Genomic DNA, 72,089 nt, shown 5'->3' with positions numbered 1-72,089 from the left:
CTGATTTTCATAATTTGTTTATCATAACAATCAGCTTCAGTTGAATCATAATATCTGAGTTGAGATTTCATTGCTCCTAAGAAAATGAGCAGGCACTCTGCTTGATGTTTGTTTTCCTATATGAAGACCCACATGAGTGTTACTGGATTTTGTCAAATTCTAAATTCTCTGGCTCTTAAAGAATAATTGCACTTTAAAGACTTCCCGCAGTGAAGCCATGAATGACTTAATAATAAAATGGCAAGAGACAGTCTAGCTTCTGTGGCTGATGAAGTAGGGAGAATGCATGTAGGTCAGTAATGCTCAAGGTGGGTATAGGATGCCTCTGCTAAGCATGCTCCCTGCTCTCCTGTCAGTCTTCATGAGCTACTATGTGTAATTAGATTGAAGACACACATGATAGCGTCACCTCTAACCATATCATAGGTTACAAATTACAGGTTTCTGCCTTGAAACATCAGATGATAACATTTAAAGTTCAAAAACCATAAGAAACTAATTCCTGAGTAGTCGATATAAGTATCTTTTACACATATTTTCCAAATTGCTGACTGTTAATTAGAAGAGCTTCTGAATGTAAAGGAAGGACTCCATGTTTAGGGAAGAAATTACCTAAATGCGTTTACTCTCCACTGCTGAACCATTCCATTAGACATTTACATTAAAAGATAGTTTTCAGGCAATTTCCAGGAGTCTATTGAACAAGCCTTAATTGTATTCTTAGGAAAATCATAGCCTTAAATGCATACCTTATTAAAATAGATAACAAATTACATGATAAATGAAAGTGATAATACAAAATAAAAATAGTAATAGAAGATCCACAGAATAAACTTAAGGGAAAAGGAAAGAGGGAGTGAATAAAAGATATGAATCATTAGGAAAAGGAAACGTAATCCAAAAGCAATAAACTGAAATATTGTTCTTTTTAAAAATAACTATGAATACAGTATCTAATAGTTTACACAATCCTGAAGAAAATGGTAAAAGCTCAACACGGAATATGAATAAGACCCTAACAGAACGCAATAAATGGTAAAATTGAAAGTGAATATATTCTTGAACTCTAGTATTTTCAAAATACGGACGAAATGGTCGATAAACTAGGAATACATACATTAGTAAATATATCTCAGGAATACCTGAATATCTAAACATCACAAACACTGTGGAGGAACTTCTGAAAATTTCCAGTTAACACTCAGAAACACTTACTTCTAGAAACAAATATTTGCCCTTTAAAGATGTCTTATTCTGCTTTTCCATTTCCCTCTCCCTCCATTTCTTTTTTTTTTTTTTTTTTTTGCCCCATTGTTCATGATATAGGCCTCTATCTAAAATGATAGTGATAGATTAAAACGAGTATGATCATGTAATTTATTTTACAAAAGGGAATACTTTCAGGTGTAAAAAGAGGCACTCTTCATTTTGACATCATAATGATAGGTGAAAACCTTGGACAAATAGTTACCGTACCTTAAAATCCACAGAAGGGTAAACTAGCTCAAAGCTACATTTTTGCACTTTTGTACCACAGAGACAAAACAAATACAGTATGGGCTTTTCCATTCGGTGTACTTACGCAGTTCCTGATGTGACATTAACTGTTTTCCAGGAGCTTGTCAAACATCCAACCTATTATTTCAAGCCAAAACACTAAATTATGCAATTTTGTAAATTCCTTTTTTCTTAGATGTTTTGTGTATCAGTGATATTTTTAGTAAATGTATACACAATGTTTGCTTTCTACTTTGAACCACTTTTTATTAGGTTCACTTGATTTAATGTGTTCTGACCTTGGACTGTCTTTTGGTTTTCTTACAGAGCACAGAAAGCAGGGTGGGTTCAAAAAAAGTTGATACTGTATATGCATAGAATTCTATCTTCAAAGTTCCTACAGGGGTCTTATTGAGTGTTAGCCATAGGGTGACACTTAGGCTTACAGTTTTAGTCTTTTGCATAAAACCAAAACTTTGCATACCTTTAATGTCATCTAAATACAGTTCTGCTAGTAATATTCCCTCCTGCTATGTTTCTGTTATACGTGACGGGCAACCACAGTTTTAAACGAAGAGAAGCTGAAAGAACGCAAACTGTTTTTATATTGGATATTTGACTTAAAAATATCTCAATAAAGTTTTACAGTTTTATTCAAAGAAGACTTGCACATCTTTTGTTAATTTTATTTCACATATTTTATACCACTGAAAATTGTGGCCAGGTACAGTGGCTTACACCTGTAATCTGAGGACTTTGGGATGCTGAGGCAGGAGGATTGCTTGAGCTCAGGAGACTGACAGCAGCTTGAGCAAAATAGTGAGACCTCCTTCTCTACAAAAGTAAATGATTGACCGAATGTACGTATTTATGTAGCTGTAGTTCAAGCTACTCCAGATGCTGAGGTGAGAGGATCGCTTGAGCCCAGGAGGTAGAGGATGCGAGTAGTCATGTTCATGCCACTGCAACTCCAGCCCGAATGACAGAGGGAGATTTTTTCAAGAGTAAAAAGGTATCATTTCTTTAAATTTTGTATTTCAAAATTTTGAAATTTTGAAAATTGAGTTGGTTTACAAGTGTTGGTATGGTTTGGCTGGGTGTCACCACCCGAATCTCATGTTTAATTGTTCCCAGTGTTTGTGATTGGATCATGGGAGTGGATTTCCTCCTTGTTGTTCTCCTGACAGTGAGTACTGAAGGGTTGGGGCTGAAAGTTCCAACTCTCTAATGGTTTACAAGTGTGTGGCACTTCCTGCTTCATGCTGTCTTTCTCCTGCCTCCATTTGAAGAGGTGCTTGCTTTCCCTTACTCCATGATTGTAAGTTTCCTGAGGCCTCCCAATCATGTTTGCTGTTAAGCCTGTGAAACTGTGAGTCAATTAAACCACTTTTCTTCATCAATTCCCAGACTCAGGTAGTTCTTTATAGCAGTGTGAAAATGGTCTAATATAGGTGTGATATTGTGAAATGTGTATTTGGTCCTTGACACTGCTTACTGGCATACAGTTTTTAAAATGTTTAGAATCTCTAAAATATGATATTTTATCATATGCTAATTAGTTGGCTGATGGCTGGTAGCCCCTAAGTAGCTCTAGGATGGGGGATTAGAGAGTTGGGACTTTCAGCTCCACCGTAACCTTCAGGGAAATGAGAGGGACTCAAGGTTAACTTGGTCAAAAGTGGCTGGCCAATGGTTTCATCAATCATAGCTACATAATGAAAACCTCCAAAAAAACCCAAAAAAACAAAACAAAAAAAACAACAAAATGACAGGGTTCAGAGAGCTTCCGGCTAGCTGAACACAAAGACGGAAGCATGTCTGTAGAGGGCATGGAAGTTCCTTACTCCTTTCCCCATTTCTTACTCCTTTCCCCATTCCTTACTCTATGCACCTCTTTATCTGCATCCTTTCTAATATCCTATTTTAATAAACCCATAAACATATATGTTTCCCTGAGTCTTTTGAGATGCTGTAGGAAATTAACTCAACCTGAGTAGGACTCATGGAAAACTCAGTTTATAGCTGGTGGGTCAGAAACACAGGTAAAACAACCTAGGGCTTGTAGTGAGGGAAATCTTGTGGGACTGAGCCCTTAACCTGTGCAATCTTACTCTATGTCAAGGTAGCTTGTGTCAGAATTGAATGAGAGGACACCCAGCTGCTGTGTGCTGCAAAACTCATTGCTTGCTTGGTGTGTATAGAAAAGCCCCCACACATTTGGTCACAAAACTCTTCCATGTTAATTGTTGTGAGGTAAGAACAGAGAAAAAACTTTTTTTATCCATTCCATAGTTATGTTTGTGTATTGATTTTCTATCCAGTAACCTTGCTAAATATACTTACTTCAAATTTATCTCCAGATCCTTTCTGAATTTCAACTTACACAATCATATCATCTTTGAATAACAACAGCTTATTTCTGACATCTCAAACAGTATGCTTTTTCCTTTTTCCTATTTTACAACATTGGACAGACCCACCCAATAGAATGCTGAATAGAACCAGTAATTGTGGCCATCCTTCTCTTATGCCTAATAGGCACTAGAAAGTTTTTTTAACTTTTTACCATGTTTGCTGTGTTTTTTAAATATAGATATACTTTATCACAATAGGAAGTCCCATTGTATTCCTCATTTCCTAAGAGTATTTATCTTCAATAGATGTTGAATTTCATCAAGCACTTGTAGTGCATCCGCACAGATGATCATATGACTTTTTCTTTTATTAATCTGTTAACATGGTGAATTTCATTGGTAAGTTGCTATGTTTAAACAAATCTTGCCTTTCTAGGGGAAAAAATTGGGTCACAACATATTATCCTTTTTTAATAATCTATGTCTTACTAATTTGTTTAGGATTTTTATGTATGTTCTCATAAGTGGCATTAGCCTACATTTTTATGTCATGTACAGATGCTCCTTAACTTACCATGGGATTATGTCCCAATAAATCCATCATAAATTGAAAATTGTGTAAGTTGAAGATGCATTCAGTACACTAACTTAGCAAACCTTATAGCTTAGCTTAGCCTACCTTAAACGTGCCTATTACCCTACAGTTACAGTTACATTTACATTACCCTACAGTTGTGCATTACCCTACAGTTACTTTACCCTACAATTACAGTTACACTTACATTACCCTACAGTTGTGCAAAATCATGTAACACAAAGCTTATTTTATCATAACATTGAATATCTCATGTAATTTATTGAATATTTTCCTGGAAATGAAAAACACAGTGGTTATATGGCTACTCAAAAAACTGTTTCCACTGAATGTATTTCATTTTCACACTATCATAAAGTCAAGAAATTTTAGATGGCAGCATCAGGAGTCAGGGGCCATCTGTATTCTCTTTGTTGGACTTTGGCATCAAGGTTACACTGGCTTCATGAAATGAATTGGGATATAAAACCTCTTTCTGTTCTCTGGAACTGAAATCTCTGCAAGAGTGAATCACTTAGAGATAGGATTTCCCATGTGTGTTTGTTTGAGGATTGCATATCTTTTTTAACTTTGGACACTACTTAAAAGAAAGACAGAAGGGGCAGCTCCAGATTTCCATGCCTTTAAACTTTGTAGGGCACCTCTCTTCCCTACAAAGATGCTTCTACTGATGATGTCACTCTGAAAACAATCTACTCCTGTTTCTGTACTGACATTATCCTCTGTACACAGAAAGTTAAAAATTGCCACTCTATTAACTTGCTTATATAAGTTTTTTCAGAGATGTGTTCTTGCTAAGTTGCCTAGACTGATCTTGAACTCTTGAGCTCAAGCTATTCTCACTCCTCGTCCTCAAAAAGTGCTGGAATTACAGGTGACAGCCACTGTGCCTGGTCTGTCTACCTGATGTTGATCTGTGGTATGTGGTTGTGAATGGATTGGCTAAACCAAAACTGCAAATAGTTAGGACAATAGCTCCATTTATTTAGTTATTTAAGAAGAATAGGAATAATAACTCACATTTATAGAGTGTTTATCTGTTAGCCAGTTTTCTGAGCTATGTTTCATTGTTTCTGACCTCATTTAATCCTTTAAAAAGGTGAGTCAGAGTTTTCATAAAATTTACAATAAATGACTCTAGTAAGAAGCAGATATGTGGATTCAAGTTTTAAGTTCAGAGTCCGTGTTTTCTTAAAGTAAATACTTCTGAAAGTGTTGAATGCAGAACTAGTGTTGTATATGTTGATTTTATTGGTAATTGCATGTTTTCGTACACATCTATGGTAATATATAACACATATATGTTTTTCATTTTTCAACATAAAAGATTTTGATCTTATCTTGAAGGAGGGGTTTCCCAAAGTATGGCACATAGAGCTAACAGATATTACCAGATGAAACCATTGGTACAAAAACATTTTTAAAAATGTATAATAACATACCTATTTTACTCTGCTACAGAAAAATAGAACACTAAAGCCATTTGGAACAGTTTGTGGGAACATAGAGAGAAATGATTTCTCAGTCCCCATGGAAAAATGGCACAATAACTTCTGCAAATGCTTCTGACCTTTCTTTAAAAGTTATTAAGAGGCAGGGAAGGAGAAGCACCAAGCCTCTTTTTCCATCTACATAAAACTCCATCACCCTGACAGTCACCACATCTCATTCAGAAACCTCTGCAGCTTCCTGGATCCAGCCTGATATCCTTCTTACTGTAAATAATATACCAATTACAACTCTGAGCTCCATGTGTATCCTCACACCCAAAATGATATTTTTCCAACAAAGGTCCCTACTCAGAATCCACAGTGTTTAGGGAGTGACAGGGGATTATAATTAGCAATTATTTCTCCTTCTTACAGAGATTTTAATGTATATTCTGATCCAAAATGACTGAAAAGATAGAGTTGAAAAAAAAGTGAGACTAAGTGTAGGGGATTCCATTTGACATAAAATACGTGAGAAGTCCCTAGGCTGTAGGGTTGGGTGAAATAATTAGGGCGTAGGTAGAAGAAGGGGGGGACCAACCAGGGGAGCTTGCTGAAGCAAAATGACTTGGGTCCTAGCTACCCTGTCTCCTTATAGACTATAGCATGAAATTGGCATGGGTTTCCATCGTGGCTCTGACACTCGGGCCTCAAGATGGTAAGCAAGGTATTTATACCCTGTGGGACTATTTCCACATTTCTAAAGTAGAAATCAGAATATTTAAACTAAATGTTTGCCATGGAGAATAAATGAAATAATATACTAAGTAGGCGTTACATTGCAGATAATTTTGTTTACTAGTTATATATTTTTCTTTTACAATTTATTTTTCCATTCGATCTGTCTTTACAGCTACATCTATAGGAAGTGATAACTGCTTTGGAATTGTAAGTAAAATACCAAATTGCATTTTAAAATGCATTTGACTTCCAAAGATTATTTGATTTAAATAAATATGTTCATTAATGCTGTCAGACATGCCATGAATTATAAAATCTGTTTGTAAGTGAACAAAGTATGACTGGGCCAATCCTGAGTCAGTAGTATGTGCTGCAAACTGTTCTCCTGGATCATCGTGATTTCATAAAGAATAAGTCAATATTCTGGTCAGGCAACACCACACACATCTCAATACAATAGTGTGTAAAGTGCTCAAGAAATCCCTAAGCAGTCCTGCGGTGGCTAAAAGGGCCACAAGTATCACCACTGCAGTTCTTAGTTTGGCTTGTCGTATATCCATAGATTTGACCAATAAGAACAAAATGAGCCCAAGTGAATCCAAGTGATTGATTGCTTGAAGACACAGCCAAAGCAAGACCAGTATTGTGTCAGCACTCTGTCCCTAGTCTCACAGCATGACATTGAATTGGAGGTACAAAATGACAGCGCAAGTGGTGGGTCTCCCGGCCTGCGAGGAGCCCACAATCATACCCTAGGGCCAATGCTGGAACCACACTGAATACTGAGATCACGATCACACCTGGCAGCTGTGACTATGGGACAGCAGGGATGACCCAGCTCCTGAACATTCCATGTAGAACGCTTAGGGATGTCATCCACGCTTGTGAAGAGGAGGAACAGGTGTCAAAGACCACCCTGAACTGACTGCCTTCTGAGAGTCCCACTAAAACCAAAGACGCAACTGAATTATTTGGACTGGACGAGGAACCCTAGAGGGAAAGGTCACACAGTGGGAGGCCACACTGGGGGCCTTGGCCAGCTCCTGCCTGAAAACTGTATGTCCTGCTGGGGGTGCCTTATCAAGAGTAAACTATTGGAGTCCAGGGGTATCACCTATGCCCTCTGGGATTTTTTTTACATGTGTGCCCTAACTATCCTGTCACTGCCTCATCCCTGGAAAGCATTCACATCAGCTTCAGCTTCGTGGCCAGAGTTGTGCTGAGCCTGCAATGGTGGCTTGGCCTGGCCAAAAAGAAAAGTTTAACACAGAATCTTAGGTAGGAAGTCATCTGCCTTTGTAAGGTAGACATTCATCATTAATCGAATTTGTGTGAGATGGCTGTGATGGGAAATTTGATATGTCAACGTTGCTAGGCCATGATACACACAAAAACGTTCACTTTGACCAGAGTAGATGTCTCCGTGAAAGGTATTTTTACATGAAAACTAACATTTAAATCAGCAGACTTTGGGTAAGCCTAATTGCCCTCCACAATGTGGAGTTGCCCTCATCCAATCACTTGAAGGCCTTCAGAGAAAAAGACTGTGGTCCTCCTCAAGATCAAGAATTTCTGCCTCCACGCTGCCCTTGGATTTGAGGTATCACATCACCTCTGCCTAGGGTCTCCAGCCTGACATCTTGCTCTGCAAGGTTTGGGTGTGCCAGCACACACAGTTCCATGAGCCAGTTCCTCAAAATCAATCAATCAATCTCTCTCTTTCTCTTCACACACACACCCACAGAGGAGCCCTAACCAATAGGCTGCTTACATCTGGAACCGTTAAAGGGCATCACTGAGATCAGTACTGCAGGTTGGTCTCACTTTGCTGCAGGGCTCCTAAGGCAGATGCTTGTGGCGTTCCCCTCCCACCCTCTGCAGACTGACATCCATATGGCTCATCACTGTGGCACTGGGTTTGGTCATTCAACCATGTAGAGATCATTACAATTCCACAAGTGCTCCCTACCCTCCTTCTGCCTGTCACATTCTATGTTCCATCCTGAGGACACTGGGATCTACTGTGTATGTTTCCAACCTTCCAGGAAAGACCTGAGAGCCTAGTGAGGGAGATACACCTGCAAATAGAACTTCAGTGCAGTAATAGCAACAGGCATAGCCGATGTTGTTCACCAACTCATGAGACATCACACTGTGAACACCTCCCACTTAAGTTTCCCCATCATCTAACAACTTATCCTGGAAAATACTCCATTGGTTGGTAAATTGAATTTCCCTCACTGTTTGCCCCAGGGATGCACAGCTACAAAGCAAACTGATACTGGTATATTGTGACAGAGTGGAATCCAAGAATAAAATGCCCTGCAGTGATGTGATTTCCACAGCAGTACATAAGTCTTTATAAGTTCCCAGATGAAGCAATATGCAAGCCTCCCTCAGATTACAAGGAAGTGACATGTATGGAAAATCTAGTTTATTTAAAATTCTGGAACGAGATGTTTGCCTCACTGTAACACTCAGTCCCCAAATGCCAGTAGCTCCTGCCAATTATTCCAACAACTGCAGCTGCCCACAGAAATTTCCAAAATGCCTCAAAGTGGGCGATGATATTCTGGCTATAAACCACAAGTTTAGGATTGAAAGGAAGTGTCCTCAAACTTCTTATTTACATCAAAAGAATAGGAACGTTGTGGTTGGCACAGAGGAAATAACATGGCACCAGGAAGGAGAACACAATGCTCCCCAGGAAGGGCTGCAGGCACCTTCCTCCTCTGTCTTATTTTCTGTGATAAGAATGTGATTCCAGAATAGGTGTGGTGGCTCACATCAGCCTGGGAACATAGGGAGACCCCGTCTCTACAAAAAAAATTATAAAACATAGCCAGGGTTGGTGGAGCATGCCTATAGTCCTAGATACTAGGGAGGCTGAGATGGAAGCATTGCTTGAGCCTGAAAGTGAGCCATGATTTCTCCACTCCACTCCAAGGTGAGTGACAGAAAGAGATCCTGTCTCAATTAAAACAACATAAAAAAGAGAGATTGCAGCACTGACTCGGATGGACAGAGCAGTGTGTGGAGGCTCACATCATGAATTGTTGCTCCAGAACAACTGCAGGAATAAATCAGGAAATCTGAGAGGACCCACAGACCCTCTGAAGGAAGCGGATTGCTCCTGTAGGACCCGGGAGACATCCCAAATATGGTGAGTGCCCAAACTGTGGAAGTGAGAAAGGGAGATCATCCTACCCTGAGCACACACCCCCACTGGGGAAACTGAAGGTCTAGATTAATGGAGAAGATTCAGGCCTTACCTGGAGATGAGTCAGTTTAGAGAGCTAAGCAAAATACAAGAGTAGAGGAAGCAGCAGAAAAAGCCCTGTGAGCATGCTGTGTTCCCTAGCAAGTCGTCTCTGCCCAGCCACACAAGAGTCTTTCAGGAGGGCAGCCAGAGGCACTGGGAAAAGGCCACAGAAAGAAGGAAATCTACAGCTGGACTTAGTAACAATTTGAACTGATCCAAAAGTGTCCTGGCCAGAACCTGGGGGAGGGTGTGAATCCGGTGTGCAGATTCCACAGGCAGGGGAAGAAGGAAAGCCAACTTATTTTCACAGCTGGGAGCAGGTAGCCTGGGACAAGTTCTCAGCCCTGCTCACCCACTGCCTGGAAACAGACTTGGTGCTGTCGGGTGGGGGATGGTGGGAATGAGACCAGCCCTTCAGATTGTGTAGGAACTGGGTGAGGCCTGTGACTGCCAGCTTTCCCTGACTCCTCTGACAACTTGCATGACACAGTAGAGACAGCTATAATCCTCCTAGGAACATCACATCACAGGATGGTTTACATCACAGGACTCTGTGCAGACAACCCCCAGTACCAGCCTAGAGCCTGGTAGACTTGCTGGGTGTCTTGATCCAGAAGAGAGATAACAATCACTACAGCTTGGCTCTCAGGAAGCCACATCCATAGGAAGGTGGGAGAGTGCTACATCAAGAGAATACCCCATGGTACAAAGGAATCTGAACAATAGCCTTCAGTCCTAGACCCTCCCTCTGACAGAGCCAACCTAAATGAGAAGGAAGCAGAAAACCAGCTCTGGAAATATGACAAAACAAGGCTCTTTAACACACCCCAAAAATCACACTAGCTCACCAGCAATGGATCCAAACCAAGAAGAAACCCCTGATTTACCTGAAAAAGAATTCAAGAGGTTAGTTATTAAGTTAATTCAAAAGGTTAGTTATCAGGGAGGCACTAGAAAAAGGCAAAGCCCAATGTAAGGAAATCCAAAAAGTGATACAAGAAGTGAAGGGAGAAATATTCAATAAAATAGATAGCATAAATAAAAAACAATCAAAATTTAGGGAACAATGGACACACTTACAGAAATGCAAAATGCTTTGGAAAGTCTCAGCAATAGAATTGAACAAGTAGAAGAAAGAAATTCAGAGCTCAAAGACAAGGTCTTTGAATTAACCCAATCCAACAAAGACAAACAAAAAAGAATAAGAAAATATGAACAAAGCCTGCAAGAAGTCTGGGATTATGATAAATGACCAAACCTAAGAATAGTTGGTGTTCCTGAGGAAGAAGAGAAATCTAAAAGTTTGGAAAACATATTTGGGGAAATAATCGAGGAAAAGTTCCCCAGGCTTGCTAGAGAACTAGAGACCCAAATACAAGAAGCACAAAGAACACCTGGTAAATCCATCACAAAAAGATCATCACCAAGGCATAGTGTCATCAGAGTATCTAAAGTTAAGACAAAGGGAAGAATCTTAAGAGCTGTGAGAAAAAAGTGCCAGGTAACCTATCAGGTTAACAGCAGATTTCTCAGCAGAAAGCCTACAAGCTAGAAGAGATCAGGGCCCTATCTTCAGCCTCCTCAAACAAATCAATTATTAGCCAAGAATTTTGTATCCAGAGAAACTAAGCTTCATATATGAAGGAAAAATACAGTCTTTTTCAGACAAACAAATGCTAAGATAATTCAGCACGACCAAGCCACCACTATAAGAACTACTAAAAGGAACTCTAAATCTTGAAATAAATCCTGGAAACACATCAGAAGAGAACCTCTTTAAGGCATAAATCTCACAGGACCTATAAAACAAAAATACAATTTAAAAAACAAAAACACAAAACAAAAAAACAAGGTATACAGGCAACAAATAGCACAATGAATGGAATGGCACCTCACATCTCAATACTAACATTGAATGTGAATGGCTTAAATACTCCATGTAAAAGATACAGAATTGCACAATGGATAAGAACTCACCAACAAACTATCTGCTGCCTTCAAGAGACTCGCCTAATACAGAAGGACTTGCACAAACTTAAGGTAAAGGGGTGGAAAAAGACATTTCACACAAATGGACGCCAAAAGTGAGCAGAGGTAGCTATTCTTATATCAGACAAAACAAACTTTAAAGCAACAGAAGTTTAAAAAGACAAAGAGGGATATTATATAATGATAAAAGACCTTGTCCAACAGGAAAATATCACAATCATAAACATATATGACCTAACACTGGAGCTCCCAAATTTATAAAACAATTAGGAATAGACTTAAGAAATGAGATAGACAGCAACACAATAATGGTGGGGGACTTCAATACTCCACCAACAGCACTAGCCAGGTCATCAAGACAGAAAGTCAATGAAGAAATAATGGATTTAAGTTATACCCTGGAATGACTGCAGAATAGACATTCTATTCAACAGCACATGGAACTTTCTCCAAGATAGACCATATGATAGGCCACAAAACGAGCCTCAATAAATTTAACGAAATTGAAATTATATCAAGCACTCTCTCAGGCCACAGTGGAATAAAACTGAAAATCAACTCCAAAAGGAACTTTCAAAACCATGCAAATACATGGAAATTAAATAACCTGCTCCTGAATGATCATTGGGTCAAAAATGAAATCAAGATGGAAATTTAAAAATTCTTCAAATTGAACGACAATAATGACACAATCTATGAAAATCCCTGGGATACAGCAAAGGCCGTGCTAAGAGGAAAGTTCATAGCCTAAACACCTCCATCCAAGAGTCTGAAAGAGCACAGACAATCTAAGGTCACACCTCAAGGAACTAGAGAAACAAGAACAAATCAAACTCACACCCAGGAGAAGAAAGGAAATAACCAAGATCAGAGCAGAACTAAGTGAAACTGAAACAAACAAAAAAAAAAAAATAGAAAAAATAAATGAAAAAAAAAAACCTGGTTCTTTGAAAAGATAAATAAAATCGATAGACCATTAGCAAGCTTAACCAAGAAAAGAAGAGAGAAAATCCTAATAAGCTTAATAAGAAACAAAACTGGATATATTACAACTGACACCACAGAAATATGAAAGATCATTTAAGGCTATTATGAACACCTTTACATGCATAAACTGGAAAACCTTGAAGAGATGGATAAGTTCCTGGAAAGATACAACCCTCCTCGCTTAAATCAGGAGAAATTAGATACCCTGACCAGACCAATAAGAAGCATCAAGATTGAAATGGTAATTAAAATATTACCAACAACAAAAGAAAAATCCAGGACCAGAAGGATTCACAGCAGAGTTCTACCAGACATTCAAAGAATTGGTACCAATCCTGCTGACACTATTCCACAAGATAAAGAGGGAATCCTCCCTAAATCATTCTATGAAGCCAATATCACCCTAATACCAAAACCAGAAAAGGACATAAGCAAAACAGAAAACTACAGACCAATATCCCTCATGAACATAGATGCTAGGAGAAATACCTAATGTAAATGATGAGTTAATGGGTGCAGCAAACCAACATGGCACATGTATACCTATATAACAAACCCGTACGTTGTGCACATGTACCCTAGAACTTTAAGGTTAATAATAATAAAAAAAATTAGCTAACCAAATCCAACAACATACTGAAAAGATAATCCACCATAATCCAGTGGGTTTAATAGCAGGGATGCAGGGACGCTTTAACATATGCTAGTCTATAAATGTGATACACCACATAAACAGAATAAAAAACAAATATCACATGATCATCTCAATAGATGCAGAAAAAGCATTGACAAAATCGAGCATCCCTTTATGATTATAACTCTCAGAAAAATCGGCAGACAAGGGACATACTTTAATGTAATGAAAGCCATTCATGAAAAACCCACAGCCAACATAATACTGAATGGGAGAAAGTTGAAAGCATTTCCTCTGAGAACTGGAACAAGACAAGGATGCCCACTCTCACCACTCCTCTTCAACATAATACTGGAAGTCCTAGCCAGAGCAATCAGAGAAGAGAAAGAAATTAAGGGCATCAAAATTGGTAAAGAGGAAGTCAAACTGTCACTATATGCTGTTGATATGACTGTTTATGTAGAATACCTAAAGATTTCTCCAGAAAGCTCCTAGAACCAATAAAAGAATTCAGCCAAATTTCTGGATACAAAATTAATCTACACAGATCATAGCTCTTTTATACACCAACAGTGACCAAGCTGAGAATCAAATTAAGAACTCAACCCCTTTTACAATAGCTGCAAAAAAATAAAATACTGAGGAGTATACCTAACCAAGAAGGTAAAAGACCTCTACAAGGGAAACTACAAAACACTGCTGAAAGAAATCGTAGATGACAAACAAATGGAAACACATCCCATGATCATAGATGGGTAGAATCCATATTGTGAAAATGACCATACTGCCAAAAACAATCTACAAATTCAGTGCAATTTCCATCAAAATACCACCATCATGCTTCACAGAATTAGAAAAAAAAAATCTAAAATTCATATGGAACCAAAAATGGAGCCCACGTAGCCAAAGCAAGAATAAACAAAAAGAACAAATCTGGAGGCATCACATTACTTGAGTTCAAACTATACTATAAGACCATAGTCACCGAAACAGCATAATACTGGTGCAAAAATAGGCACATAGACCAATGGAACAGAATAGAGAACCCAGAAATAAACCCAAATACAGCCAATTGCTCTTCAGCAAAGCAAACGAAACATAAAGTGGGGAAAGACACCCTTTTCAACAAATGGTGCTGGGATAATTGGCTAGCCACATGTAAGAGAATGAAAATTAACTGAAGATGGATTAAGGACTTAAGTCTAAGACCTGAAACTGTAAACATTTTAGAAGATAACATTAAAAAACCCTCCTAGACATTGGCTAAGGCAAGGATTTCATGACCAAGAACCCAAAAGCAAATGCAATAAAAACAAAGATAAATAGCTGGGACTTAATTAAACTAAAGAGCTTTTGCACGGCAAAAGGAACAGTCGGCAGATTAAATAGACAACCCATAGAGTGGGAGAAAATCTTCACAATCTATGCATCTGACAAAGGACTGATATCCAGAATCTGCAACAAACTCAAACAAATCAGCCAGAAAAAAATTGAACAGTCCCATCAAAAAGTGGGCTAAGGACATGAATAGACAATTCTCAAAAGAAGATATACAAATGGACAACAAACATGTGAAAAAATGATCAACATCACCAATGATCAGGGAAATGCAAATCAAAACCACAATATGATACCACCTTACTCCTGGGAACACGTCTACACTGCTGGTAGGAATGTAAAGTAATACAACCACTCTAGAAAACAGTGTGGAGATTCCTTAAAGAACTAAAAGTAGAACTACCATTTGATTCAGTAATCCCACTACTGGGTATCTACCCAGAGGAAAAGAAGTCATTATATGAAAAAGATACTTGCACATGCCTGTTTGTAGCAGCATAATTCGCAACTGCAAAAAAAATGTGGAACCAACCCAAATGCTCATCAATCAATGGATAGCTAAAGAAACTGTGGTATATGTATATATGTGTGTGTGTACATATATATACATATACCACAGTTTATACGTACATACATATATATATATATATATATATGATGGAATACTACTCAGTCATAAAAATGAATGAATTCATGGCATTCACAGTGACCTGGATGAGGTTGGAGACTATTATTTTAAGTGAAGTAACTCAGGAATGGAAAAATAAACATCATATGTTCTCACTTATGAGTGGGAGCTAAGCTACAAGGATGCAAATGCATAAGAATGACAGAATGGACTTTGTGGACTCGGGGAAAGGATGGGAAGGAGGTGAGGGGTAAAAGACTACAAATTGGGTGCAGTGTATGATGCTTGCGTCATGGGTACACCAAAATCTCACAAATAACCACTAAAGAACTTACTCATGTAAACAAACACCACCTGTTTCCCAATATTTTTTCATTAAAAATAAATAAATAGATAAATAAATAACAAAGTCTTTCAATCTAAAAACAAAAAGTGTTTCAGTGGCAGCTGGGGTGTGTGGTGAAGCTTCGTTTCAAAGGTCAACCACTGCCATAGGACATTGACGCTCAGGATGGTTCTGTGGTAGTCATGGCTCTGGGATCCTAGGACTGGTGTTTTTCTCCTCAGCAGAGACAGCCCTCTCCAGGCTGGGACACAGGAAGTAGGGGCCAGGCTAGGACATCAGGCTGCCAGGGACAGCTGTTTGCTGTGGGATCACAGATGAGATCAGGAGAAGGACAGCTGAAAGGAGAATGGAGACGATCTCTTCAGGTGAGGTGCAGGTGTCTGTTAATGAAGGGAAGACATTGGCCCTAAGTCCTGGCCCTAAGTCCTAGACTCCTGTGGAAGGACATGACAGTGCAAGAAAGAAATTAAGGCTGGTGGGAGGGAGATGGTAGATTACATCACCTCCCATCCTATGTGTTCAATGGTTGCTGATAGGAGCCCATACCCTTTGAGTATCTAAAAGGTCATTTCCTGACACCCTTCCATTCACTGTCCATGACAAGAAGAGATTTGAGATAAACTGAGGCCTTTGGGAAGAAAGGCCAGTAAGAGTTATAAGGTCTTCTCAAAAGATGCACTACCTTACTCTTCTGGTGACTCTTACACTGTGTGCATCGTGTCTTGTGTTCCTGTGTGCTCTCAGGTCGGTCTTCTCAACCTTATGTTGGTCTTGGGAAGAGCGGGTATACTGGAGACAGTCACGTGACCAAAGCGATTTAATAAGGTTTCTGAATGTTTCCTAGGCTAGGCAGTAAATTCCCAGATCCTAGGGCACCACTGTGGCCACAGTACATGAGATTCACCGGGTGTGAATAGTGGAATCTGCATTTTTAAAAGATCCTGGGTTAAAATTTTCATGGACATTTATCTGATAACTACCGGAGCAGGGGAATAGTCTCCTTTCCCAGCTACACAGCTTCTTTCTCCTTTGTGAATGTATAGAAGGGACAGGTTTGGTGTGTTCTCTGATGGACGAACCCAAGACCTTCAGGTGAGGAGACTGACACTGACATGCTGCCTGTTATTCTAATGATGCTCTCAAGGCACCATCTCCAAATTATACCTAGACCGATCCTTTCAAGTCTCCATCTCTTAAATATTTCTGAAGAAATCAAATGTCTCTAGCCTGTGCAGTCTCATGCTGTAAAATTCTAAATATTTTGCAATAGCCTTTGGATCTTACTCTTGATTACATAAATACGCAGCACAGTAGAGTTTTTCATGACGCCTCTGACCTGTGGCTCCACCACTCACTGCTGGGTGACACTGACAAACATCCTTAACATCTCTGTGACCTCTTTCTCCATTAGTGCCATGGAAATACTACTAGTAAAGTCATCTGCTTCTTGGGGCAGTTTAGAGCACTGACTGTTAAGACAGTACAGTTGTCAGGACAGCGCCTGCTGTATGATAAATTTCCAATCAATTCTAGCTGTTATTGTTTTGCTGTTTATATTGTTGCTGTTCCCACATTTCCCTGGAGCATGTTCTGGAGAGACAATGCTAAGACTATCTCTGACCCTTTGAATGATCTTTCGATTATCACTTTAGCCCTCCAGGGACTCAATAACTGAAGCTATGTGGCTTGGGGGACAGTTTATTCAGCATTTGCTTTTGGGTTCTTGGTCATGAAATCCTTGCCTTAGCCAATGTCTAGGAGGGTTTTTTAAATGTTATCTTCTAAAATGTTTACAGTTATACTATTATACTATTATATTATTATTATTATTTCCCTCTGTGACGCTGCTCTAGTGTCATCTTGCAAATGTTGATATATTGTTGATACAAGAGTGGGGCAGGGAAGTGCTGTGAGGAGAAGAGGAGGGTCCCTGGCGGAGGTTCCACCCTCAGGGCTGTGCCCACGGACCTACATGAGGACAGGCATGTCTGTTTTCGTGTCAAAATGCTGCATTTTCCAAGACCACCTTGGCCTACCATGCTCCCATCCTGTGCCTATAAAAACCCCGAGACCCTTCCAGGCAGAGACACACAGGTGGCTGGACATCGAGAGGAACACACCGGCAGAAGAACGTACCGGCAGAAGAACATACTGGCAGAAGAACACACCAGCAGACAGCAGCAGACGCTGGTAGGCCATTGACTGGCTGAGCGATGTGGTTGCCAACAGGAATTTGGCCACAGTGGTCGAAGGAGAGTCTGGCCACTGAGCGACCTGACTCCAGGGGAAGACCACCTTGCCGCTCCCTCCACCTTCTAGCTCCCCATCAATCTGAGAGCTACTTCCACCATTCAATAAAACCTTGCACTGATTTTCCAAGTCCACGTGTGATGCGATTTTTCTGGTTCACTAAGGCAAGTACCCCGGGATACAGAAAGCCCCCTGTCCTATATATATATATAGTATAATAATATATATTAAAATATACAATAAATAATAAATAATATATAATTAATATATATTATATATAATTAATAGATTATACAACATATAATTAATATATAATATATCATATATAATATAATATAATTATTATATATAATATATAATATATAATATATAGTATAGTATAATTATATATTGTATATGATAATATATATTATATATATCCTGATTTTTCTCTACATTCTCTGTACCAATTGCTGGGATGAATTGAATGTTGAAGTCTTCTACCATAAATGCAAATGTGTCTATTTATTTCTTCTTTCTGATGTATCGGTTTTCCCTCATGTGTTTTGATGGTGCATATATACTCATGGTGTTTCTGTCTTCTGAATCAATGCACCTCTCTATGATTATTATGTGATGTTCCACTTTGTCCATTGTAATAATCTCCACTATAAAGTGTGTTTTGTGAGGTATTAATTGGGCACCTCCAATTTCTACGTGATTCATATTTGCACGGTATATCTTTTAACCTTTTACTTTGAACTTACTTTTAACATCCTTTACTTTTAACTTCTTTATTTTTAAACTGTGGTTCTTTTTAACAGCATATAATTTGTTCTTGCTCTTTTTATCCAGTCTTACAATCTCTAAAGTTTTACATTTGAGACAGGGTCTCTCTCTGTCATACAAGCTGGAGTACAGTCATGTGATCATAGCTCACTGCAGCCTTGACCTCCTGGGCTCAAGCTATCTTCCCACCTCAGCTCTCTGAGGAGCTGGAACTACAGGTGTGCACCACCATGCCTGCCTCATTTTTAATATTTGTAGAGACAAGGTCTGACTATGTTGCCCTGGCTGGTCTGGCCTTGTCCTCTCGAAGTGCTGGGATTAGAAGCATGAGCCCCTGGGCCCGGCCAAACTCTGATTTTTAATAGACAAGCATAAGCAAATTAAATTTAATGCGGAAACAGTTTACCTTTAAATCTACCAACTTGCTTTTTATTTTTATCTGTCACATCTGCTTTTTATTCAGGTTTTTCTGTTTCCTCCCTTCTCTTAGACCAGCTGAACATTTTATACTACACCATTTTAAACTCCACTATTGGCTTATTAGTTACATATCTTTGTTTTCTAGGGATTGTTCTACGGATTACTACATGCATCTTTAAGTAACAGTAAGCCTTCAAATACTATTACACCACTACATGTACAGGATGTAGGGATGTAATATTTGTTTACTTTTATTTTTCTTCCCTGTGCTTTTGGGATCATATCCAAAAAATCACTCCCCAGACCAATGTCATGGAGTTGTCTTCTTGTGTTTTCTTCTAGCAGTTTCATAGATTTGGGTCTTATATTATAAGATTTTCATTCATCTTAAGTTTACTTTTATGTATGGTGAGAGATGATGGTAGAATTTCATTCTTCTGCATGTGGATATACAATTTTCCTGATACCATTTATTGAAGGCTGCCCTTCTCTCACTGTGTGTTCTTGGTAACTTTGTCAAAAATCAATTGACTGTAAGTGCATGGATTAATTTCTGGACTTGATGATTCTTCATTACTATTTTATTTATTGATGCTGAACATGTATAATTTAATGATGAATAAATTCACTATAAGAAATCTAACAAATCAGATTTGTTAGTTTTGATAAACTCCCATCAAAAACACCTACATGAGTTTTGTATGTTTGACTAGTACTTCCATTCCTGGTGAGGTTCAACAAGAGATGAACTTTCTGAGCTTCAGTAACTACTTCCTACCTTGCACGATAATTGCAAGAATGAAATAAATGATAGTGACAATAATAGTAAAGATACTATTAAAATAAGGCTGGGCTCAGTGGCTCATGCTTGTAATCCCAGCACTGTGGGAACCAGAGACAGGAGGATAGCTTGAACCCAGGAGTTCCAGATGGGAACATGGTGTGACCCTCCTGTCTCTGCAAAATAAATAAATAAATAAATAAATAAATAAATAAATAAATAAACAAACAAACATATTAGCCCAGTGTGGTGTTACACGCCTGTACTGTCAGTTACTAGGAAGTATGACATGGCACAATCGCTCATGCCCAGGAGTTCCAGGCTACAGTGAGCCATGTTAACGTCACTGCACTCCAGCCTGGGTGGCACAGTGAGATCTTGTCTCAAAAATAAACAGTATTAATATAAAACTAACAGTAATATGCTTATGGGCTGAGTTGTGTCCATTCAAAATTCATATGGTAAAGGCTTAACCCCTACTGTCTCAGACTCTAACTGTATTTGAAATAGGTGGGGTCTTTAAAGAGGTAATTAAGTGAAATGGGGTCATTAGAGTGGGCCCTAAGGCAATTTGCCTAGTGCCCTTATAGGAAGAGGAAATGAGGACACACACATATACAGAGGGAGGACTAAAGCTGACACAGGGAGAAAATAGCTGACTACAAGTCAAAGCGGGAGGCCTTAGAAGAAACCAAATCTGCTAACACCTTGATCTCAGACATGTAGCCTCCAGAATTGTGAGAAAATACATGTCTGTTGTTTAAGCCACCCAGTCGTTGGTAGTTTTTGATGGCAGCCTTAACAAATGAATAGAAATACTTCTAGTGCTCCTGAGGAGGCGAGGATTATCATATCCATTTTATGTGCTAGTACTCCTGCTCCTCTTACTAATGTAATGACCGCACAATGATGCCTGTATCTGAGAAATTGAGTGGTACTGAGAAAACTTCAAAACCTGAAGTATGGTAGCTTAAGTCCATGACCAGTGCAAGAGAATTGATTCTCACTTTCTCTCTCATCCTATTTCCACTACTACAATACTCTCACACAATGCTAGGGACCCTCCTCCATTTGAATGATCTCCCTTAATGATTCGTTTAGAAGACAGAAGAAATAAGCTGGGAACTCTCAGAGCTTCCCAAACCCAGTCTATCCATACCTGCCCTGGCATTCTCTGATGCCCTTCTCTGCATACAATGCTCCTAACTGAAGCCAGTCCCTCACCTCAGTTCAGGATCCCATGACTCCCACCTTCTCAGGGGCTTTGCTTCTGCAATGATCACTCCCGCTCCTGAACCATCAATGGCTCCTTCTATATTGGATCATTCCCGAAGCTAAGGGGGAACTCACCTTCTTCCCCCATACACTTCTATAGCCACTAACGTATTTATCTGCTGCACTTCAAAACAAAATTGCATGAACTTATACAACCAAATTCATTGTAGTCAATTTGCAGAATTATATGGAAAGGAAAATGAACCAGAACAGCCAGAACAATTCTGAACTATAAATTTGGGGAGCTCACACTACCTAATATCAAGAGTCAACATTAATTATATAGTAATGGAGAATATGGTATTGGGGAAAAATTATCAACAGATCAGAATGGAATCCAGCAATAATCTCACTGACATGATAAATTGATTTTTCAGAAAAGGCGAAAAGCCAGTGGAGAAGGATTATCTTTTCGAGAAATTATGTTGTTTTCCTCCTGCCTCTTGGCCGCTATATTTTTTTTATTCCCCTAGGCCCCTTTCCTATATTTCTCCTTTGCACTTCAACTGCTCTTCTGTTTAAGGGTCTGTCTGCCCCACCACAGTGTGACAGCCCTCACAGCAAGTACCACATGTTGTTGGTTGGTCTTCTCATTTCCAGCGTCCCAGGTATTTCCTGTAACATGGCAGACATCAATGCATGTCTACTGAATTAATCAATCTTTTGTAATGACCCTAATAGAAAAGCATCTCCTCTGTTTGGGAGTCATTATTGGAGATGATATGTTTCTAGACACCAAACATATGGTCTTTGGTTTTGTCCCAAATGCTCCAGGGTAATGGCTCTGCCATGGTGCCCTGGAGGTCTTGCAGGTAACCACATAGGCCACGTAGGCGAAGCTAGACTGCTGGTTAACCTGAGTCTTAGTACAATACCTTGAATCTCTTTGGAGCAAGAGGAGATAAGCAGCATGGTGGGAGCTGCCACAGATATTTTCTCACCAGCTCCCTATCTTGTTGGAGGCTGACACAAGGCCATTCTTCATCCATCTCCCTAGCATCACTTAAGCACAGGCCTTTCCACATCTTAGGGTACAGCTGTGGGGTATAAAACTGCTCAATACATCAGGGTAAGTGTGTGGCCTCCTCACAGGCAGAAAGACCCACCATTTTTGCTGTCATTCAGTGTTATCCTGTAGGACTAGCCACACGTTGCTGTCACAATGCCGATCTTGCTTTTGCTGTGTCTGCAAGCAATCAACCATTTAGGCTCATTGTTCTTACAGGCCAAATCTATGGATATGTGACAAGTCAAACTAACAATTGCAGTGGTCATCCCTGTGGCCCTGTTAGCCCCCACAGGGCTGCTTAGGGACTGCTTGAGCACTTGACACACTATGGTATTGAGTTGCGTGGTGTTGGCTGACCAGAATATTAACTTATTCATCATGGCATCACACATAGCAAAACACACAGTGTTAGGCACATTTGCTAACTTACGGTTGGCCTTGTCAGACTGTGGTTACTTATGAACCATCTTTAGAACTGATGCCATGTCTGACACCAGATACACTGCTATTTTACCAGTATATTTATTTTAAAGAAATCAGTTTCTGATCTCAAACTCATTTAAAAATGTAACTTGATATCCCTACTTAAAATTCAAAAGGAGTTATCACTTACCAGAGATGTAATTGTAAAGGCAAATGGAATGAACAAAATTGAATTTTTTTAATTATACTTTAAGTTCTAGGGTACATGTGCACAACGTGCAGGTTTGTTACATATGTATACATATACCTAATGTAAATGACGAGTTAATGGGTGCAGCACACCAACATGGCACAAGTATACAAAATTGAAATTTTAAGGAAAAAAAAGAACTATAACTAGTAACCCAAATTTATCTATAATACAATGTTGAGTTCATATATGTTATCTCATGAATTCTCCATAGCAATCATTTACTGTAAATATTCTAATTTCTACTTTAGAAATGGGAAACAACCTCACAGGATATAAGTACCTTATCTACCATCTCAAGGCCTATATGTCAGAGCCATGATGGAAACCCATGGTTATTTTGTGCCATAAGGAGACAGCGTAGCTAGGACCCAAGTAATTTTGCTTTAACAAGTTGTGGTGGTTGCTTTCCCCTTTCTTCTACCTAGGGCCTAATTCTTCATCTGACTCTATAGCCTAGGGACTTCTCACATATTCCGTGGCAAATGGGATCCCCTACATTTAGTCCCACTTTTTATTTGAACCCTAGCTTTTCAGTCCTGTTGGATCCAAAAATATTTTAAAATCTTTGTAATAGGGAGAAATAATTTCTGTGTATATTCTCCTACCCCTCCCTAAGCAGTGTGGATTCTGAGTAGGGCCCATTGTTGGAGAATTATCCTTTTGGGTGCGAGGTTATAAATGGAGCTCAGGGTTGTTATTCGTGTATTATGTATAAGAAGAGGGGTATCAGGCTGGATCGAGGCAGCTGCAGGGGTTTCTGATTGAGATGTGGTAACTATCAGGCTCAGATGAAAAAGAAAGGTTTGGTGTTTCTCCCTCTCTGCCTTGTATCATTTAAAGAAAGGATGTGTTTGCAGGAGATGTTGTGGCATTTTTCCATGGGAACTGAGACATCAGTTCTTTTCTCCGTGTTCTCACAAACTATTCCAAACGAATTTAGTATTCTTGTTACATTTTTTCTGTTGCACAGTAAAACAGGTATGTCATTATTACTTTTTAAAATGCTTTCATAACAATGATTTCATCTGGGAACCCGTATTAGGTTTATGTGCCATATTTTGGCAAATACTTCAAGAGAACAGCAAACACTTTTATGTTAAACAATAAAATATACGTATTTTATATATTACCATGGATTTACATAAAAACATCAGATTACCACTAAAATCAACATACACAACACCAGTTCTGCATTCAACACTTTCACAAGCATTTACTTTCAGGAAACACAAAGACTGTGAACTTAGACCTTGAATCCCCATATCTGTTTCTTACTAGAGTCATTTATTGTAAATTTTATGAAAACTCTGACTCACCTTTTTAGTGGATTTAATAATGAGGTCAGAAATAATGAAACACAGCTCAGATAACTGGTTAACAGATATAAGACAATCTATAAATATGAGTTATTATTTCTGTTATTCTTAAAGAACTCAATAAATGCAGCTATCGTCCTAACTATTCACAGCTTTGGTGTAGTCAATCCATTCAAAAACACACACCACAGATCAAAATCAGGTAGGCAGGCCAGGCATGGTGGCTGTCACCTGTAATCCCAGGACTTTTGGAGGATGAGGAGGGAGAATCACTTGAGTCCAAGAGTTCAAGATCAGCCTGGGCAACTTAGCAAGAATGTATCTCTGAAAAACTTATGTAAGCAAATTGGCAACTTTTAACTTGCTGTGTACAGAGGTTAATGTCAGTACAGAAACAGGAGCAGGTAGTTTTCAGAGTGACGGCATAATTAGAGGCATCTTTGTAGGGAAGAGAGGCGCCTTACAAAGTTTAAAGGCATGGAAGCCTGGAGCTGCCCCTTCTGTCTTTCTTTTAAGTAATGTCCAAAACTTAAAAAAAAAAAAAAAAAAAAAAAAGCATGCAATCTGGAAACAAACACACATGGGAAATCCTATCTCCAAGTGATTCACTCTTGCAGGGATTTCATAGAAAGAGGTTTTATATACCAAATCATTTCATGAAGCTAGTGTAACCTTGATACCAAAGTCCAACAAAAAGAATACAGATGGCACCCACTTATGATGCGGCTTCTTGGTTATACTCAGAAGAAAATGCTTTAATATTTGATGATTCAATATAGCTTGGACCCAATTTGTGTCTCCATCTGGTAGTGTTTAAGTCTTGCAGTCAGGCATCTGGGGTCTGAACTACTTTTCAAAGTAAGTCTGCATTTGAACTCTGCTTTCTGTTTTTAAAGGAGTAGTAATGTTCTCTCTTTGTATTATCAAAATTATAATATTATGGAAAACAGAAAGCACATAATTTTGCATCTTAATGGATAGCATATCACTTTCTGGCATTTTAAATTGATATGATTTTTGCAGAATCTTCCCCTGGACATCAGTACCATCTCCCCATTCATCCCCCGTCTTTGACTGAGACAGATCCTTGAGATCAGCTTCCAGGTCAGGCACTAAAAAATACAAAGGGTATCAATTGAAGCAGGCAAACAAGAATGATAAACAAGGAAATTATCACATTGTTTTTCCTCAGTGTTAGGAAATAAAATCCTGTAGGCTACTGTGGTAATAAATGTGATGCAAAGATGTCCTGCCTTTGTTTTCCTCTATTATGAAATCTTATTTTAAATGACAATCTGAGGGTAAATCACACTACACCTCAATTTCCTATGCTTTACCATTGTGTATTGTAAAAAGTATCAGGTATCTAGGAAATCTGAAGCCTGCTGCATGGATAGCATTTTAATCATAAATTAAATGTAACTTTCTGAAGGATTAGATCAATGTAGTGGCAGATTTATGACAAATCTTATAGTCCTGACATCCATCCCCTGTTCAAGTAACTTGAAAATTTGGGGGTAAAAATAAATGAAAGTTATGCTCAGGTCCAAAGGCCTATATATAACTTTCTATAAAAGAATCCCATTAAGAAAAAAGTACCAAATATAACAGCAAAATCTTCAGTGAGAGTATGGGAACCTGAGTGCAAAGAAATTAATGGGCATTGTTGACAGTCATATTCTGGAAACTTCTTAAGAGTGAATTGCTAAAATGGCCCAAATTCGGTCAGTATTTAGCTTGAAAATGCTATCCTTTGAGGAAATAATTTCTGTTTCATGACAATCTTATTATACTTTAAACTGTCTAATTGTAAAAATACTGAAGCAACTTTTAGAAGTCCCTTAAAAACCATACAAATATAGCCAATATAGTAATATACCTGTATGCCAGTATCCTGAATTATCCAGCTTTTCCCAAACATACCGTCAAAAATATTGATAGAAGGGAACATTGGCTGTTTCCTTTGATCAGTATTTCTTTGATTGAGCTCGTTTCTGGAGCTGCTATCCTGTTTCACTGAACTGTGCCTTTTCCTGAGTCCATACTGAAATACCTTACAGTACAAGCACATTCGAGTATTAAGCATTTTAAGCAAAAGCAGTCATATTTTCTAATAACATTGACAGTAGGACAAATACAAACTTTGAAATGTAATTTGAATTCTTTGTCCATGAGTCAAGTGTTCTTGGTAAGCCTTAATCTCTAAGCCTCAGTTTTCTTATTTATAAAGTGGGGCTAACATCCCTATGCAAATGGGCTTTATTCAGGGTGTTACAAAGTAGGGTTACTTGGCACTCTACATGCTATTAAAGGATGCACACAACACTGTGGACACCATGGCTGAGACAATCATACAACAACATTCTAAAAACATCAAATTAAACTAGTGAAATAATGTACATTTTTATATATAAAATTAAATGGTTTCATATGATTTAGCAAGGACTGTATTTTCAAGCATGCAAAATAAACCTCAAAAAAAAAAAAACAAAAAACAAAAAAACAGAAGATTCATTGTATCCAGGGACTTCATGAAGCTGCAAACTATACTCTTCACTTTTCCAGCCAACTTTCAGCAAGTGTTTGAGAACCTTTTCTAATGTTTTCTTTCTTCTGTTACTGTTTATGGCATAATGCATGATGCACATATAGGCCCCCTCCGCACCCCCACCACCATAGACACATTCTTTCTTTCCCTTCACAGCACCTTGAATCTCAGCAGCACTCTGAATCTCAGCAGCATCCTGATCTTCTTCTCTCTCCTGACCATGTGTAGAATCTTGACTTTCAGTGGGTGGTTTCTCTTCTTGAGGCTCTTCATCACTGGGCTGCTGGGACAAGGGGTGTGTGTGTTTATGCAGATTAAAACGTTCTGTTATCAATATATGTCAATAATATAAACATACAGAATACATATTTTTCATCACAAGTCTGAAGACTTTCTCCAACATTATTCCATATCCTTATTCTTCATAAAACTACTCTTCCCACAGAGAGGTCATACTCTAAGACAGTTACCTTCAAGGGCTTTGGAAGCTGTTTTAATTTATGTTGGGAGGAATGTGTGTAATCTCTTATGAATAAACATGGGGAGGAAATCAAGGGTGAAATCTGAGGAGCACAAGATCATCCATCCACACAGAACCAGAATGTAATCCTCTTGGACTTGCCTTTCCTTCATGAGATGCCATGATCATTTTTCAGCATGGGAGACCTTTATCAGCATATGTACACTAGTTCAACAAGACTATCACAACTAGAAATTTCTGCTAACAGAAAACATGGAATGTTAAGGCACTAATGAGCATAAGCCCAATCAGTTCAGGAAACTGTAAACTTCCTCTTGGTCTAGGCTTATATGTTGATCTTCCTTGCCAACTCATATTTCATTCTGCTAACAGAACACTGTGATTGGGAAAGTGCACTTGAGAGGATTGCTGTATTTGACCACTTCCGTCGCCATATGTAAACTTGTAATTTTATTAAAATTTGGAAATACTTTGAAAGTAAGTCCCAGGGCAAGTTTAAGGGTGTGTGCCTTCTGAATCGAATGCTTGCAAAGCCACTTAACGTGGTCAAGGTAGCAGTGTCTTAAGGCTCCTGACAAAAGACACAGGATATTTCTGATGAGGTTTAGTTTCACAACTGGACTTTACATAGTGGAGACATATAGGAAAATACAGCTACAGAATTAAAATTGGAGTGAACACAGCTTTCATTACACATTCGTTAGCTAGGCCCATTTTCCCTCTAAAATCAAGTTTTGCTGAAATGCATAACCCAGCCCATTCGAACATCCATGGAGGAGTTGAAGTTGCCACACGGCACTGGGCACTCCTCACTGGACACCTATGTGGGTATTCTACAGACCTCAGGGCTTGGGTCACCAGCCCACAGCATTCCCACTTCCCAGGCCTGTTCCTTCCCGCCCACCCTGCCCCTTCCTCATTCCCCACCGAGGAGTCTGGAATCTGTCATCTATTGGGGTTTCCAGCTGCTTCCAAGACTCGGATACCTCCAACATTACCTTCAGCACTTGCCCCATGTTCACCTGAGCTACCTCCACTCTGTGGTCCACCTTACTCATGACGTCTAAGGCCTTCCCTGGCTGAGGCCAGGGACTAGGCTGCCTGAAGCTCAGGAAGTCTGCTGGCTCCTCCTCACACTCACTCACACTACACCTCCTGGGGGGACTGGCCTTCGCACCTACTGACTGTGTCTCAGTAAAGGAGATAGTCTAGACCACAGGACCACCACTCTCTCACCCTCACAGCTCTGTGGCATTCACCACGTGGTCGAAGGGGCTGACTGGACCATGTCCAGCGAACATGCCCACTGAGGTACAAGGAGCATGCACAGTGAGATGGGTGCCTGCCTTGTAGGCTGTGGTACCCTGCCTCGCTGCATCCTCCACTTCCTCCAAGGTATCCACTAAGGACTCTGGAATCCATCCTTTTTGGGCAGTTAGTTCCACATGCTCTAAGCATTCAAATACCTCAAATAGTGTCCCCCTTCATAACTCACTCCATGTTCACTAGGCCCTCCTCCCCTCTTGGCCCTCTTTCTTCCCTTATCCAGCACCCCCAAGGGGTGCACCACTGCCTGTTAGGAGGACAACAACCTCAAGACCCTTCCCCCTAGGAGGCTATAGACTGCGCCCAAGGGCTCCTCCTCACCCTCACTCACACTTAAACTTCTGGGACAACTGATCTGACAGCAAGGCACATGGGCAACAAGGGGGTACACACAGAGTCAGGCACATGCAGGGCCAGCCAGGGTTTTCCCGCTGTCCCCAGACCCACATCCACAGGCTGTTTCCAGTAGAAAGAAAATGACTTAAGATATCTTTTTTTTCATCTCTTGCCAAACCATTCTCAGGGGGCCCATGGAAACCTCTCCACATGAACCTTACGGTCCAGGAAGCTTCTTTCACAACATAGATCACGGAAAACCCTGACAGATATAATTTCCACAAGCATTTGAACAACAGGCACCCCCATCTCTTCTGCTCTCCCTTGTATGGCTACTGCTAGAATCTTGATAAACACCCGTCCCAGGATCCCTTGCAGAGGGTGGTGTACCACAGCTTCCCAGGTGATGCTAATAATATGCACCTCTTAAAAGATTTGGGAAGTAGAAGTCATTTTCTTATTTTACCCCAAAATGGTCAAAGGTGTGAATGGTCAACATGGGAATGTTTGGGCAGGTGTGAATGGTGAATCTGCGAATGCTTGGGAGGTGTGAATGGTAAATGGAATGTTTGGGCAGGTGTGAGTGGTGAACATGTGAATGCTTAAGCAGGTGTGAAAGGTAAATGTGGGAATGTCTGGGAAGGTGTGAATGGTGAATGCCAGAATATTTGGGCAGGTGTGAATGGTGAATGTGTGAGTGTTTGCAGTGGCTTCCAGATTCTCCTACTAATCATCTGCCTCAGGACTTCAAGGGGCTGATACATTTGGCAGACGTTTCCTGCAGTTGCCTGAACAGGCATATTTCACTGTACTCCAAATCTAGTATGATTTCCACGATACCTGTGTATTTTATGAGACTTGATTATTCTTCTGTACTATTTTTTTACTGATGCTGAACATATATAATTGAATAACAAATGATTTCATGATAAGAAATTTCCAATACTGTAATACTCTCACAAAATGCCTCATTCAAATTGAGGAGGGGTTTTGGCATTTTGTGAGAGTATTATAGTATTGGAAACAGGATGAGAGTGAAAGTGAGAAGTAATTCTCTCTTGGTCATGAACTTAAGGCAAAATAATTCAGGTTTTGAAGTTTTCTCGTCACCGCTCAGTTGCTCAGATATAGACATAATCACATGGTTATTACACTAGTAGAAGAAGCTGGAGTGCTAGCTTATAAAATAGATACGATAACACCTCCACAAGGGCGCTAAAAGTATTTCTATTCATTTGTTAAGGCTGCCATCAAAAACTACCACCAAGTGGGTGGCTTAAACAACAGACATATATTTTCTCACAATTCTGGAGGCTACACGTCTGAGATCAAGGTGTCAGCAGAATTGGTTTCTTCTAAGGCCTCCCTCCTTGCCTTGTAGGCAGCCGTTTTCTCCTGGTGTCTGCCTTAGTCCTCCCTCTGTACGTGTGTGTCATCATTTCCTCTTTTTATAAGGACACCAGGCAAATTGCCTTAGGGTCAACTCTAATGACCCCATTTCACTTAATTACCTCTTTAAAGATCCCACCTATCTCAAATACAGTTACATTCTGTGGCACTAGGAGTTCAGACTTCGCCATATGAATTTTGAGCAGACACAACTCAGCCTATAACAGTATGACTGTTAGTTTTATATTAATACTGTTTATTTTTGAGACATAGTGATTCATTCAAAGGACAGAAGCAATCTGCTGGAAATTATCAGAGGTTCCCAAACCCAGTCTACCCGTGTCTGCCCTAGCATTCTCTGTTGCCCTTCTACATACAACGCTCTTAACTGAAGCCAGCCCCTCACCTCAGCTCAGGATCCATACCCCCCACCTTCCCAAGGACTTTGCTCCTGCAGTGATAACTCCCCTCTCCTGAACCATCAGTGGCTCCCTCGATATCGGATCATTCCCGAAGCTAAGGGGGAAGCTCACCTTCTTCTCCCATGTCCTTCTGTAGCTACTAACATGTTTATCTGCTGCCCTTCAAAGGAAAACTGCCACAACTTATACAACTGACTTCATTGGAGTCAATTTTCAAAATTATCTAGAAAGGAAAATGAACCAGAACAGCCAAAACCATTCTGAAGTATAACTTTGGGGAACTCACACTACCTAATATCAAGAGTCACGTTAATTCTATAGTAATCCAGAGAATGTGGTACGGGCGGAAAAAAATCAACAGATCAGCAGGGAGTCGAGCAATGGACTCACAGACATGATAAACTGATTTTCAGAAAAGGCGCAAAGGCAACGGAGAAATTATCTTTTCGAGAAATTGTCTTGTTTTACTCCTACTACTTGGCCACCACATTCATTGTTTTTATCCCCCTGGGTCCCTTCTCTGTGTTTCTCCTTTGCATTTCAGCTGCTTTTCTGTTGAAGGGTCTTCTGTAAAGATGTCCCACCTCCTGCCGCCACCAACAGTGTGACAGCCTCCACAGCAAGTACCACGTGTTGTTGGTTGGTCTTCTCATTTCCAGCATCCAAGATATTTCCTATAACATGGCAGTCATCAATGCATATCTATTGAATTAAATTATCAGTCTTTTGTAATGACCCTAACAGAAAAGCATCCCCTCTATTTAGGAGTCATTATTGGATATGGTATGTTTCTAGGCACCTTACATATGGTTTTGTGTCAGACACTATAGGGCAAAGGCTCTGCCATGGTGTCTTGGAGATCTTGCAGGTCACCACATAGGACACGTAGGCAAAGCCAGACTGCAGGCTAACCTGAGTGTTGGAAGAATATCTGGATTCCTTTTGTTGCAAGGAGATACAGGAAGTGTGGTAGGAGCTGCCACAGGTATTTTCTCACCAGCTCCCTATCTGGTTGGAGGTTGACACAAGACCATTCTTTATCCATTTCCCTAGTTTCCGTTAAATACGGGCCTTTCCTCATCTTAGGGTACAACTGTGGAGTATAAAATTGCTCACTGCCTTGGGGTACAGCTGTGGGCTCCTCACAGGCAGAGAGACCCATCTGTGCTGTCATTGTATACGTCCGATTCAGTGTCATACTGTGGGACTAGGGACACAGTGCTGACACAATGCTGACCTTGCTTTTACTTTGTCTGCAATCAATCAACCATTTGGATCCATTTAGGCTCATTTTCTTATTGGCCAAATCTACGGATGTGTGACAAGCCAAACTAACAACTGCAGTGGTGATCCTTGCGACCCTGTTAGCTACCCCAGGGCTGCTTAGGGACTGCTTGAACACTTGACACACTATTGTGTTGTGTGGTATTGGCTGATCAGAAGGACTTATTCTTCATGGCATCACACACAGCAAAGCACAGTGTTCGGCACATTCTATTGACTTAGGGTTGGCCTTGTCAGACTGCGTTTATTTACAAACCAACTTTAGAATTGATGCCATGTCTGACACCAGCAGCCCCCGTTTTTAATTAACATATTTATTTAAATTAAGTAAGTCTCAGAAGTCAAATTCATTTAAAAAGGTAACTTGATACCTCTACTTGAAATTTAAGAACAGTTATTACTAAACATGTGATTGTAAAGGCAAAGGGAATGAAAAAAAATGAAATTTTAAAATAAGAAAAGAAATATAACAAACCAAATTTATCTACAATAATAAATACATATGGCCTAATCCATATGTTATTTCATTTATTCTTCATAACAAGTATTTAGTGTAAATATTCTAATTTCTACTTTAGAAATGGGGACACCGCCCCACAGATTATAATATCTTGCCCACCCTCTCATGGCCAGTGTGTAAGAAGCAGGATGGAATCCCATGGGTATTTCATGCCATAGCCTGTAAGGAGACAGTGTAGGTGGGACCCAAGTCATTTTGCTTCAGCAAGTTGCCCTGGTTGCTTTTTCCTTTCTTCTGCAGAGGCCCTAATTCTTTCATCCAGCTCTATAGCCTAGGGACTTCTCACATATTTTGTGGCAAGTGGAACACTCTTAGAAAAGATGCAGATGAGGGGACACATAGGGTGAGGTATGTAGGAAGGGGCAGGGAGTTTCCATGGCCTCTATGGGCATGCTACCCTCCATGTGTTCAGCTAGCCAGAAGCTCTCTGAACCGTGTCCTTTTGGGTTTCATGGAGGTTTTCATTATGTAGGCATGACTGATTAAACTGTTGGCTTGCCATTGGTGAACAACTTAACCTTCAGCCCCAACCTTCCCTGAAGTTTGGGCATAGGGCTGAAAGTCCCAACCCTCTAATTCCCCATCCTAGAGCTCCTAAAGGCTGCCAGTCATAAGCCAACTCACTAGCATACAAAAAGACATCACTTTGTAGGAGTTGTATGCCAGTAAGCACAGTCGAGGACCAAATATATATTTCACCATACCTCGCTTGTGTATCAGCTAACTCAGAATACAAAATATCAAAAATGATACTTTTTTTTGAAACAGAGTCTTGCTCTGTCATGGAGGTTGGAGTTGCAGTGGCATGAACATGACTACCAGCATCCTCGACCACCTGGGCTCAAAGGATCCTCCGACCTATGCCTCCAGAGTAGCTGGAACTATAGTTTCATTCATTCATTCATTCATTCATTCATTCATTGTAGTAGAAAGGGATTCCTATGTTCCCCAGACTGATGTCACTTTCCTGAGCTCTAGCAATCCTCCTACCTCAGCATCCCAATGTACTGGGATTACAGGTGTTAGTCATTGCACCTGGCCACAATTTTCAATAGTATCAAAATACCTAGGAATGAAATTAACATGGTGGCTCATGCCTGTAATCCCAGCACTTTGGGAGGTCAAGACAGGCAGATCACGAGGTCAGGAGATTGAGACCATCCTGGCCAACATGATGAAACCCCGTCTCTACTAAAAATGCAAAAATTAGCCATGTGTGGTGGCATGCGCCTGTAGTCCCAGCTACTCAGGAGGCTGAGGCAGGAGAATTGCTTGAACCCAGGAGGCGGAGGTTGCAGTGAGCCAAGATCATGCCACTGCACTCCAGTGTGGTGACAGAGCAAAATTCCATCTAAGAAAGAAAAAGAAAGAAAGAAAGAAAGAAAGAAAGAAAGAAAGAAAGAAAGAAAAAGGAAGGAAGGAAGGAAGGAAGGAAGGAAGGAAGGAAGGAAGGAAGGGAGAGAAATTAACAGAAGATGTACAAGACTTCTTTGGAGAAAAGCTTAAAACTTTAATAAGATATTTTAAAGTAAAACATCTAATATAAAAACATTTTGTGTTGTTTCAGCTTATCTTCCTTTAAACCTGTGATTTCCCTTCACATGTATAGAAACATAACAGGTGGAACATTACTAGCAGAACTGTATTTAGATCACATTAAGATATGCAAATGATACCAAAGTTTTTGTTTCCTACGGTGGACTAAGACCATTAGCCCAAGAGTCACCCTCTGGCTTACATTCAGTTAGACCTCTGTGGAGACCTTGGAGATAAACTTCCAAACATATACATCATTAATATTTTTTAAACACACTCTGCTTTTTTTTTATTCATTAAATGTTTTGGTTTATATTTATATTTTTATTATTATACTTTAAGTTCTAGGGTACCTGTGCACAATGTGCAGTTTTGTTACATATGTATACATGTGCCATGTTTGTGTGCTGTACCCATTAACTCGTCATTTACATTAGATATATCTCCTAATGCTATCCCTCCCCCCATCCCCTCCCCACAATAGGACCCGGTGTGTGATGTTCCCCTTCCTGTGTCCAAGTGATCTCATTGTTCAATTCCCACCTATGAGTGAGAACATGCGGTGTTTGGTTTACTGTTCTTGTGATAGTTTGCTGAGAGTGATGGTTTCCAGCTGCATCCATGTCCCTACAAAGGACACAAACTCATCCTTTTTTATGGCTGCACAGTATTCCATGGTGTATATGTGCCACATTTTCTTAATCCATTATTGTCACTGATGGACATTTGGGTTGATTCCAAATCTTTGCTATTGTGAATAGTGCCCCAGTGAACATATGTGTGCATGTGTCTTTATAGCAGCATGACTTATAATCCTTTGGGTATATCCCCAGTAATGGGATGGCTGGGTCAAATGGTATTTCTAGTTCTAGATCCTTGAGGAATCGCCACACTGTTTTCCACAATGGTTGAACTAGTTTACAATCCCACCAACAGTGTAAATGTGTTCCTATTTCTCCACATCCTCTCCAGCACTTGTTGTTTCCTGACTTTTTAATGCTCGCCATTCTAACTGGTGTGAGATGGTATCTCATTGTGGTTTTGATTTGCATTTCTCTGATGGTGAGTGATGATCAGCATTTTTTCATGTATCTGTTGGCTGTATGAATGTCTTCTTTTGAGAAGTGTCTGTTTATATCCTTTGCCCACTTTTTCATGGGATTGTTTGCTTTTTTCTTGTAAACTTGATTGAGTTCTTTATAGGTTCTGGATATTAGCCCTTTGTCAGATGAGTAGATTGCAAAAATTTTCTCCCATTCTGTAGGTTGCCTGTTCACTCTGATGGTAGTTTCTTTTGCTGTGCAGAAGCTCTTTAGTTGAATTAGATCCCATTTGTCAATTTTGGCTTTTGTTGCCATTGCTTTTGGTGTTTTAGACATGAAGTCCTTGCCCATGCCTATGTCCTGAATGGTATTACCCAGGTTTTCTTCCAGAGTTTTTATGGTTTTAGGTCTAACATTTAAGTCTCTAATCCATCTTGAATTAATTTTCATTTAAGGAGTAAGGAAAGGATCCAGTTTCAGCTTTCTACTTATGGCTAGCCAATTTTCCCAGTACCATTTATTAAATAGGGAATCCTTTCCCCATTTCTTGTTTTTCTCAGGTTTGTCAAAGATGAGATGGTTGTAGATGTGTGGTATTATTTCTGAGGGCTCTGTTCTGTTCCATTGGTCTATATCTCTGTTTTGGTACCAGTACCATGCTGTTTTGGTTACTGTAGACTTGTAGTATAGTTTGAAGTCAGGTAGCATGATGCCTCCAGCTTTGTTCTTTTGGCTTAGGATTGTCTTGGCAATGTGGGCTCTTTTTTGATTCCATATGAACTTTAAAGCAGTTTTTTCCAATTCTGTGAAGAAAGTCATTGGTAGCTGAATGGGGATGGCATTGAATCTATAAATTTCCTTGGGCAGTATGGCCATTTTCACAATATTGATTCTTCCTATCCATGAGCATGGTATGTTCTTCCATTTGTTTGACACACACTCTGCTTTCTAGTGCTACAAGAAAACCAAAAGACAGTCCAAGGTCAGAACACATTAAATCAAGTGGACCTCTTAAAAAGGGATTTAATGTAGAAAGCAAAAACTGTGCATAATTTTACTAAAAATATAACCAACACATGCAAAAAAACTAAGAAACAAAGGAATTTATAAAAAATGTATAATTTAATATTTTGGCTTGAAACTATGGTCTGGATGTCTAATAGGCTCCTGGAAATAGTATGAATAGTATGAAAACTATCTTTTAAGAAAAGAGTTAATGTCACATTAAGAGCTGCATATGAGTGGTGAATAGAAAGGACAGTATCTCATTTGTTTTTTTCGATATTGTGCAAAAGTGCAAAAATGTTACTCTGGGTTAGTTTACCCTTCTGTAGATATTAAGGTGTGGCAAACATCTGTCCCCAGTTTTCACCTATAGTCCTGATGTTAATACAAATATCTCTTTTTACACTTGAAAAATTCCCCTTTGTATAATTAATTATATGATCACATTAGTTTTAATCTATCATTATCATTATTGATATCCAAATATGAAAGAGGTATATATCATGAACAGTATGGCACAAAAAAAGAAATGAAGAGGGAAATGGAGACATAGAGGAAGACATCTAGAATAACTAAATATTTGTGTTTAAAAGTAAATGTTATCAAGGGACAACTGGCAAATTTCACAAGTTCATGCACAGTCTTTGTGATGAATAGATATTCAGGTACTACTGGGATATATTTAATAATGTATGCATTCCTAGCTTGTCAACCATTTCACCTACATTCTGAAAATATTAGAGTTTAAGAATGTATTCACTTTCAGCTGGGTGTGGTGGCTCACATCTGTAATCCCAGCGCTTTGGGAGGCCAAGGCAAGTGGATCACCTGAGGTCAGGAGTTAAAGAACAGCTTGTCCAACATGGCGAAACCCTGTCTCTACTAAAAATACAAAAAATAGCCAGGCATGGTGGTGCGTGCCTGTACTCCCAGCTACTCAGAAGGCTGAGGCAAGAGAATCACTTGAACCCAGGAAGCGGAGGTTGCAGTCAGCCAAGATCACGCCGCCGCACTCCGGCCTGGGTGAGAGAGCGAGACTCTATCTCAAAAGCAAAACAAAACAAAAGAATGTATTTACTTTCAGTTATACTATATAGTCAATATCTGTGTCTTCTTCGTATTCTGTATTGCGCTTTTCCCATTTTCTTCAAGACTGAATGGGAAACAAATAGGTAGTCTATTCATAGCTATTTTTAAAATAAACAATGTGTTAAATGTATTAATTTTGGATTAGTTTTCCTAATCCAAACTCTAGGTTCGTACTTGTCTGTTATTAAGTACCTCTTTCCTTTTCCATTAGATTTATTCTGTTGCTCTTTTATTATTATGTTGCTTATTATTTTATCATGTAATTTGCTATCTATTCGAATAAGATGTGCAGTTAAGGCTATGATCTTCCTAAGAATACAACTGAGGCTTGTTCAACAGGTTCCTGAAAACTGTCTTTTAATGTAAATAGTTTAATGGAATTGTTCAGCAGGTCAGAGTAAAACATTTAGGTAATTTCTTCCCTAAACATGGAGTTCTTCCTTTAAATTCAGAAGCTCTTCTAATTAACAGTCAGCAATTTATAAAAAATATGTGTAAAAGATACTTATATTGACTACTCAGGAATTAGTACATTATAGTCTTTGAACTTTAAGTCCTATCATCTGATGTCTCAAGGCAGAAACCTGTAATATGTAACCTATGATATGGTTAGAGGTGATTAAATCATATGTGTCTTTATTACACACAGTAGCTCATGAAGACTGACAGGAGAGCAAAAAGCATGCTTAGCACAGGCATCTTACACCCACCTTGAACATCACTGACCTACATGCATTCTCCCTACTTCATCGGCCACAGAAAGTAGACTGTCTCTTTCCATTTTATTATTCAGTCATTCAAGGCTTCACGGTGGGAAGGCTTTAAAATGCAATTATTATTTAAGAGCCAGATAATTCAGAATTTGACAAAATTCAAGAACACTCATTCAGGTCTCCATACTGAAAAACAAACATCAAGCAGGGTGCCTGCTCATTTTCTTAGGAGCAATGAAATCTCAGCTCAGATACTGTAATTGGACTGAAGCCGATTGTTAGGAAAAACAAATCATGGAAATCGGAATATCTTTCTATTCTCTCCAACAGAACCAGAGCATGCAGAAATCAGCATTGAAACAGATTTTAATACATTTGATCTGCATTCGCCATTTTCAATAACAGCAAAGATGAGTGTAGAATTTATGGCATTTGTCCGGATTCTCACAAATTGTCATAGAGCTGCCACTAGAATCTCCTTCAAGGCTCAGCATATTTCACAAAGTGTGGTATTACAAATGCATTATGTATTTGTTAAAAGCAGAAATTAGAAAAGAATCTGAAAATTGTTAGCCATTAGTTATACTCAGAAGTAAGAAAATGCTGTCATATTTGATGATTCAATATGACTTTGACCCAATTTGTGTCTGTATCTGAGAGCGTTTAAATCTTGCAGTCAGGCATTTGGGATCTGAAATACCTTTCAAAGAAAGTGTGTATTTGAACACTGTTATTAAAGTGGAAGTAATGTCATCTCTGTCTGATCAAAAGTATAACATGTAAAAAATAGAAATCACATAACTTTGTGTCTTAATGAATAACGCACTTGCTTCTGGCATTTTAAAGTGCTCTGCTTTTGGTAGAATCTTCCCCTTGACATCAGTACCATCTTCACATTCATCCCCAGTCTTTGACTGACACAGCTCCTGGAGATCAGCTTCCAGGTCAGGCACTAAAAAATACAAAGGTTATGAACTTGAGTAGAAAAACATGAAGTATAAATAAGGAAATAATAATATTCTATTCCACAGAGTTATGACATAAAAGCCTGTAGGTTAGTGTGATAATAAATGTGATGCAAAGATGTCACACCTTTGTTTTCCTGTATTATGAATTCCTATTTTATTTGTTTTTTAATACAGGATTTCACTCTGTCATCCAGGCTAGAGTACAGGGGCGCAGTCTCAGGCGACTGCAGCCCTGACCTCCTGAGCTCAAGCAATCCCCCTGTCTCAGCCTTGTGAGTTGCTGAGACTACAGGCACATGCCACCACCAAGGCTAATTTTTGTATTTTTTTGGCAGAGAAAATTTTTTGGTGTTTCCCCATGTTGCCCAGGCTAGTTCCTAACTCTCAGGCTCAAGGGACCCACCAGCCTTGGCCTTCCAAAGTGCTGGGATTGCAGGTGTAAGCCAATGTACCTGGCCTGAAATCTAATTTAAAATGACAATCTAAGGATAAATCACACTATATCTTCATTTCCTATACTTTGCAAGTGTGCATTATAAACAGCGAGTATCAACTGTGTAAGATACCTGAAGTTTGCTGCATGAATATCATTTTAATAATAACTCAAAGGTAATTTTCTGAAAGACTAGGTCAATGTATTCCTGGGCTTATGACAAAAACTTTCAATTGTGATAACCATATCTTGTTGAGGAAATTTGAAAATTATTTGGCTAAAATTAATTAAAATTATGCTTCAGTCCAAAGGCCCTACATGTAGCTTTTCATAAATAAATCCCATTGAGAATATAGTACCAAAAATAAGAGGAAAATCACAGTCTTCCAATGAAAGTTCAGGAAATTGAGTGACAGAAAGTAATGAGTATTGTTGACAGTCATATTCTGGAAACCTCTGAACCGTGAATTGCTAAAATAATCCATGGCCCAAATTCTGTCAACTTTAGCTTGAAAATGCTATCTGCTGAGGACACAATTTCTGTTTCACGATAATTTTATCATACTTTGAGTTTTCTAATTATAAAAGTATTTAGGCAACTTTTAAAAGTTCCTTAAAAAACATACTAATATACCTACCTGTATGCCAGTGTCCTGAATTATCCAACATATCCTTTTACCAAACATACTTTCAAAAATATTGATCAAAGGGAACAGTGGCTGTCATTTATTGAGCCCTTTTCCGGAGTTGCTATCCTGCTTCACTGAATTGTGTTTTCTCCTGAGCCAATACCGAAGTACCTTACAGTACAGACACATTCGAGTATTAGGCATTTTTTTTTTTTTTTTTTTTTTGAGACGGCGTCTCGCTCTGTTACCCAGGCTGGAGTGCAGTGGCCGGATCTCAGCTCACTGCAAGCTCCGCCTCCCAGGTTCACGCCATTCTCCTGCCTCAGCCTCCCGAGTAGCTGGGACTGCAGGCGCCCGCCACCTCGCCCGGCTAGTTTTTTGTATTTTTTAGTAGAGACGGGGTTTCACGGGGTTAGCCAGGATGGTCTCGATCTCCTGACCTTGTGATCCGCCCGTCTCGGCCTCCCAAAGTGCTGGGATTACAGGCTTGAGCCACCGCGCCCGGCCGAGTATTAGGCATTTTAAGCAAAATAATTCACGTTTTGTAACAACGTAGATGGTAGGAAGAACACAGACCTTGGAATGTAATATGAATTCTGTCTCCATGACTCAAGCTTCCTGGTAAGCCTCAATCTCTGAGTGACCATTTCCTTTTTATAAAATGGGGCTAATATCCCTATGCAAATGGGCTTTATTCAGGGTGTTATAAGGTAGGGTGACTTGGCACTCTATATGCTATAAAAGGGTGCTTACAGCATTGTAGACACCATGGCTGAGCCAATCATGCAGCAACATTCTAAGAAGATCAAATTAATCAAGTGAAATAATGTATATTTTTATACATCAAATTAAACAGTTTCATCTGATTTAGCAAGGGATGTATTTTCAAGCATACACAATAAATCTTGAAAAAAATAGAAAATGTATTATATCCAGGGACTGCATGAAGTTGTAAACTATACTCTTCACTTTTCCAGCATACTTTGAGCAAATGTTTGAGATCCTTCCCTAACGTTTTCTTTCCTATTACTGGTCATGGCATAAGGCATGATGCACACATAGTCCTCCTTCCCCCCATAGACATTATTTCTTTCCTTTCCCAGCACCTTGAATCTCAGCTGCAACCTGATCATCTTCTCTCTTCTGATCAGCTGTAGGATCCCAACTTTCAGTGGGTGGCTTCTCTTCTTTAGGCTCTTCATCACTGGGTTCCTGGGACAAAGGGGAGGCGGTGTGTGTGCAGATAAGTTTTGTTATTAATACATGTCCATAAAACAAATATACAGAATACACAGGTATTTCTAATCATAAGTAAGTCTAAAGACACTTCTCCAATACTATTCCATATACTTATTCTTCACAAAGTTACTCTTCCCAAAGAGAGGTTACTCTAAGACAGTTACCCTCAAAGGCTTTGGAAGCCATTTTAATCTATGTTGGGATGGATGTGTGCAATCTGTTATCAGTAAGCATGAGGAGGAAGTCATGGTGGGGAACACAAGATTATCCATGCAGGCAAAACCAGATTGTAATACTCTTGGATTAGTCTTTCCTTCATGAGATGCCATGATCATTTTTATCAACATGGAAGATCTTTATCAGTGTATCTATACTAGTTTAACAACACTATCACAAAATAAATTTCTGCTAATAAAAAACATCAAAATAATAAAGCACTCACAAGCATAGTCACAATCAGCTCAGGAGGCTGTAAACTTCTTCTTGGCCTAGGCCTATATGTTGATCTTCCTCGCCAACTCATATTTCACTCTGCAAACAGAATACTGTGATTGGGAAAGTGTGTTTGAGAGGATAGCTATATTTGACCACTTTCATGGCCAAATGTTAAATTTCAGTTTTTAAAAAAGTTTGGAAATAATTTGAAAGTAAGTCCCAGGGCAACTAGAAGTGTGTACATCTTCTGAATCGAATGCTTGTAAAACCACTTAAGTTGGGCAATCTAGCAAAGCAATGTTTTAATGCTCGTGGCAAAAGATACAGGATATTTCCGATGAGATTTGGTTTCACAGCTGGATTCTCCATAGTGGAGACATTTAAGTTTATACAGCTAGAGAATTAAAACTGCAGTGACCACGGCTTTCGTCACACACCCATTTGTTTGGACAATTTCCCTCCCTAAAATCAAAGTTTTGTTGGAAAGTACAGTCCCGCCCATTCGAACCTCCAGGGTGGAGTTGAGAAGTTGCAACACATCGCTGGACGCTCCTCACTGGACACTTCTACTGGGAGCTCTACAGACCTCAGGGTCGCGGTCATCAACTCATAGCATTCCCACTTCCCAGGCCCCTTTCTTACCGCCCACACAGCCCATTCCTGGGTCCCCACCAAGAAGTCTGGAATCTGTTCCGTTGGAAGTTCCAGGCACTTCCGGAACTCAGATACCTCCAACAGCACCCCCAGTATTCACCCCATCTTCATCTGGCTCCCCTTCACTCGGCGGCCCACTTTTCTTATGACGTAGAGGCTCTTCACCTCTGAGACCACAGACCACGCCGCCTGACCCTCTGGAAGCCCGCTCACTCCTCCTTACATTCACTCACATTTCAATTCCTGGGAGGACTGGCCTGCGGACCTACAGGCTGCGTCTCAGTAGGAGAGAAAGAGTCCAGACAGCTGGAACGCGACTCTCACACTCTCACAGTTCCCCAGCGGTCACCACGTGGGCAAAGGGGTCGAAGGAAAGATGCCAAGTGAACATGTGCACTGAGGCAGGTGTCCAAGGAGCATGCACACTGAAGTCGGTGCCTGCCTTGTGGGTTGCAGTGCCCCGCCTTGCCCCACCCCATCCCGCGTCACGCAGTCCTCCCTCCCTTCCCTGGTTCCCACTGAGGACTTTGGAATGCATAGTCTGTAAGCAGTTTCATATGCCTCGGGGACTCAAATACCACAGATAGTTTCCCCCTTCAAAACTCACTGCTTGTTTACCTGACCCTCCTCCCCTCTATGGTCCTTCTTCCTCCCTTATTCAGCATCCCCACCACGGCAAGGCCATGGCTGCATCGCTGCGTGTTAGAAGGACGGGGACCTCAAAGCCTTTCCACCTAGGAGGCCATGGACCGTGCCCGCAGGCTCCTCCTCACACTCACACTCAAACTTCTAGGACTACTGACCTGCAGACCTACTGGCTGACTCCCAGTCAGCAAGACAGAAGGAAGTCACGATGTCTCCTTGCACAGCTCTGCAGGGACAGAAGGCAGACAGTAAGGCGCATGGGCAACAAGGGACTTGGGCAGCAAGGGGCGTTCACACTGAGTCAGGCACATGCAAGGCCAGCCAGGGTTTTCCCACTGTCCCCAGATAAGAATCCCCAGTATGTTTGTAGTAGAAAGAAAGGGACTTAAGAGATTTTTTCTCTCTCTCTCTTGCCCTACCATTCTCATGCATCCAGAAACTTTGGGAACAGAGAGTCCCATGTCACCCTTAGTAGTTGATGTGTCTCAGAAAGACCTTTTCTGACTGAAATAAAGTATTTTAATGCCTATATTTATACATGCTTTTTTTTTTCAGACAGGGTGTTACTTTGTCACCCTGGCTGGTGGGCAATGGCATGACTTTACCTCACTGCAGCCTGGATCTCCTGGGCATAAGCAATACTCAAGACGCAGCCTCCCAAGTAGTTGGGACTACAGGTGTGTGCCACCATGCCCAGCTATTTTATTTATTTATTTACTTAGAGACAGAATCTGACTATGTTGTCCAGGCTGGTCTCAATTTCTGGGCTCAAGTGATCCTCCCACCTTGGCCAATTTTTATTCATGTTTTGATTAATCACTTCCTTCTCTGGTCTGAGGTTTTCTGCATGCTACCAATGAATTGAACCACTTCTGTGGACTAAATAAATTCACACCTCTTCCTTTTTTAGGTTGTACTATTGCACATTTTAATCTCTGGACTGGTAACTGATTTCCCTGAATACACCTGTAGGTCATTCAGACAGTGTATGGTTTAGAAATATGCATACATATGATATGGTTTGACTCTGTCCCCACCCAAATCTCTCCTTGAATTGTAGTTCCCATAATCCCCACGTGTCATGGAAAGGACCCTGTGAGAGGTAATGTAATCATGAGGGTGGTTACCTTCATGCTGTTGCCCTGATAGTGAGTAAGTTCTCACAAGATCTAATGGTTTTATAAGAGGCTTTTCCCCTTTTGCTCATTCTTCTCTCTCCTGCTGCCATGTGAAGAAGGATGTGTTTGCTTCCACTTCTTCCATGATTGTTAAGTTTCCAGAGGTCTCCCCAGCCCTGCAGAACTATGAGTCAATTAAACCTCTTTCCTTTATAAATTACACACTCTCATGTATGTCCATATAGCCACGTGAGAACGGACTAATACAACATTGGTCCTAGGATTTAGACTTAGTCCTATTGTGACATGATGTACAGCAGTGATGACTATGCTCATCATATACTCTACTCCCCAAATATCAGCCAAATAACCTGTTCATAAGACAGCGATGACATTATTTGCATGAAGCTATAAGGTAGAGCATTACCTCCACAGAGGCACTAGTATGTCAGATGTGAAAGGGCTTTAGGTATATTTGTTCTGCTTTTCATGTCTGGTATAAAGTGGGTGTTTTAAAGTGGGGGATGGTTTGGTTAGAATTGGGTAGGAATCATAATGATTTAGGATTGGCGGACGCAACAAGACAAGACTTTTTAGGCAAGGGGTTCAAAGAGTTTTGGGATTGAAAAATGTCATTTGACACTTTTCATTGAGGAGCTGATGGGTTTTTCAGGAAATTGCCGAAAAGAACAATAACTTTTTTTTGAAACTTTTATTTTCCTAGGTAAGAGATTCCTCTATTAGCAAAATTATGATAATGAAGCCAGTGGAATATAAACTCTTGTTAATATAGACAGTAAACTATGTCCATGACTCCTGTTCTTATTACTTTTATATTACCTAGCAGTTTGATGTGGGAAATAGTATATGGAAGGGAAGGACAGGAAGGTGGCCCTGATCAGAAAGCAGCTTTTTATAAACAAATTAGGATATATTGTTGAACTAATATCTATATATTCTATCTAGTTGAGCTTCTTTGTCTTTTTTTTTCTTTTGAGATGGAGTCTCGCTCTGTTACCCAGACGGGACTGCAGTGGCGCAATCTTTGGCTCACTGCAATATTTGCCTCTCAGGTTCAACTGATTTTCCTGCTTCAGCTTCGCAAGTAGCTGGGATTAGAGGCATGTGCCACAATGCCTGGCTAATTTTTGTATTTTTAGTACACATGGGGTTTCACCATGTGGGCAAGACTGGTCTCGAAATCCTGACCTAAAGTGATCCACCCACCTCGACCTCCCAAAGTGCTGGGATTACAGGTGTGAGCAACATGCCTGGCCACAGCTGCCTCCCTTTTTAAATTATTATATTTTAAGTTCTAGGGTACATGTGCACAGCGATGCAGGTTTGTGCATATGTATACATGTGACTTGTTGGTGTGCTGCATCCATTAACTCGTCATTTACATTAGGTATGTCTCTAGAAATGCTATCCCTCCCCTACCCCTCCCCACAATAGGACCCGTTATTAGGATGATCCCCTCCTGTGTCCAAGTGATCTCATTGTTCAATTCCCACCTATGGTGAGAACATGCAGTATTTGGTTTTCTGTTCTTGTGATAGTTTGCTGAGAATGATGGTTCCAGCTGCATCCATGTCCCTACAGGACACGAACTCATCCTTTTATGGCTGCAGAGGTATTCCCATAGTGTATATGTGCCCATTTTCTTAACCCGGTCTGTCACTGATGGACATTTGGGTTGATTCCAAGTCTTTGCTATTGTGAATAGTGCCACAACAAAACTATACATGTGCATGTGTCTTTACAGCAGCATGACTTATAATCCTTTGGGTATATCCCCAGTAATGGGATGGCTGGAGTCAAATGGTATTTCTAGTTCTAGATCCTTGAGGAATGCGCCATACTGTTTTCCACAATGGTTGGACTAGTTTACAGTCCACCAACAGTGTGAAAGATGTTCTTATTTCTCCACATCCTCTCTCCAGCACCTGTTGCTTCCTGATTTTTAATGATTGGCATTCTAACTGGTGTGAGATGAGTATCTCATTGTGATTTGATTTGCATTTTCTGATGGCCAGTGATGATGAGCATTTTTCATGTGTCTGTTGGCTGTATGAATGTCTCTTTGAGAAGTGTCTGTTCATATCCTTGCCCACTTTTGGATGGGGTTGTTTTGTTTTTTCTTTGAAACCCCTGAATGAGTTCCTTATAGTTTCTGGATATAGCCCTTTGTCAGGATGAGTACATTACAGAAATTTTTCTCCCATTCTGTAGGTTGCCTGTTCACTCTGATGGTAGCTTTTGCTGTGCAGAAGCTCTTTAGTTTAATTAGATCCCATTTGTCAATTTTTGGCTTCTGTTGCTGTTGCTTTGTGTTTTAGACATGAAGTTCTTGCTCTGCCTATGTCCTGAATGGTATTACCTAGGTTTTCTTCTAGACTCTTATGGTTTTAGGTCTAACATTTAAGTCTCTAATCCATCTTGAATTAATTTTCATTTAAAGAGTAAGGAAAGGATCCAGCTCAGCCACCACACACACCTCTTGTCAATGTCTTTCCCATCTACCAGCTGGTGGGAAGATCAGATGGCTGTGATGTGGTATTATTTGAGAACTCTGTTCTGTTCCATTGGTCTATATCTCTGTTTTGGTACAAGTACAATGTGCTGTTTTGCTACTGTAGACTTGTAGTATAGCTTGAAGTCAGGTAGTGTGATGCCTCCAGCTTTGTTCTTTGGCTTAGGATTGTCTTGGCAATGGAGGCTCTTTATGATTCCATATGAACTTTTTAAAGCAATTTATTCCAATTCTGTAAAGAAAGTGATTGGTAGCTGAATGGGATGGTATTGAATCTATAAATAACCTTGGGTAGTATGGCCATTTCATTGCACATTCTTTCCTATCCATGAGCATGGTATGTTCTTTCCATTGTTTGTGTCCTCTTTTATTTCACTGAGCAGTGGTTTGTAGTTCCTGAAGAGGTCTCGATATTCCTTGTAAGCTGGATTCCTAGGCATTTTATTCTCTTTGAAGCAATTGTGAAATGGAAGTTCACTCAAGGATTTGGCTCTCTGTTTGTCTGTTACTGGTGTATAAGAATGCTTGTGATTTTTGCACACTCTTGTATCCTGAGATTGCTGAGGTTGTTATCAGCTTGAGGAGATATTGGGCTGAGACAATGTTTTCTAAATATACAATCATGTCATCAAACAGGGACAATTTGACTTCTTTCTTTCCTAACTGAATACCCTTGATTTTATCTCTTGCCAGATTGCCCTAGCTACAAAACTTCCAACACTGTTGAATAGAGGGTGAGAGAGGCACCTCTGTTCCTGTGCCATTTTCAAAGGGAATTTTTCCAGTTTTTGCCAATTCAGTATGATATTGGCTGTGGGTTTGCTGCAAATAGCTGTCATAACTTCTTTGAGATACATCTCCATCAATACTGAATTTATTGAGAGTTTTTAACATGAAGGGCTGCTGAATTTCCTGTCAAAGGACTTTCTGCATCTGAGGTAATCATGTGATTTTTGTCTTTGGTTCTGTTTATATGTATTTTCATGCTTATTGATTTGTGTATGTTGAATCCAGCCTTGTGTTCCAGGATGTGCCCACTTGGATCATGGTGGGTGTTTTTGATGTGCTGCTGGATCTGCTTTGCCAGTGTTTCATTGAGGATTTTGCATCAATATTCAACAAGGATATTGGTCTAAAATTTCTTTTTGTTGTATCTCTTTTTCAGGCCTGTATCAGATGATGTTGGCCTCATAAAATGAGTTAGAGAGGGATTCCTCTTTTCTATTGATTGAATAGTTTCCAGAAGAAATGGTACCAACTCCTCCTTATACCTCTGGTAGAATTCAGCTGTGAATCTGTCTTGGTCCTTGACTTTTTGCTGGTAGGCTATTAATTATTGCCTCAATTTCAGAGCCTCGCTATTGGTCTATTCAGGGATTCAACTTCTTTCCTGGTTTAGTCTTTGGGAGAGCTTATGTTCAGGAAATTATCCATTTCTAGTAGGTTTCATGAAGTTTATTTGTGTAGAGGTGTTTATAGTATCTCTGATGGTAGTTTGTATTTCTGTAGGGTTGGTGGTGCTATCCCTTTATCATTTTTTATTGCATCTATTTGATTCTTTCTCTCTTTTTCTTCTTTTTATTAGTCTTGCTAGCAGTCTGTCAATTTTTGTTGATCTTTTCTAAAAAAATAGCCCTGGATTGATTGATTTCTTTTGGTGCCTTTTTGTGTCTCTATCTCCTTTAGTTCTGCTCTGATCTTAGTTATTTCTGCTCTTGCCAGCTTTGGAATGTGTTTGCTCTTTTTGCTTATCTAGTTTTTAAATTTGTGATGCTAGGTGTCAATTTTAGATCTTTTCCTGCTTTCTCTTGTAATAAATTCTCTACATACTGCTTTTAATGTGTCCTAGAGATTCTGGTATGTTGGGGATTTTACCATTACTCTAAAGAACATCTTTATGTCTGTCTCATTCTGTTAAGTGTACCCAGTAGTCATTCAGGAGCAGGTTGTTCAGTTTCCATGTAGTTGAGCGGTTTTGATTGAGTTTCGTAGTCCTGAGTTCTAGTTTGATTGCACTGTGGTCTGAGAGACAGTTTGTTGTAATTTCTGTTCTTGTACATTTGCTGAGGAGTGCTTTACTTCCAATTATGTGGTCAATTTTGGAATAAGTGCGATGTGGTGCTGAGAAGAATGTATATTCTGTTGATCTGTGGTGGAGAGTTCTGTAGACGTTTTTAGGTCCGCTTGGTGCAGAGCTGAGTTCAATTCTTGGATATCCTTGCTAACTTTCTGTCTCATTGATCTGTCTGATGCTGACACTGGGGTGTTAAAAGTTCCGACATTATTGTATGGGAGTCTAAGTCTCTTTGTGTCTCTAAGGACTTAAGTTTTTTATGAATCTGGGTGCTCCTGTATTGGTGCATATATATTTAGGATAGTGAGCTCTTCCTGTTGAATTGATCCCTACTCATTATGTAATGGCCTTCTTTGTCTCTTTTGATCTTTGATGGTTTAAAGTCTGTTTTATCAGAGACGAGGATTGCAACTCTGTTTTTTTTTTTGGCTTGTTTGTTTGTTTTACATTTGCTTGGTAGATCTTCCTCCATCCCTTTATTTTGAGCCTATGTGTCTCTGCATGTAGATGGGTCTCAAATACAGCAAACTGATGGGTCTTGACTCTTATCCAATTTGCCACTGCGGTCTTTTAATTCACCATTTTAGTCCATTTTACATTTAAGGTTAATATTGTTATGTGTGAACTTGATCCTGGCTATGATATTAGCTGGTTATTTTGCCTACTAGCTGATGAGGTTTCCTTGCTTCATCAATGGACTTCAAGAGATTTGACATGTTTTTGCAATGGCTGGTACCGGGTTGTTCCTTTCTCCATATTTAGTGCTTCCTGCAGATCTCTTGCAGGGACAAGCCTGGTGGTGACAAATCTCTAAGCATTTGTTTGCCCGTAAAGGATTTTATTTCTCCTTCCACTTATGAAACTTAGTCATTGGATATGAAATTTGGGTTGAAAATTCCTTTCTTTAAGAATGTTGAGCTCCAGTCCCCAACACCCAGTGCATGCACACAGAAGACCGCAGATTTCTGCATTTTCAACTGAGGTACTGGGTCTATCCACTGGGGAGGCCGGATAATTGGTGCTTGGTCAGCTGCTGCAGCCCGACCTCAGCCAGAGCTGAAGCAGGGCAAGGCATCACTTCATCTAGGAAGCCATGAAAGGGAATCCTTTTCCAGCCAGGGGAACTGAGACACACAACACCTGGAAAAATTGGGTAACTCCCTACCCCAATACTTCAGGCTTTAAGCAAACAGGGCACACCTGTAGATTCTATCCCACACCTGCCTGGGAGGGTCCTACGCCCACGGAGCTCTCTTCTCACGCACAGCAGCCCTGCAATCTAACCTCAAGGCAGCAGCGTAGGCTGGGGAGGGCCGCCCGCCATTGCTCAGGCTTAAGTAGGTAAACAAAGCCGCTGGGAAGCTCGAACTGCGGAGCCTACAGCAGCCCAAGGAAACCTGCCTGTCTTTGTAGACTTTACCTCTGGGGATAGGGGTATAGATAACAAATGTGCTGCAAAACCTCTGCAGATGAAAACGACTCTGGGTCTGACAGCTTTGAAGAGAGCAGTGGATCTCCCAACATGGAGGTTGAGATCTGAGAAGGGACAGACTGCTTTCTGCCTGGCGGGTCCCTGACCCCTGAGTAGCCTAACTGGGAGACATCCCCACTAGGTGCCTGACACTTACTACCTCTGGCTGGTGGGGTGGAGTATACCCTGAGAGGGAAGCACTCCAGCCAGAACCGCATTGCGCGCCACCTGCTGCCCGAAGCAACATCTCATCTCTGCAGCCTCTGCTGACACTCCAGGCAAAACAGGGTCTGGAGGACCCTGCCAACTCCAACAGACCTGCTGGCTGAGGGTCCTGACTGTTAGGCTGAAAACCATCAAACAGCCGACTCACACCAAAACCCCACTGTAGTACATCACCATCATCAAAGACCAGAGGCAGATAAAACCACAAAAGATACAGGGAAAAAGCCGGGCAGTGCCGCTGAAATCCAAAAAATAAGAGTGAATGTCCTCAGCAAAGGAGAAATTTTATTGTTAGTGAACGATCAAAGCTTGATGGAGAATGACTTTGACGAGATGAGAGAAGAAGGCTTTAGTCCATCAAACTTTCCTAGAGCTTAAAGGAGGAATTACAGCATACCCAGCACAAAGAAACTAAAAATCTTGAAAAAAAAAGGAAGGCGAATTGATAGCTAGAGTAATTTTACTGCAGAGAGGTCATAAACTTAAAATGAAAGAGATGAAAACCAAGACACGAGAAATACGTGGATAAATGCACAAGCTTCAGTAACCTAATTTCATCAACTGGAAGAAAGAGCATCAGCTGCATTGAGGATCAAATGAAATGAAATGAAGCAAATAAGAGAAACCAAAAGAAAAAGAAGAAAAAGAAATGAACAAAGCCTGCAAGAAGTATGGGATTATGTAAAAGACCAAATCGCCTGATTGGAGTGCCGGAAAGAGAGGGGAAATGGAACTAAGTTGGAAAACACTCTTCAGGATATCATCCAGAGGAACTTCCCAACCTAGTAGGGCAGGCCAACATTCAACCGCGGGAAATACAGAGAACGCACAAAGATACCCTGGAGAAGAGCAACTCCAAGACACATAATTGCCAGATTCACCAAAGTTGAAATGAAGGAAAAAATCTGCTGGGCAGCCAGGAGAGAGCGGTCGGGTTACCCACAAGGAAGCTCCATCGACTCACAGAAGATCTCTCGGCAGAAACCTCCTGCCAGAAGAGAGTGGGGCCACATTCAACATTCTTAAAGAAAAGAATCTCAACCCAGAATTCCCATCCAGCCAAACTGCTAAGCTCTTCATATGAAGGAGAAATAAAATCCTTTACAGATAAGCAAATGCTTAGATTTTGTCACCACCAGGCCTGCCTACAAGACCCTGAAGGAAGCACTCAACATGCAAAGGAACAACCGGGTAATTAGCCATTGCAAAACATGCCAAAAATGTAAAGACCATCGAGGCTAGGAAGAAACTGCATCAACTAACGAGCAAAATAACCAGTTAATATCATAAATGGCAGGATCAAGTTCACACATAACAATCTTAACTCTTTAAATGTAAATGAATTAAATGTCTAATGAAAAGACACAGACTGGCAAACCGACAAAGTCAGTCACATCTACCAGCCCTGCTGTATTCAGGAGACCCATCTCACACGCTATATATTACACATAGGCCCAAAATAAAGGGATGGAGGAAGATTTACCAAGCAAATGGAGAACAAAAAGCAGGGGTTGCAATCCTAGTCTCTGATAAAACAGACTTTAAACCATCAAAGATCAAAAGAGACAAAGAAGGCCATTACATAATGGTAAAGGGATCAATTCAACAGGAAGAGCTAACTATCCTAAATATATATGCACCCAATACAGGAGCACCTAGATTCAGAAAGCAAAGTCCTTAGAGACTTACAAAGAGACTTAGACTCCCATACACAATAATGGGAGACTTCAACACTCCACTGTCAACATTAGACAGATCAACAAGACAGAAAGTTAATAAGGATATTCAGAATTTGAACTCATTCCTGCAGCAAGCAGACCTAATAGACATCTGCAGAACCTCCACCCCAAATCAACAGAATATACATTCTTCAGCACCACATCGTACTCTTAATCTAAAAATTGACCATATAATTGGAAGTAAAGCACTTCAGCAAATGTACAAGAGCAGAAATTACACCAAACTGTCTCTCGGACCATACAGTGCAACCAAACTAGAACCAGGACTAAGAAACTCAATCAAACCGTCAAATCACATGGAAACTGAACAACCTGCTCCTGGAACGACTACTGCGCCATAACGAAATGAAGGCAGAAATAAAGATGTTCTTTGGAAACCAATGAGAACAAAGATACAACATACCAGAATCTCTGGGACATTTAAAGCAGTGTGTAGGAGGGAAATTTATAGCACTAAATGCCTACAAGAGAAAGCAGGAAAGATCTAAAATTGATTAATTTTAACATCACTATTAAAAGAACTAGAGAAGCAAGAGCAAACACATTCCAAAGCCAGCAGAAGGCAAGAAATAACTAAGATCAGAGCAGAACTGAAGGAGATAGAGATTATCAGGAAAAGCCCTCCAAAAAATCAATAAATCCAGGAGTTGGTTTTTGAAAACATCAACAAAATTCGACAGACCACAGCAAGATCACAGCAAGAACAGAGAGAAGAATCAAATCTAATACAATTAAAAAATGATAAAGGGATACCACCACCGACCCCACAGAGTACAAACTACCATCAGAGAATACTATAAACACTCTACGCAAATAAACTGGAAAACCTAGAAGAAATGGATAATTTCTGACACTTACACTTCCCTTTCCCCAAGACTAAACCAGGAAGAAGTTGAATGCCTGAATAGACTAATAGTAGGCTCTTGAAATTGAGGTACAATTAATAGCCTACCTGCCAACCAAAAGTCCAGACCAGATTGATTCACAGCTGAATTCTACCAGAGGTATAAGGAGGAGTTGGGTACCATCTCCCTTCTGAAACTATTCCAATCAATAGAAAAAGAGGGAATCCCTCCCCAACTCATTTCATGAGGCCAACATCATCCTGATACCAAAGCCTGGCAGAGATACAACAAAAAGAGAATTTTAGACCAATATCCCTGATGAACATCGATGCAAAAATCCCTCAATAAAATACTGGCAAACCGATTCAACAACACATCAAAAAGCTTATCCACCATGATCATAATAATCCCCTTGGATGCAAGGGGCTGGTTCAACATTCGCAAACTAATAAACATAATCCATATAAACAGGAACCAAAGACAAGAACCACATGATTATCTCTTAATAGATGCAGAAAGGCTTTTGACAAAATTCAACAGCCCTTCATGCTAAAACGCCAATAAATTCAGCTGTATTGATGGAACGTGACTCCTCAAAAATAATAAGAGCTATTTATGACAAACCCACAGCCACATCATACTGGAATGGGCAACCGGAAAAAATTCCCTTGAAAACTGGCACAAGACAGGGATGCTCCTCTCACTAATTCTATTCAACATAGTGTTGGAAGTTCTGGCTTAGGCACCTGGCAAGATAAAGAAATCAAGGGTATTCAGATAGAAAAGAAGAAGTCAAATTGTCCTTCTTGCAGATGACATGATTGTGTATTTACAAACCCCATTGTCTCAGCCCAAAATCTCCTTGTTGGGATAAGCAACTCTTGTTAAAAGTCTCAGAATAAAAACTAACAAAAGTAAAAATCACAAACATTCTTATACACCAGTAACAGAGAAACAGAGAGCCAAATCATGAATGAACTTCCATTCACAATACTTCAAAGTAACAATAAAATAACTAGAATCCAACTTTACAAGGGATGCAAAATAACTCTTCAAGGAGAACTACAAACCACTGCTCAGTGAAATAAAAAGAGGACACAAACAAATGGAAGAACATACCATGCCTATGGATAGGAAGAATCAATATCGTGAAATGGCCATACTGCCCAAGGTAATTTTATAGATTCAATGCCATCCTATCAAGCTGCTCAAATGAGTTTCTTCACAGGAATTGGAAAACCGGTTTTAAAGTTCATATGGAACCAAAGAAGAGCCCGCATCCCAAGACAACTTTAAGTCAAAAAGAACAAAGCTGGAGGCATCACACTACCTGACTTCAAACTATACCCGGGCCAAGTAACCAAAACAAGCATGCAATTGGTACCAAAACAGGAGATATAGGACTAACGGAACAGAACAGAGTCCTCAGGAAATAATACACATCTACAGCCACTTGATCTTTGACAAACCCAGAGAAACAAGAAAATGGGGAAAGGATTCCCTATTTAATTAATGGTGCTGAAAATTGATAGCCATAAGTAGAAAGCTGAAACTGGATCCTTTCCTTACTCCTTACATCACGAAAATTAATTCAAGATGGATTAGAGACTTAAATGTTAGACCCATTACCATAAAACCCTAGAGGAAACCTAGGTAGTAACTTATCATCTGTGATATAGGCGTGGCAAAGGCGACTCTGGGCGTCTAAAACACCAAAAAGCAACGGCAGCAAAGCCAAAAGTTCGATAAATGGGATCTCATTAACTAAAAAGCCTCTGCACAGCAAAAGAAACTACCATCAGAGGGAATTAGCAAACGGCAGAATGGGAGAGAAAAATTCTTGCAATCTAATTCATCTGACAAAGGGCCAATATCCAGAACCTACAAAGAACTCAAACAAATTCATATGAAAAACAACAACCCCATCCAAAGTGGGCAAAGGATATGAACAGACATTTCTAAAAGAAGATATCTATACTGCCAACAGACACATGAGAAAATGCCTACTCATCACTTAGCCATCAGAGAAATGCAAATCAAACCATACCGAGATACCATCTCTCACACCAGTTAGAATGGCAATCATTAAAAAAGTCAGGAAACAACAGGTGCTGAGAGGATGTGGAGAAATAGGAACACTTTTACACTGTTGGTGGGATTGTAAACTAGTTCAATCCACAGGAGCCAGTATATGCATTCTCAAGGATCTAGAACTAGATATACCATATGACCCAGCTTTCATCCCTTTACTGGGATATACCCAAAGGATTTATAAATCATGCTGCTATAAAGACATGGACACGATGTTCAATAAGTGCACTATTCACAATAGCAAAGACTTGAATCAACCTGCAAATGTCCATCAGTGACAGACTGGATTAAGAAAATGTGGCATATATACACCATGGAATACTATAGCAGCCATAAAAGCGATGAGTTTGTGTCCCTAGGACATGGATGCAGCTGGAAACCATCATTCTTAAAGCAACCATCACAAGAACAGAAAACCAAACACCGTGACACTCCCACTCATAGGGAACTCGAACAATGAGACTACTTCTGGACTCGGAAGGGGGACACTACACACTGGGGACCTATTATGGGGAGGGGGGGTAGGGGAGGGATTGCATTTGAGTTATACCTGATGTAAATGACGAGTTGATGGGTGCTGATGGAGTTTGATGGGTGCAGCACAGCTACATGGCACAAGTATATATATAAAGAAACCTGTACATTATGCATGCAATTCTAGAATTTAAAGTATAATAATAATAATAATAACAAAACAAACAAACAAACAAGGAATCAAACAAAAAGGATGTTGAATATTAACCCCCACTCTCTGGCTTTGGTAGAGATTCCGGCCGAGAGATCTGCTGTTAGTCCGATGGGCTTCCCTTGTGGGTAACCCGACCTCTTTTCTCTGCCTGTCCTTAACATTTTGTCCCTCCATTCCCACCCTTTGGTGTGAATCTGACAATTATGTGTCTCAGAGTTGCTCTTCTCGAGGAGCATCTTGTGGCATCTCTTGCTCCTCCTAACTTGAATGTTGGCCTACTCATACTAGGGTTGGGGAGTTTTCCTGCATGATATCCTTAAGAGGTTTTCCAACTTGGTTCCATTTTCCCATCACTCTCAGGCACACCAACTGACGGGGATTTGGTCTTTTTCTACATAATCCCATATTTTAGGCTTTGTCTATTTTTACTCTTTTTTTTCTACACTTTCTTGCTTCATTTCATTCATTTGATCTTCAATTGCTGATAATTGCTCTTCCAGCTGATCGAGTTGGTTACTGAGGCTTGTGCATTTTGTCACGCTTGTTCTCGTGTGATCATGCTTTTCATCTCTTACTGCTCTTAGGTCTTCTGTACTTCTGATTTATCTGTTTCATTCCATTCATCCATTCTTTTCAAGGTTTTAGTTCTTAGCACTGCACGAGTCTCTTTAGCTCTGAGAAGTTTGATCGACTGTTACACTCTTCTCTCCACTTGTTGTGTGTTATTCTCCTCATTCAGCTTTTTCTTAGCTACTGCAATGAGCTGTGTTCCTTTGAGGGGGTATGTGCTCTGGATTTTTGACTTTACAGCTTTTCTGCACTGCTTTTTCCTCTATCTTTGTGGTTTTATCTGCCTTTTGGTCTTTGATGACGGTGATGTACTGATGGATTTTGTGTCTTTTCTGTTTGTTAGTTTTCCTTCTAACAGTCAGGACCCTCAGCTGTAGGTCTGTTATTTCTGTTTGAAGTGCACTCCAGACGCTTGTTTGCTCTGGGTATCAGCAGCGGAGGCTGCAGGAAGATAGAATATTGCTGAATAGTGAGTATTGCTGTCTGATTCTTGCTCTGACCCTCTGCCTCAGGGGTCTACCCTGCACTATGTGAGGTGTGAGGTGTCAGTCTGCACCTAGTGGGGATGCGTTCTAAGTTAGGCTACTCAGGGTCAAGGACCCACTTGAGCAGGCAGTCTGTCCGGGCTCACAGTTCTCACCCTGTGCTGGGAGATCCACTGCTCTTCTAAAGCCAGTTTTGACAGTATTTACCTCTCGCCGCGTCTGCTGCTTGTTTCCGCTTATGTCCCGTCCCCAGAGGAGGAGTCTACAGAGGCAGGCTGGCTTCCTTTGGAGCTGTGGGAGGGTTCACTCACTTGAGCCTCCCGGGCAGCCTTTGTTTACCTACTTCAAGCCCCAGCAATGGTGGGCTTCTCCCAGCCCTCACGTCAGCCTTTACAGTTAGATCCTGTGACTGCTGTACTAACAATGTGAGGAGGCCTCCGTGGGCATGTGATCCCTCTGGGCCAGGTGTGATATAATCTCTGGTGTGCCGCTTGCTAAGACACTTGGTAAAGCCAGGCATTAGGGGTGGAGTTACCCAATCTTCCAGGTGCTGTGTGTGTCCCAATGTCCTTTGGCTGGGAAACGGATCTCTTCCCCTTGCATCTGCCAGGTGAGTATGTATACCGCCTCTGCTTCAGCCTCGCTGGTCAGGCACCCACGGACCAGCCAACTGTCCTATTACATGCCTTCTCAGTGAGATGAATATGGTACTCAGTTGGAAAATGCTGAAATCACTCTATGTTCTGTGTCGCTCACGCCTGGGGCTGGAGGCTGCAGCTGTCTCTGGCCCGCCATCTCTGCACCTCCTTTAAGGAATCTCTACCTTTGGAGTAGGAAAAAAAGAGATTCCTCAATCTCTCTCTCTCTCCAAAAAGTGGCTTGAGTAGTCATTGTAGTTCACAAAGTTTATTTAAGGAGCGAGGGCAGTCATAAACTATTATTTAGTTTATCTGTTATCTTTTTGGTTTTATCTTGGCAAGGACATTGTCATTACTAAATTTTACTTGCATTTTTATCTTATTAACTCCGGTTTTTAGTATAGTGCACTCAGAAATGTTCAACAAACGAGAGATAGTGACACCTGGGTTTAGATTTTCTGTGAGCATCTAATTAGCAAATGGTGAAAGTCATGCCATCAGATAGCTGGATGGATGTGCTTCACAAGGACCTAGATTTTAATGATTCCTGAGTGGACACACTCCAACTTCAAAGGGCAGGCTTTAACTTCCTCCCAAATTTGAGCTTCCTCCTGTTATTCTCATGGCAGGTGACCTTGGTCCAGCTGGATGAGTTCAAAGGATCATAATTGGATTGGGATGGGAGTAAGTTGTGAAGTAGCCCTTGTGGCACTCACAGGAAGCAGCAGAAAGTATGAGAAACTCTTTAGAGGCAAGAAGACTTGCCTGATACATGATGCTACAACTCTGTGGGCTACTAAAGAAGTTGGAGCTGAGACCAACACAGCCTGTCTACCTGTGGGTGGGCTCAATTTCCCACATGACAAGAGCTTCCCATCCTCCAAGCACTGGAATATGAACAAACTTAGATTTCCACAGGACCATGGGTGGGTGGGACAAAGTCTACAGATTCTGAGCAGCTAGCAGTTTTCAGAGTACCATAGTAAACACTGTCACCTGAGCTCTTCAGAGTGCTTGTTGGTTGAGGTCAAATTATTTACTACCTACCATGTTAAATGCAACTCCCCTACTTGCCTCATAAAATGGGAGCACAGTAGGGAAATGGAGGTCCCTGTGCATTCACATGGATGCAATCCATGACATTCACCTGTGCTGCAGCCCAAACAAAGCCTCCTCATGATACCAAGAGGATAAGAGGTCACATGTACTTTCTGTCCCTTTTGCATGTGATTTTGTCTGTCCAAGTAACACTTCACCTGTGCAAAACAGACATGGTTATCTGCTGATGGAACACACATTTCCTCTGCAATTATACCTTTTGTGGTAGCCTTTGTGGCCCATATCAAAAACGACCTTTTTAGCCAAGTGCAGTTGCACACGCCTGTAATCCGCAATTTGGGAGGCTGGGCTGAGGCGGGTGGATCACTTGAGGTCAGGAGTTCGAGATCAGCCTAGCCAACATTGTGAAACCCAGCCTGTACTAAAAATACAAAAATTAGCCATGTGTGATAGCATAGTCCTGTAATCCCAGCTACTCGGCAGGCGAAGGTGGGAGAATCGCTGGAACCTGGGAGGCAGAGGCTGCAGGAGCTAAGATTGGGTGAGACCTGCCCTAAAGAAAAACAAACAAAAAAGACCATTTTTTTTCGGAAAAGACTGAATTCCCAAGGAGGAAGACAGCATTGGGTTCTCATGTGTATTTGTATACTTCTGTATTAACACTTTGTATAACTACTGAGGATATTCAGGAACGCTGTAATCTTTTCCATACTGGCTGTCAACCTGCTAGTGGTCACTAAGTAAGATTAATGTTGTCCCCCACAAACAGCATTTTAAAGAAATGAGATAAATTAGTAAATAGCATTCACTGCATATAGAATATTCAAATAGAGTGCACACACACATACACATACATATATTTACCTACTGAATTATTATACCAAACTGTATTTCATGAATTATAATTTTAAAAGTTTGAAGGTCATTACTTTAGAGGTTATTGGACAAACTGTCTAGGGGCCATTCCTTTAGCCATTGATGAGGATGATAGATTAAAACTTGCTCAGAGCAAGTTCACTATTGTCTGTAGCTTTCCACAAAATGCTTGAAAATAGCTCTTAGTGATAAGCTAAACTCCACAGCCTTTTACTGTGAGCATTTGACTCCTCAGCAAAACTCACTCTGTGAACTCACATGAGCAAGTGAGAATGGAAGGCTGATGAGTGGTGGCCTCTACTCTACCATGTCTCTCCTGTGGCAGCTGCAGAGTGTGTCTCATGTGCCTCTAAACTCCTCGGGTCTGATGGTGCTTTGATGTTCCCTTTATTTCCCTTTATCACGGATCTGTGTCTTATGGTTCCTATTATGTACTTCCATTGCACCTATGCATGGGCCATCTGTGTGGTGATCTAGTGTTGATTCAATTTTACATGCATTGAAAAATATTTTCAAGCATGAGTATTTATTCTTAAAAACTTTTCCTTAAGTAATTTGAGGAGTTCAATGCAATTAAATATCAGTATTTAATGTTAGATCTTATTGGGCCATAATCCTGCTAAATTTCTAATCATACTAATTCCTCTTACACCTGAGCTTTTATGTCACCATAATGCTTAGATAAATGACACATTGACCATGACAGAGATGAAAGATTTTTAACAAATCAACTTGAGAAATATGCAATCATGGAATATTTGGAAGCATCATCCTCTTATAACTGATGCAAAACAGGTGAACCCAGATTTGGAGCTTAGCCCAGGAGGGTTCTTGGTTTTGCCCAGGAGGGTTCTTGGTTTTGCCCAGGAGAAAATTCAAGTGTGAGCTGGTAGTGTTAGACGGCAATACTTTTATTGAACAGTACTCCTCCTTTCCAAGTAGGGCTAAGTCACAGGCAGTGAGCCAGGAGTCAGCAACCTATGGACTCTTGGCAACTGTATTTATACTCGTTTATACCCACTTTAAATTATGAGTCAGTTTAATGCAAATTGAGGGGTGAATTATTTAGAACTTTCTAGGAAGAGGGTGTTACCTTCTGTGTCATTGCCATGGAAAGTGGTAGCAACTAACTTCTGGGTGGTTGCCATGGAGAGGGGTGGTAACTTCTGGAAGGTTGCCATGTCATATAAACTGTCATGAGTCGGTTTTATGCTGATAAGCAATGAATGCAGCTAGGGATTGCTCCCATCGCCATCTGCTGGTTCATGCGGGTTTCTTCACGTCATCCTCTGGACCAGGAATTTTTGTATAGATGGGATTTCACCATGTTGCCTAGACTGGTCTCAAACTACTGAGCTAAAGCAATCCATGCCCCTCACCCTCCCAAAGTGTTGGAATTACAGGCATGAGCCACCGTGCCCAGCCCATTTCAAGACCTTTGCTTGTGTGTGTACAAAAAATATTTACACTGTCATATTATATAAAGGATAATTTTTCTGTTTATATATTGTTTCAAGGTTGTGGATGACTTTCATTATTTTTTTCTTTATTAAGAAATGTTTCATTAATGAATAATAAGAATATATATTTATGGAGTACAATGTGATGTTTTGATATATGTGTACAATTTAAGAGGTGAGTAAATTATAAAAGACTGGATAGAAGTGCAACAAATTGTTTACCTCAGAGTGGTGAAATTGTGGATGTTAGTCTTGATTCTGCTATTGCATATTTTATAATTTTCTATAAAAACAATCTACTACTTTTTAATTACAAAATAAATAATATTTAAGGTCAAGAAAATTAATATTAAATTTCTTTACAGAGTATACAACCACAAATCTTTGATGAAATAAATAGTAATGTGCTATATTGAGTACATTTTCCCTGACAAAGACAGCCCTTTAGGCATCATCTGCGGTGGAGGATAGAAAGGACCTTGGATTCTGATTTTGCTTGGTTAAAGTTAATGACATGTAGCTTTCTGTGCCAGAAATAAGGCTATGATATTTGCTGTAATAGTATTTCCTGACATCTATCCCATATTTATCTTTATTTGTTTTACTGCCTCCAGCAAGGCAAGAATCATGGGTGTCAGTCAGCAGACAAGAACAAAGTCCACTACCTTGAATGCCTGCTGATATCTCGCTTTCAGAGTAGCCACTTAGGAGTCTGTCATCTGTAAATTTGCCTTAGCCTCTTCCAAATATGTGTATATTTTCTCATCTATCATTATATACATGGGGTTCAGAAATTGGCTATTTTTATATAACTCTTTTTGTGCATAACTTACATAGATTGGCTCCTTTACTAACTCCCAATCTTCTTAATTGCCATGGACCTTAGCCAGTCTCTTTCTGTGAAAGATAGCATCAATGACATATTGATTCTTCTACTAATGGGTTCTCTGATTTTAACCATTATAAATAAACTCTGAAGGAACCAAAACCTGTGGCAATGTGTCTTAGTGGGCACTGAGCTAAGAGATGAAAGAAGTTCTGTCTTACTTTTTCTACCTTATACTCATTGAATAGCACATATAAAGGAAATTTCTAAAATTAAAATTGGAATAAAAACATTATAAAACTAGCATTGGCTACATTATGCAACTCCAAGCAGTTAACAATTGTGAGAAACTTTCTCCCCCCAAAAAAGTGAAAATTACCTTCTTTACTTTGCTGTTTTTAATAGCAAAGGTGCGTTCCTGCAGTCCCAGCTACTCGGGAGGCTGAGGTGGGAAGGTCACTTGAGTTTAGAAGGTTGAAACAGCAGTTAGCCTTGATCATATGACATACAGAAACCTTGTTTCAAAACAAAAGCAGGACAAAACAAGGCAAAAGATCTGAATAGATATTTCTGAAGATATATACAAAGGGCCAAGAGGTATATGAAAAAATGCTCAACATCACTAATCATCAGGGAACTAAATGAAGACCACCACTCAATGAGATCTCATCTCACACCCAAGTAGAGGCCAGCTCTATTATCAAAGGATGAAAACGGTGAGAAAATGGAACCCTTGTACATTATTGCTGGCTATTAATATAGCCATTAGAAAAGACATGGAGGTCTCTTGTTCGCTAGCCCACTACTGATATATATATCCAAAGGACATGAAATCAGTATGTTGAAAAGATATCTGCACCTACGTCTACAGCTACCATTTCACAAGCGTTTCAAGCATGGCACCGCCGCGACGCTTTGCTCCCCGGGCCACGCGGGCCAGCTCCAGACATTACCGACTCTCACCCGCGGCGTTAAATCTGAAGCAAGCAGCCTAAAAGTTGTGCGCAAGTCTCTTTGAATAAGATATCGATATCGAGATAACCCACAACCGCACTTCACCAGTTTGGCATAATAAATCACGCAATGGTTTTGCACCGGTATCGGCACCCGGAGGCACGGCTGCCCGTTCGATGTTGCCCATTTATCTGACTTATTTATTTATTTGATTGGATGGCGCGTGATTTGGCTCACCACAACCTTCGCCTCATGGCTCAAGCCATTCTCATGTCTCCAGCCTCCAGAGAAGCAAGGGGATTATAGGTATGCCACCATGCCTGGGTTAGTTTTTGTATTTTTAGTAGAGAAGGATTTTCACTCTGTTGACCAGGCTGGTCTCAACTCCTGACCTGAAGTGATCCGGGTCAGCCCACCTCAGCCTCCCACCCAGATCCTGCTCTTTGGCCAGCAGGGTTATAAACAGAAACATGTCCCGTCGGTCTCCTACCCTCAGATATACGTTTGGTGTATTCACCTGAGCCCTCTGGGGCCAAGCTCTCAGGATTTATATCATGGCATCAAAGCTGGATGCTTCATTGAGGGATAGGTAAGATAAAAAATAATCCATACTTTCGATATGTGAGTAAATAAATAAATGGATGAAAATGTATGCAATAATATAAAGCCAGAATAATGATATGATTAGTAATATGTCACCAAATTTTCTTTTAAAGGGCCTGTGTGTATACTTAGCTTTAGCTACATCGTTTCTGTGGCATATTGTTGTGTTTTTTAAAAATAATACTTTAAAGTGTAAAACAAAATCCTATTCTGCTGTGTAGAAATAGTCTTCATGGGCTGGAGTTAGCTTGGTGTTTGCTACTCAGCCTATCCCTGATTATATTTTAATTCAAATACCAAATGAATGGCTCAAATGCAGCCCATTTGTTCTGTCCCCACGCGATGCAAAAAGCCTCAACAGAAAGTCACTTTACTCCTAACAATGAGAAAAAGCTTAATAATGTATGACATTACAATTTTTTATTAGATGGTCAGAGAGCTGAGGTAACAAGTCAGCCAAGTTCCCATGATATATGTTCCATGATATAAAAGGGTGGACAAGTCATTCTGAGGACAGATGAGACACACAAACTGTGTCACCTCTGGCACAGCCTGTGTGAAGAAATGACAGCCATAAAACTGGGTAAGAAGGAAACAACTGAAAATGTAAGAAATTCATAAAGGCCAAACACAGGCAATTGGGAGAGCTGGAACCTGAAGTCTCTAGACACGCGGGAATCCATGTTCACAGACAGAATGAGTCCTGTTCCAAAAAAAAAAAAAAAAAAAATGAAATGGAGTTTATAAGACTGGATTAAAAAAAAAAAGCAAGAACAAATTATGTACTGTTAAAAAGAACCCCAGTTAGAAATAAATAAGTTAAAAGTAAAGGATGGACCTTGCAAATATGAATCACATAAAAACTAGAGGTACTAAATTAAGACCTCACAAAGCATACTTTATAGTGGAGATTATTACAAGGAATGGAGTGGGGCATCACACAACAATCATAGAGAGGTGCATTTATTGAGAAGGCGTAAAACCATGAATATGTATGCAACTTCAAAATATATGAGAGAAAAACTGACATATCAGAAAGAAGAAATAGACACATCTGCAGTTATAATTGAAGACTTAAACATTCCTCCTAGCACTTGGTAGAAACAAAAATTCAGGAGATATATATATAAGTGTGTGTGTGTGTGTGTGTGTGTTTTTAAAAAATAATACTTTAAAATGTAAAAAAAAAAAAAGCCCTATCTTCAAGGCTGTGCAGAAATTAGCCATGGGCTGGAGTTAGCTTGTAAGCCATACTCAGCTCGTCCCTGGATTATATTTTAATTCAAATATTTGAATACTGTATTTTTGTACCATTAGTCAAAATATTGACAAAAGAGAGCTCTGTATTAGTGAATTTCTAAGACTCCAAGATTATCATTATATCGCTTTCCCCCAAACAATCCATAATATCCAATGCAAACCCAAATAAAAACTCTGCAGCCTTTGCTCTTATAATAGAAATCTGACAAGCTAACTTTAAAATTTATATGGAAAAGAAAAGGGACTATAATAGCCTAACAATTCTATAAAGGACAAAGAATATTGAAGGACTCACATTACCTGATTTCAAGATGTGTATGACAACTATGGTAATCAGGACAGTGTGATACTGGACAGTGCGAGATGGTCTCCTCTCTTCTCCTTTCAGCTGTCCTTCTCCTGATCTCATCTGTGATCCCACAACAAACAGCTGCCCCTGGTAGCCTGACAACCTAGCCTGGCCCTTTTTTCCTGTGCCCCAGCCTGGGGCTGCCCTTGCGTAGGAGAAGGACACTAGTCTCAGGATACCAGAGTTATGACTACCACACAGTCATCCTGAGCATCAATGTCCCATGGCAGTGGTTGACCTTTGAAATGAAGCTTCACTGCACACCCCAGCTGGCCCTGAACCACTTTTTTTTTTTTTTTTTTAATCACAGAAAGCAACACAGAGGAGGAAGGTGCCCATGATCCTTTCTCGATAATATTGTGTCCTGCTCCATGGTGCTGTGCTATTTCCTCTGTACCGACTGCAACATTCCTATCCTTTTCATGTAAATAAGAGTTTTGAGGGGTGGCCAGAATATCATTGCCCACTTTGGGGCATTTTGGAGGGCAGTTTTGATTGTTGGAATGACTGGCAGGGGCTGCTGGCATTTGGGGACTGAGTGCTACAGGGAGGCAAATGACTTTTTCCAGAGTCTTAACTAAACTGGATTTTCCATACATGTCACTCCCTGTAAACTGAGAGGCTTGTAAATGGTGCTTCATCTGGAAAGTTACAAAGATTCATTGACTGCTTTGGCACTCACAGCACTACAGAGCATTCCATTCTTGGATTCCACTCTCACACAAATATACCAGTATCAGTTTGCTTTGTAGCCCGCATGCCTTGGGGAAATAATGAGGGAATCCAACTTCATCACCAAAGGGATTGCTCTAAGGATAAGCTGTTAGTTACGGCAACCGGCGGGGCGATGCCGGTGAAGGGGGTGGATCTCTCGCGATGGTGAACACCGCTATGCCTGTTGCTGTTACTTCATCAAACCTTTCGCGGCGTACTCACCACCAGGCTTTCACCAGTCCCACGTCAACCAACCCGGTAGATCGCCGCGGTTCTTCAGGATAGAACAGAGCACGCAGGCAGGCAAGGGAGGGCAGGAACACTTGTGGAATTGTAGTGACTTCTGGAATGGCTGACACCGTCCCCTGCATCGGTGCGATGACACAGGACAACAATCTGCAGAAGGTGGTGGGGGAACACCATATCTCTGCTTTAGGGGCCCTGCAGCAGAGGGAGACCAATCTGCAGTAATTGATCCTGCGTGATGCCTTCTGCTGGTCCCAGATGTAAGTAGCCTATTGGTTAGGGCCTCTGTGTGTGTGTGTGTGTGTGTGCGTGCAATATGTGTGTGGGAGAAAGAGGGAGAGAAAGAGAGAGAGAGAGATTGTTGAAATTGATGTTGAGGAACTGGGTTGGCGCAACTGTGGGGGCAGCAGTCGTCCAAACCAGTGGAAAGGCGGACATCATTCTGGAATTGCGTAATCCCTAAATCCACAGACAGTCTGCAGGCAGAATATTTTCTTCTGGCTGGGTAAAACCTGTCTTTTTTTCTCTTTAGCCATGAACGCTGATGAGGCCCACCCACATCATGGAGTGTAATTTGGTTTTACTCAAAATCTACTGATTTTAATGTTAGTCTCATTTAAAATTACCTGAACAGAGATACCCAGTCTGCTGTTTGAACAAATACCAGTCAAGTTGACAAATCAAGTTTACCATCACAGCCAACTAATATAAATCCCAGTAACCATGAAGGTTTATTTTAGAAAGGCAGCTGACTTCCTACTTAAATTCCTTTTGTATTAACTCTTTTTGCTCCAACCTAAGCTACCACCAGCTCTGTGCATAGTTTGGCTGTAAGTTAGCTTTCGATGTGAAGGCCTTTCATGGCTAAGTCAGTATCAGCATAGTTAGGGGGCACATGCAAGTACATGATTATATCCCTGGAAACCCAACATTTACCATTTTAAGAGCACCCCCAGCAGGACATACATTAGCCAGACAGAAACTTGTGAAGGCCCCCAGGGTGAACTCCCACTGTGGGACCTTTCCCTCTAGGGTTCCCTGTGCATTCCAAACAAGTCATTTGTGTCCTTGGTTTCAGAGGGACTGACAGAAGGCAGTCAGTTCAGGTTCTGTTAACCATTGACACCAGTTCTTCCTCTTTACAAACCTGGATGACATCTGTAGGCAGGCCTGCGTGGGATGTCTCAGCCAGCTGCCCCTCGCTGTCCCTCTCCCCACTGCAACCCACAGATGTGATTGTGTGCTCATAGCCAAAGATCAATATACTTATAGTAGCTTGGGATGGCTGAATGGGGAGTGTTCTTTCAGGAAAAAGGGAAGGTTTTCAGGAACCATTTTGAAAACCAGAGATCATTAATGTTCCCTCTCTCTGGCTTGACTCTTTCCAGGTGTCAGATTTCGTGTTTTCTTCATTGTTAGAAAATTAGTGAGTGCCATTCTGTAATCAAAACTTTCCATTTCATTTATTATCATCGATTCTCCTCTAGACCTTTTGTTTGAAATGGTCATATGCAAGCAGAACAAAATAATTTTCATAGAGGTTTTCTTGATTTGTTTTGTTTTGTTTTGTTTGAGACAGGGTCTTGCTTCATTGCCCAGGCTGGAGTGCTGTGGTGCAATCATGGCTCTCTGTAGCCTCTACCTCCTGGGCTCAAGGAATCCTCATGCCTCAGCTCCCAAAGCAATAGAATACAGGCATGAGACACTGTGCCACTTCTCCAGAAAAAAACAATTTAATAAATAACCAGTAATACTCATCATGTTCTGAAATTGATTGGGATGAAAATTCACATTTTAAAAACAAATTCAAACGGGCCTGCAACCTCTTACTCCCTTTGTCTCACACACAGTGAGAGCAGGCGGAGGCTCTACCGCTTTGCTGGTGACAGCTGTATTGAATGGTCAAAGTGCCTTACCAAGGTGCGTGTACCAGGAGAAAGGTTAGGGAAGCAGAACCAGGCTATTAGTCCTTTGTTATGTAGGGGCCCAGAGCCCTGGGCTCCTCCCTGGAAGGTTCATCAAAACCCTGGATACAGACAATGACAACTTATTTATGTATGTATGGAAGGCTTCAGAATTAAGATCCAAAAGTATACGGGACATTGTCCATTTTCATGCTTAGGTTCAACAAAGTATGGACAGCCAGGCAGAAATATGATTGGAAAAAGGCACCCAATGCAACAGATTTATGGAGAAACCCAGCAAGACCCGTCTGTCTGGATTCTTCTAGGCCTTTCTGAGCAGCATTCCTTCCTTCTGGGTAGTGGGGGCAGGACCCTCTGGAATGGGTGTCTTATGACTTATAGTCGAACAAGGTAGAGGAGCTGTCTCAGTGTCCATTGTCAGAGGGAAACCTCAGAGCTCTTAGCCTGACTCACTTACAGCTGGCAGGCTTCTGGCCTCTCTATAGACCACCTCAAAGTGAGGATCCTAGCCTGCATGCACAGCCTCATGAGAATGGGACTGAGAGATAAGAGAGCAGGATAAGGTCACAGAAAACTTTTACTTCTGAGGCCTCCATTCTGGGATATTGTTTTCTGAGCCACAACACTGGAAAACTGCAATTAGTCTAGAAAGTGGAACCCGTCCTGATGCAGTGGCTCATGCCTGTAATCCTAGCACTTTGGGAGGCTGAGGCAGGATGATCCCTTTGCGGCCAGGGCTCGAGACCAGCCTGGCCAACATAGTGCACCGCCCCACACACACACGACACACACACAATTCACAGCCAAAGGTACAGTCCGTAGTCCCAGCTACTTGGGAGGCTGAGGTGGAGGACTACTGGAGAGGTCACAGCACAGAGCTATTATTGCACTGCCAGACCTAGGCCGGGGTGACAGAGAGTGAGGCCCTGTCAAAAGAAGAAGGAAGGAAGGAAGGAAGGAAGGAAGGAAGGAAGGAAGGAAGGAGGGAGGAGGAAGGAGGGAGGGAGGGAGGGAGGGAGGGAGGGAGGGAAGAAGGAAGGAAGGAAGGAGAAAGTAGGGAAGGAAGGAAGGAAGAAGAAAGGAGGGAAGGAAGGAAGGAAGGAAGAAGAAAGGAGGGAAAGAAGGAAGGAAGGAAGGAGAAAGGAAAGAGGAAAGAGGAAGGAGGAAGGAGGAGGAAGGAGGAAGGAGAAAACAAAAAAGAAAGGGGAACTCCAAGTCAATACCAGTGACATATTCCCTAGAGGAGATCTAGAGACTGATCTGTCAGGAGTCCATGGAGGAGTCACTCCCTGTGATATATTATCCCCTCTCCTTCAGTTTTGGCAGGACTAACAAATGAGAAATGTTATTAGACTTTGCATCAGAAATACAGGGCTGATAAGCCCCTAGATTGTAAATGGTCCCATCAGAGAATAAGTTGTCCTTTTCCATGGGCAACTGCAAGTGACCGAAATGGCCCAGCAAGCATCCTTGATGTTTCTATTGTTGAAGTCCTTACAGAGGGGTTTCTTAAATCTGTAAAAGTCAGCCACACTGCAGCCCGGCGCCTATAATCCCAGCATTTTGGGAGGCCGAAGCAGGAGGATCTCTTGAGCACGTCATTTTGAGACCAACCTGGGCAACACAGGGAGACCCCATCTCTATCAAAAGATTAAAAAAAAAATAAAATAATTTTAATTTTGTAAAAGCTGCAGAGTCAGAGTCCTGTGTATTGAGCCTGTACCTGCTTCAGGTTCTGCACAGCTCCTACTGAGGCTGAAAGAGCCCACAGCAGACAATATCAATTTCAGCTTACAGTGAGGTCCAGGCCATTAGGATCTATGAATTCAGCATATGAAAACAAAACAAAGAGACTTTTCTTTGGCAGCAGCAAAAAGAAGGTGAAAACCAGACAGCCTTGTTCCACCGACGTAACAAGCAAAACTATCCTAAGCCCAATTTTCTTGTCAGCCTTGAATATATTAGGACCCGGGCCTGTCGCGTGGCTCTGCCTTCATAATCCCCAGCATTCTGGGGAGGCCGCAGGACGGGCTGATCACGAGGTCAGAAGATGGAGACCATCCTGGCTAACACGGTGAAACCCTGTCTCTACTAAAAATACAAAAACTAGCCGGGCGAGGGTATGGCTTTTCTGTAGTCCCAGCTACCGAGGCTGGAGGCAGGAGAATGGCGCGTGAACCCGAGGCGGAGCTTGCAGTGAGCTGGAGATCCCGCCACTGCACTCCAGCCTGGGTGACAGAGCGAGATTCCGCTCCCAAAAAAAAAAAAAAATCTCGTGAATGCACCCACCAAAATGTACCATCTGGCTGACAAATCATCACTCTCTAAGGGTCAGATGTCTGATTTCATTAGAATTCATTAACAATTGAAAACCACTTCAAAAACTTTAAAGTGCACCTCCACCTGGACATTGCCTGTCTCTTCATGCTGCCTTCTTCTCTATTCTTAAAAGCAAAACAGAGCAAAATCCCTCAGTTACGGAGGACTCGCTTTCCTGGCCAACATCTTAAAGCTAAATTTGACTTTAAATTCCAATATCCTCACCTGAGTCAAAAAACAAGAAGTTGTATCCCATTAAAATCTTTTTCCCCTCCAGCTTTCCCTGAAGGGGATGGTCCCTTTAGCATTTATGACATTATAAGCATATAACATTTCACATAACTTTTATTATATATCTGATGCAACAGTCATAAATCAAAAAGCCGTTTTTAATTCCTTTTTTGGCTCTCATTGCAATTATAAGGTTAACATCATATTAAGTAGAGATGATTCTTCTGGAAGGCTGGTAGGGGCTACAGTAGCAGCAGCAAAGCTGAAGAAAAGACTGGAGGATTTTTTCCTTTTCCCTCTACTTGGTTTATCTGAGTTTTGCTCCAGTGCAGGGAACTGATTTAATTTTTTCCCTTCCACTTGGAGGAGAGAGAAGCCCAAATTTTTAACATTTTTTTACAATCTCTAACACTTTGTGCATTCCCAGGCCCTTTCTTCTATTTGGAGGAAAGGAAAAACACCAAAATCTTCACCTGGCTGTGTTCCCATCCCCCAATTTCCAGCATGGCAAAAGATGCCAAGGAATGCAGTGATTCAGGTCTTCCAGAGTTAGATGCGTTCTTTTTAAAGTCTATAAGTAACATTTACCTCTCACAAGAGACAACAGCTACATTGTTTCATAGTATGTATAAGCAATCACCTGAGTAACTTTACTCACTCTACTCCTTCAGTCTTTCTCATTCTAAACAAGGCCTCACCATATTTTAGTGAGTCAGGCCATCCTGGCAACCACCACTGTGATAAATTGTGTCAGGGGTCCTCACACCCCATTTTCAATTATTTGCTGGGAGGACTCACAGGGCTCACAGTCAGCATATAGCTGGACTAATGGTGGTGAAGATTTATTACAATGAAAGTATACAGCAAACTTAGCAAAGAAAAGGTGTATGGGCCAATGGCCTGAGGAAAGCAGCCCAAGTTTCTAGGAGTCCCTTTCTAGGAGAGTCACAGATTTCGTTCTCCGAGCAATGAATTGTGACATGTGTGATGTGACATTTTCTACCAGGGCAGCTCATTAAAGAGTCAGTGTCCAAGACTTTTACTGGATGCTGGTCATGCAGGCACCCTCTGATTAGCATGTGCTAAGATGCTAGACTTCAAGAACAAAAGCACCAGGCCAGGTACGGTGGCTCACGCCTGTAATCCCAGCACTTTGAAAGGCCAAGGCAAGAGTATCGCTTGAGCTCAGGAGAATGAAACCAGCCTGGGCAACATAATGAAACCCCATCTCTACAAAAGGTACAAAAGTTAGCTGGGCATGGTAGTGTGTCTACAGTCCCAATTACTCAGGAGGCTGAGGCAGGAGGATCACTAGAGCCAGGCAGGTTGAGGCTGCAGTGAGCCAAGATTGCATTTGTTCTTTGAAAAGTTTAATACAAGCTAGAGGCCACACAAAAATGAAAAGGATGCTATGAATAACTCCACACATATACCTTCAGCAGCTTAGATGACAATGGAACAATTTCTTGAAAGACACAAACTACCGAAGCTCACACAAAAATAAACATGATCTGAATATATGTATACCTATTAAAAGATGGAATTGACAGTTGGAATACTTACCAAATCATCTTAAAAGATCAGCATTATTCTGACACCAAAACCAGACGAAGACAGCTTAAAAAATATAATCTGATCTCCCCTATAAACATAGATGCAGAAAATTCTCAACAAAATATTAGCAAACAAATATTTTTTTAATATTGAATCCAATAATATATAAAAAGAATAATGCACCACAACCAAGTGGAATTTGTCCTGAAAATACAAAGCTGGTTCAATATTCAAAAAATAATCAA

General features: G+C 40.5%; 1 protein-coding gene across 2 annotated transcripts; it reads right to left on the bottom strand.

Moving 5' to 3' along the window:
• Nucleotides 1-36,052: 36,052 nt before the first annotated feature.
• Nucleotides 36,053-42,831, bottom strand: LOC116273373 (X antigen family member 2-like). 2 transcript variants are annotated; one of them, XR_004181727.1, is made up of 4 exons: nt 41,700-42,831; nt 41,125-41,230; nt 37,986-38,940; nt 36,053-36,135 (listed from the first exon to the last, which is right to left on the bottom strand). XR_004181727.1 is itself a non-coding variant. In XM_031662401.1 (3 exons), the coding sequence occupies exons 1-3, from the start codon at nt 41,778-41,780 to the stop codon at nt 38,753-38,755; spliced, it is 375 nt and encodes a 124-aa protein (XP_031518261.1). In that variant the 5' UTR covers nt 41,781-42,831; the 3' UTR covers nt 37,213-38,752. The 2 variants fall into 2 exon arrangements, 1 of the variants encoding a protein (XP_031518261.1); XM_031662401.1 differs by lacking the exon at nt 36,053-36,135 and having other exon boundaries at nt 37,213-38,940.
• Between the last annotated feature and the right edge of the window lie 29,258 nt (nt 42,832-72,089).

Source organism: Papio anubis, unplaced genomic scaffold (genome assembly GCF_008728515.1).
Source record: "Papio anubis isolate 15944 unplaced genomic scaffold, Panubis1.0 scaffold61, whole genome shotgun sequence".
Lineage (NCBI taxonomy): Eukaryota > Metazoa > Chordata > Mammalia > Primates > Cercopithecidae > Papio > Papio anubis.
Note: the sequence above shows the minus strand (reverse complement) of the source record. Positions and strands in the feature narration are given on the sequence as shown.

Coding starts and splice junctions, on each gene's coding strand:
- LOC116273373 (XM_031662401.1), bottom strand. CDS start 41,780: ATGAGTTGGCGAGGAAGATCAACATATAGGCCTAGGCCAAGAAGAAGT. Junction 41,231..41,699: donor AGCTGATTGTGACTATGCTT/GTGAGTGCTTTA, acceptor CCTTTGTCCCAG/GAACCCAGTGATGAAGAGCC. Junction 38,941..41,124: donor GGTTGCAGCTGAGATTCAAG/GTGCTGGGAAAG, acceptor TGTATTTTTTAG/TGCCTGACCTGGAAGCTGAT.